This window comes from Arvicola amphibius, chromosome 4 (assembly GCF_903992535.2).
Source record: "Arvicola amphibius chromosome 4, mArvAmp1.2, whole genome shotgun sequence".
NCBI lineage: Eukaryota > Metazoa > Chordata > Mammalia > Rodentia > Cricetidae > Arvicola > Arvicola amphibius.
The window spans coordinates 38,055,088-38,116,035 of NC_052050.1; the positions used below are offsets into that span (position 1 = coordinate 38,055,088).

At 44.6% G+C, this 60,948-nt stretch overlaps 4 protein-coding genes and 2 pseudogenes across 8 annotated transcripts; 5 read left to right on the forward strand and 1 right to left on the reverse strand.

The window, feature by feature from the left end:
* Positions 1 to 817, reverse strand: part of LOC119812142 — a 1,591-nt pseudogene extending 774 nt beyond the window's left edge.
* Positions 1 to 1,656, forward strand: part of LOC119812143 — a 4,866-nt pseudogene extending 3,210 nt beyond the window's left edge.
* Positions 1,657 to 5,092: 3,436 nt separating this feature from the next.
* Positions 5,093 to 15,234, forward strand: LOC119812651 (schlafen family member 12-like). Its single transcript, XM_038327469.1, has 3 exons — positions 5,093 to 5,131; positions 10,739 to 11,805; positions 13,838 to 15,234. The coding sequence occupies exons 2-3, from the start codon at positions 10,779 to 10,781 to the stop codon at positions 14,395 to 14,397; spliced, it is 1,587 nt and encodes a 528-aa protein (XP_038183397.1). The 5' UTR covers positions 5,093 to 5,131; positions 10,739 to 10,778; the 3' UTR covers positions 14,398 to 15,234.
* A 4,015-nt stretch (positions 15,235 to 19,249) lies between these two features.
* LOC119812999 (schlafen family member 12-like) lies at positions 19,250 to 24,264 on the forward strand. The gene is made up of 2 exons (XM_038328058.1): positions 19,250 to 19,509; positions 23,027 to 24,264. The coding sequence occupies exon 2, from the start codon at positions 23,063 to 23,065 to the stop codon at positions 24,155 to 24,157; it is 1,095 nt and encodes a 364-aa protein (XP_038183986.1). The 5' UTR covers positions 19,250 to 19,509; positions 23,027 to 23,062; the 3' UTR covers positions 24,158 to 24,264.
* A 3,049-nt stretch (positions 24,265 to 27,313) lies between these two features.
* LOC119813182 (schlafen family member 12-like) lies at positions 27,314 to 34,050 on the forward strand. Its single transcript, XM_038328349.1, has 2 exons — positions 27,314 to 27,598; positions 32,245 to 34,050. The coding sequence occupies exons 1-2, from the start codon at positions 27,318 to 27,320 to the stop codon at positions 33,464 to 33,466; spliced, it is 1,503 nt and encodes a 500-aa protein (XP_038184277.1). The 5' UTR covers positions 27,314 to 27,317; the 3' UTR covers positions 33,467 to 34,050.
* A 5,954-nt stretch (positions 34,051 to 40,004) lies between these two features.
* LOC119813579 (schlafen family member 12-like) lies at positions 40,005 to 58,249 on the forward strand. 5 transcript variants are annotated; one of them, XM_038328951.1, is made up of 8 exons: positions 41,924 to 42,062; positions 42,231 to 42,294; positions 45,553 to 45,637; positions 45,800 to 45,879; positions 51,179 to 51,356; positions 52,616 to 53,682; positions 55,214 to 55,330; positions 56,247 to 58,249. In XM_038328951.1, the coding sequence occupies exons 4-8, from the start codon at positions 45,864 to 45,866 to the stop codon at positions 56,774 to 56,776; spliced, it is 1,908 nt and encodes a 635-aa protein (XP_038184879.1). In that variant the 5' UTR covers positions 41,924 to 42,062; positions 42,231 to 42,294; positions 45,553 to 45,637; positions 45,800 to 45,863; the 3' UTR covers positions 56,777 to 58,249. The 5 variants fall into 5 exon arrangements, with proteins under 5 accessions (XP_038184878.1, XP_038184876.1, XP_038184879.1 ...); XM_038328950.1 differs by lacking the exon at positions 41,924 to 42,062 and adding an exon at positions 40,005 to 40,115 and having other exon boundaries at positions 45,511 to 45,879; XM_038328948.1 differs by lacking the exon at positions 41,924 to 42,062 and adding an exon at positions 40,005 to 40,115 and having other exon boundaries at positions 45,553 to 45,879.
* The last annotated feature ends 2,699 nt before the right edge of the window (positions 58,250 to 60,948 follow it).

Genomic DNA, 60,948 nt, shown 5'->3' on the forward strand with positions numbered 1-60,948 from the left:
GCCATGCGTTTGGGAGCCTGTTTCACTGTGTGTGTGGGCGGCTCCCGTATAGTCCTCTGCTGAAGGCAAACTTCTGTTATGTGCCCGCTTCCTGTCTCCTCCAGGCCCAGAGAGCCAGAGCCCTCCATCCCTTTCTTCTTGACTGGAACCACTGCAGTCTGCACCATGTTCTGGAAGCCTCCCACAGAGGGATCCACATTCTCTGAGTTGATAATTTCATCGTCCTCACTGAAAGTCACCTGTGAGTTCTTCCTCTTCCTCTTTGGTCTCTGAATGTCCAGATTTCCCGCCCTCAATAGTGAGAGTTGAAATCCGTTTGCTGTGGGCAGTGTTGAACTCTGTCAGGTTATCAAGCTCGGTCTCCTCTTCTGGAAATCCCCGCAAGCCCTTGAGTTCATCATCCCCTCCACCCATCTTCTCGTCTTCCTTAACAGCTGATGGCAATGTCTGAGGCTTCTCTCGTAGAGTGTATGCCTTGTGGATGCACCGAATGAGACCGCGGAATCAATGGGAATCTCTTGAGGCTTGTGAGGTTCCACCCGAATGTGACCCAAGAAAGTGCCACGAGTGCTATTGAGATCTACCAAGAAAATTCTCTTCATGTGCCGCGTGGACTCCAGAGAGAGACTGGTGAGCAATGGTGAAGTCAGACAAATCAGGGTTTCTCCCAAATAAGTAATACTTCTTCTCATCAATAATCAGTTTCTCAATTAGCTTGTCTCCTTTCACTACATCCAGATGCAAGCCAGGTGGGGGCTTGCCTGCCAAGTCGGGCCATCGGACAGAGGCCCGAGCCGGAGTTCGCTGCTGCCTCCATCTTGCATCTCCCTCTCCCGTTTGGCGGCCCGAAGCACGCCCGGAAACTGGGAGGCCGAGAGGGAAGAGGCGGCCTCCCAGCAGCCTGTGCGCGCGCACGCACACACGCACGCACAAAGCAAGAACCTTACCAACAAAACTTTAAGCAACAGCAGTCAGTCAGAGCTGAAAGATGACTCCATCAGCTAACAGAGACACTCGTCCAGAAGCCGACCACAGAGAGCCTCAGCACGGAAGAGAGCTCCTTAGTCTTCCAACTAGAGCGCCTGGAGCCGCGGGTGCACTCTGCCTTTCCCGGTCCCAGCAGCGGATCCTCCATTAACACGACTGGAATTGACAGTAGTGAAGGGACACGCCTGCAAAATGATCCTATTCTTTTTCATGACACAGAAACTAATCTGGCAGGAATGTATGGAAAGGTACGCAAAGCTGCTAGCTCCATTGACCAGTTTAGTATCCGCCTGGGAATTTTTCTCCGAAGACACCCCATTGCACGAGAGTTTGTAATTACCTATATGGCTTTGCTTCACCTCTGGGTCATGATTGCCCTGCTGACTTAATCACCGGAAATGCACCATGACCAATCGTATGGCAAGTGAACTGAGCCATTGGTTCCCAAGGGTGGCTGCCTTTGTCCAGAGCTGGGATCTGCAGAAAGACCAACACCTAAGACTGCTTGGAATAGTGCACAAGATGGTTTCATCGTGGAATGCTTTTAATTTTAAGTTATTACTCTGGTTTCTGACTCTCCCTTATTTCCATGAGAGTCTCTAAATGCAAGCAGTAATTTGACAAATTCGGCTCTGCTTTTTCTGAGTACAATTGCCCTAGATATGCAGAGAGAGAGAGAGAGAGGGAAAGAGAGAGAGAGAGAGAGAGAGAGAGAGAGAGAGAGAGAGAGAGAGAGAGAGAGAGAGAGAGAGAGAGAGAGAAAGGGACGGAGGGAGGGAGGGAGACACTGGGAGTGGTTGTCCTGTAGAGACCTTTCTATATTTTAGGTGAAATCCTTAATAACACGAAAAATTTGTTAACTTATTTTGATACTATGTGTATGAGTGTTTGCTGCATGTATGCATATGACCACACCCATGCCTCGGGATCTCTCAGGATAGAGAGTGCAATGGATCCCCTGGAACTGGAGTTACAGATGGTTGTGAGCTACCATGTGGGTGCTGGGACTAGAACTCAGTTTCTCTGAAAGAGAAGCCAGTGCTTTTCACTGCTGAGACATCATTCCAGACCTTACAATGGACCCTTTAAAAATTAACAGTGCATAAACGTATTTGTGTGTAGATGTGGGGTGGGTGGCCATGCACCACAGCCCATGTGGGGGTCAGAGGACAAGTTACAGGAGTCAGTCTTCTCTTTCCAGCACTGATCCCGGGGACTGGAGCTCAGGTCCTCAGGCGACATAGCAGAGACCTTTGCCCACTGGGCCGTCTCACCGTCCCCACACTTCATTCATCCGTTGATGGTTTTCTAATTTTTCTGACATCCTGACCCTTCAGTCAAGCACGTCAGCACTTCCAAATTAATGTGTAATACTCCCATGTAATCTCAATGCTGTGACACTTTTACAGGTGTTAATTTATAGCACAAACAACACGACAACAGGAATGTAAAACATACAACACATCAACAAGTAAAAAGCAATATTGACTTATAAAACCATACTATCAAGACTTCAAAAGGGAACAATGGCACAAAGAGAAACTGAGGCACATGCTATCTCTCTTCAAAGCCCTGGCTGTCCTGAAGTTCTCTATGTATGTTAAGTTGATGTGCCATCCTCCAAACTCTGAAATTAAAGGCACGGGCCTCACCCCCGACTCAGGGACCCATTTTTAAAGCACTGGTTTAGTGTTGCATTCTTTATCAGCCAATCTCTTTCCCAGAATTTGGTTACTACTCTGTGAGGTTATTCAAAGACGCATTTTCCATATTTTCATAGAGTCAGAGAACATTATCACCTACATACTGTGGAATATCTTTGCACCATAGTTCATTTTCCATGTCAAGCCAGTCTCGGACATTATTTAAGACATTCCACAAAAGTAAAGTATCTAATTCTATGTGTTTAAAATTTTAGAGGCAGTATTACAGAGCTACAATATGGAAAACAGCCTGGTATTTGGCATAAAAAATAGACAGGAGGATGAATGGAACAGATATTAATTAATAATAATAACAGATATAATTAATATCGAAGACCCAGATATTAACCCATACACCTTTGAACACATGATTTTTGACAAAGAAGCAAAAAAATATCAAATGGAAATAAGAAAGCATATTTAACAAATGGTGCTGGCATAACTGGATCAACATGTAGAAGAATGAACATAGAACCACATCTATCACCATGCACAAAACTCAAGTCCAAATGGATCAAAGACCTCAACATAAAGCCAACCACACTGAACCTTATAGAAGAGAAAGTGGGAAGTACACTTGAACACATTGGCACAGGAGACCACTTCCTAAATATAACCCCAGCAGCACAGACACTGAGAGAAACAATTAATAAATGGGACCTCCTGAAACTGAAAAGCTTCTGTAAAGCAAAGGACATGGTCAACAAGACAAAATGGCAGCCTACAGAATGGGAAAAGATCTTCACCAACCCCACATCAGACAGAGGTCTGATCTCCAAAATATACAAAGAACTCAAGAAATTGGTCATCAAAAGAACCAATAATCAAATCATCTCTGCAGGACCCATCTGCATATTCTGTGTGGGCGGTGCTGGCAGGAGAGACTGTGTATTTTGATTAGAGTCTGCTATTGTAGCAAGGTATACCATGTCGTATGCCACATCTACTGATATTGAGAGCACTCTGACGCCTTTCCTTTAATCTGATAGTCCATTATACACCAAATAAGATAGTTATTTTCATCCAGCATCTTCCGGATGGTGGCGGGCATGATCTCCCCCTTGTCCCGCTACTTTGGGGCTGTGAACGCCACAGACATGTTGCCACCAAGCCCGTGATGGGCCAGTCCTGGTATAGATTCTTGTATATTGATACAAATTCCAATTATATTGAATATGCCCCTATTTCTGTTTGCAATATTTGTATACCTATGCAAAGATATTTTGTCATCTCGTATGCATGCATGTTTTTAGCTCTGTTTAAGATATTTCATATACTAATACAATTTTAGGATATATTTATCATATACATTTCTACCTCTGGTCATGATACTTATATATTGTTTACATTTTGAGGTCATTGTCCTCATTTTCTGCACAATTGTTTAAAGATTGATAATAATCTAATATGAAGTCTTAGTCTTTAAGTTATATAGCTATTAAGAATTATAGGTCAATAGTCATTCGTATTTGTCATACTTATAGTTAGACTAATCAGGTTCTTTAGATACATAGAGACTGTATTCCACACAGATAGGTAATCTTCAACCACTTTAAAGAACTGTAGGATATAGCATTTAAATAACTTAGGGTGCTGTTGATGTGAGACGCAATTGCTCCGGCAGCACCAATCTATCCCCAAGAGAGTGTTGAGCACCAAAGACACTCCACTTGGAGCTTGTTTTCTTTCTCCACTTGGCAAAACTGGCCTTTGGGCAAGGAACTGCCCATGCCTCTACCAGTGACAAAAATGCATGGTGACCAGACAGGACAAGCAGGATACAAGAACAAAGACTGTCAAACATGGTAAAACATATCAAACAGTGCCAAGACATGGTAAGATAGTCATAAAAATTTTCTTGCCTCTAAAAATGGTCTGTCAATTACTCTAGGCCTTAGCCAAAGTTGGTTGTTCCACCATTGCAAATGAGACTTTGGGTGATTGCCCGGGTAGCCAGTTGTCTCTGTCATTTATTGCACATTTCAGAAGCTGCTTGATTGCACTTCCTGTTTATTGAAATAATATTTTTCCCCTTCTCAGGTCTTCAATAGGGTTGGAGATTGATAGTCATAATTACTTTTCTCTTATGACTTAGCCAAGCCATTTCTAATACAAGACTTAGAATCCTTAGGATAGAATAATTATTGAAACATTAAGCATATGTTTCTTGCTTGGTATTGTTTACGCTGGTTGTAATTCTAATTTTTATACCTGATGTTTGTTCTTATTGTATATAGTTTTGTATTAGGCTTAAGACTGTTTTATTTAAACAAAAGGGGAAAGTACTGTAGGAACTCTTTCAGCCAGTAGCCTTTAAGATACCAGCCTACTTGGGCGTGGCCTCTCATACCATAAATGCCCATGTAAAGAGCTCGCTTGTTGGCTCTCTCCCAGCTGCTGGATTCGGTTCCTGTTCTCGTTTGTGCAGAGGACTGTGATCTGTGAGTCTACCCCTAAATAAATAACCCTTTATTATACTCGATTCTGAGCTAGTATAGCATTATTTTATAGCGTCCATCTTCAGAGTGAGAGCAAATGCTTTCCTCTCTTTGAGATGGGGGGGGGGGTGCTTTGAGTTGCTGGGAGAGAACCCTTTATGCTGGCTCTGAGGCTGGCTAGTGAGGCAGGAAGACAGAGGTCAGGAGGGCTGTGTATGGCAGGCTGTGTGACTCTCCAGAGTCTCTTGAGGGTTCCTATCCTCTTAGAGACCTGACTGCGTTGCATAGGAAAATATGGCTCCCAGAGGGGAGGAGCGGCACTATAGAGCCAGAAGAAATCAGCCTCTATGGAATCTGCAATTTAGAAGATGGGAACTTTGCTTTTCGAAGGGAAACTCATAGTGCCAAGCCAGAAGCGAAAGAGAAAGCGTGGTCTAGGCTTGGGGTGTTTGCTTCTGTTCCACAGAAAGCAGGTCCTTCCTCTCCTGGCCACACTTTCTGAGCTTTCTTACCAACCTGCAATTATGGCAGAAGAAGGATATCTGAATATCATCCTTTGTCCCACCAAAAATAGCTGATTGGGCCGGGCGGTGGTGGCGCACGCCTTTAATCCCAGCACTCGGGAGGCAGAGGCAGGTGGATCTCTGAGTTTGAGGCCAGCCTGGTCTACAAGAGCTAGTTCCAGGACAGGCTCTAGAAACTACAGGGAAATCCTGTCTCGAAAAACAAAACAAAACAAAACAAAAAAAACAACCCCTAAAATAGCTGATTGGACACCCTGAGAAAATAACTCCAAACTCAATGCTATAATTTAAGAAGGAAATCTGTTAAATTAGAGCCAGGGCTCCAGAACTTCAGTGAACTTTGCTTCTGTCATGGAATTTGGTGAGCTCTGCCTTGGTTTTTAAGGACTGTGTCCCAGACGTGTGCCTGAAAGTAGTGGGTATGAACCATAGTCAGTTTTCAAAGCTGTGCCTTCAAAATGAATGGCCAGGGTTCCAGGCTAGCACTTTGCTCCTCTGAAAGTTTCCACAGGCTTTTTCTTTCGGACCACCAACTGTTATCATTCATGTAGGCACCACCCTACAGGTTCATGGTGGGTGGGAGACAGATACATGCGGAGAGAGCTTGAATATAGAGTTTATTTACTGAGGGTGGGGGGAGAAGAAGAGAGAGATAAAGAGAAGAAAGAAGGGGAGAAGGGGGAAGGGAGAGAGGCAGAAGATGCCTCTCCAGAAGAAGGGAGGGGGAGGAGGTGCCAGAGATACCCTTCTCTCAGCAGGAAGGGGGAGAATGGGAGTGGGTGGGGCTTGCCTCTTAAAGGGATAGGGTACCCAGGTGACAGGCCAGCACTTTACTTTTACAACATTCCCACCTTTCTCAAAAAAAAAAAAAAAAAAAAAAAAAAAAGGTGAGGAGTTAGGCATGACAGGTTGAGGGGATTGGGACTTCAGAGTCTCAAGACTGCTTCCTGTTTATTTGTGGATGTTGGAGTCTTGGGGAACCTGAGTAAGCTGGGTGAGTCACATCCTGGGGTAGCTGATTACTTTACTCCTGTTCAGTGTCTCTTGGACCTGGCAAGGTGTTGGCAGGGTAGAGGACAAGGTTAAGTCTAGGAAGAAAAAAACCTTTTTAAGGACCAGGGAAATGAGAGGTGTGTATCTGACCTGTTTAAGGTGGATCCTTTGATTCAGCTCCCTGGAACTCACAAGAATTTCTTGAGTTTGTGAAAACATAAGTTTTAAACACATACATTTTATAAGCAGCAGCATATTTATGTCAGAATGACTGTGAACGATGTTTTCACACAAGGAAAAATATCTTTAGAAAATGACCAAAGAGAATTTAAAATCTTGATCTTGCAGCAGTGATACTATGAAAGGCAGCATGAGAGAGAAATCTGATAAACCTGCATTTGTCCTCAGACCTTCATAATTTTCAGGTACATAGCTTAATAATTTGTATTAGTATATCTTAAAACGCCTCTTATTTAGGACATGTTAAGAAGTTGTACTGAAATTTGTTTGGTGAGGCTGTCCTTTAAAACTGACAAAACCTCTCAACTGTCAAACTGCATCAGAGATCTTAGGGAAGGATAAAGTTTTACTTGAGTGATTGATTTAAAAAAAATGACAGAGCAGGCTGGAGAGATGGCTCAGTGGTTAAGAGCACTGACTGCTCTTCCAAAGGACCTGGGCTCAATTCCCAGCACCCACATGGCAGCTCCCAACTGTCTGAAGATCCAGTTGCAGGGGATCTGACACCTTCACACCAATGCACATTAAATAAACCATAAAAATATTTTAAAAAAATGACAGAGAACTTACTCGGTTGGCTACCTAGAGCCACTTCTCAGGGTCCTCCATGGTCGTTGAGGGCCGGGGCATCAAGTCTGTATTTTTCTTCTGCTGTTTAGCGCAGGGGCTACCAGGTTTTAGAAGATCCTGTGGGTTAGGAAGTCTGTAGGAAGACAAGCCTACCTTGGCCTGAGCAGCTAGGCAGTTGATTCCACTTCTTTATCCACTGTCTGGAGATCTTCAGGAGTTTAGATGAAAGGCAGTTTAACCCAGTGGTTAGCACTTTCACTTGATGAAGAAAATTGTGGTTGGGCGTTGTTGTGTGCCCATTTGTCTTCTGTCTTATTTGGAAGAGGTGGGTTGCTGCTGCTAGGAGTGAATTGGTCTCTTCTTTATGAAAAGTCTTTTACTAATTAACCATTGATATGCCATATTCCCCAGATCTCAGCTTTAATATCTCAGTAAATCAGCATTGTTATAAATCTTGTTTCTTTAGAACAGGACAGGAATATATTGTAAGTCAAAGTATGTTGGAGAGGACTGTCTCCTTGGTGGGGCCAGCGCATGTGGGTACCCTTAGTAAAGATGGCGCTGAGGTTTTTGTTTTGACCTCAACCAAAATGGCAGCTATCTGTGTGTGTTTATACTTATCCAGAGGAATTGTAATCTGGCGTTACAAGTTTTACAGATTTTAAAACAAGCACACACACACACACACACAGGCATAAAACTGTTAAGTATTTTTCTGACCGACAAGCCTTTCCGCTGACCCAATAGTCCCAATCAGACCAAATTATAAGATGCCCAGGTTTAATGGACTCCAGCACTCCTGGGTGGTCCCAGGGAAAACATGGGGGGGGGTGGACCAGAAAGACCACGGAAAGGCAAAAGGGGGGACCACGTATTTATTTTCTGGGGGGCAGTTTAAACAGCCTGTGGGAGTGGTCTTGACCTTCCCTGGGGAGGGGTCCTTGTTTGGCGGGCTTTCTCGGAGGTGGGGTTTGGACTGAGGCAACTTCAAAGGAAGGAGGCTTTGACGTGGAACTTTCTTCTAAACATTTCAAAATGGATGCCAGGGGGCTGGGGTGAAGCCCCCAATCAAACATTCCAGACTCTGTGGATAAAGGGGTACCAGGGAGCTGAGGTGACATTTTCTACCAAACATTTCACTCTTTTTGGATAAAGGGGCAGCGGCTCAAGTCTGGCTACTTCCTGCGGGCATGGGGTGATGTGGGAGAGGGGAGAGTTGGGAGCTGGTGGGCCCATGCCCAGCAAGAGGTGTGGCCGGAGCGGCAGCCGGTTTACTGTCATCCTGGAGACCTCAGGCAGCTGTTCCTTGAGGGAGATGAGAAGGCAGGTGGCTAGGAGAAAAAATATATTGTTATTGTTGGCCCTATGAAGGGGGCTAGCCATGGTAAGAGTCATTAAGTGTCAGAAAGAATGGGACAGAGAAGTGCCCTGGTTGTACAGGTAAGTCTCGGGTGAATAAATGAGATACCAGAGCAGATATGCCATTTTTAAAACCAGACTGCTCTACATAGTGGGTTCCAGGCCAGACAACGCAACACAGCAAGATCCTTTCTCAAAATGCATAAAGAAAAATAATAAAATAATAAAAATAGAATATAAATAAATAAAAACTCTGTAGATGTAATTAGTATTCTCATGCCTCATTCAGGATGATGTCAGATACTCATAGAGATCACCCTGATCATCTGGAAACCATCTTTAATCTCAGCTGTCATGATATTATAAAGCACTGATGCGCTAATATGAATATGAAATTAAACAGCAGTTTGCGGGGGGGGGGGGTATGGCGCAGAGGTTCAGAGGTTGCTGCGCTTGCAGAGATGTGGGTTTAGTTCCCAGCAGGGTGGCTCACCATCATCCCTACTACAGTTCCAGAAGATCCCTCTTCAGAACTTCAAGGTCACCGGGCACATGTGTGTTACACATACAAATACACAGGCGAACATTCACAAGGCCCTTTGATCAACTGGAATGTCCAGGGGACATTCTCCAGAGTAGACAGCTTGTCAAGCCAGGAAGTTTGAAACAAAGTATGGTAACTAGCTGATTTGTCATGGTGGGAAGAAACTAGGAAACAGCCCAGAAGGAAAGTCAGAAGCTCAGAGTCCTGGGAGAGAACAGAGCCCTCCTAAGCAATGGTACAAATAAGACTTTACACAAAGAGAATGAAAAAATGTTCTGAGAAAAATGAAAAGAGAAAAATCAGGACCCCAGAGCCTAGAAATCACACCAGGAGGGAGATGGAGAGTGGGGAACGCCTGCATTAAAGGAAGGAAGGGCTCTGTTGTGTCCCCATGGAGAATGATCACCTCACAAAGACAAAGCCCCGAGTGTCATTCCAACCACTGTGGGGAATGGACCATGGGACATGCTCACACTCAGTGAATCAAGCCAGTCCTAGAGAGACACATCTCAGACATTTCCTCTCAGTTGTGCTTTCTAGAGTTTATAGATTATACGTCCATAAAATCATGAGTGTGTATAAGACAGGAAAGAGGAGGTGAAATTATGTAAGTGGACATAGGGGACAGATGGGATGGGGTCATCAAAGAAATGCCAGATAGGAGAACATACTCAGTGTGTAGCCTTCACCTAGGTTAAATGCCCTTTTGTAGGGCCTGGTGAGTTGACTCGGTGCCTAAAATCCCTTGTATCTCTTACAGATTCTCAGTACACATGAGGGGGCTCAATACCAGAAATAAATCCAGCTTCAGGGATCCAACACCCTCTTCTGACCTCCATTAACAATGCCGTGATTGATGAACACGCAGAATGCTCTCTCTCTCTCTCTCTCTCTCTCTCTCTCTCTCTCTCTCTCTCTCTCTCTCTCTCTCTCTCCCTCTCTCCCTCCCTCCCTCCCTCCCTCTCTCTCTCTCTCTCTCTCTCTGGTTTATTGAGACAGAGTTTCTCTGCGTAATATCCCTGGTGTCTTGAAACTGACTTTGTAAATCAAGCTGGCCTCGAACTCGGAGATCCTCCTGCCTCTGCCTTCCAAATGCTGGGGATAAAGGAATGCCACATCACTGCCCAGCACAGTGGAGTTTCTTAATTTTAAACAATTTTTTTAATTATATACAATCATGACAACAAATTTGAAATTTTACCAAGTTCAGAAGTTATTGTAGTCAGTTCAAAATTTGTCAAACAACCCATAAACAAAACATCAGGTCCCACCTTCACACTGACTCATGCAGAGCAGCTCAGGTGGTTGCTCTGTGCTCTGTAAAGCAGAGCTGGCTCCCACCGGTTGGCTCCTGCTCTAATGGCTCCATCTGTTTTACAGGAAAGGATTTCACCTGGGAAAGAGAGCAAGCGCTCAGAAAATGAGCGTCAGCGTTGACCAGGACACCGACTATGCCGAACTGGTTCTGTCTGTAGGAGAAATCACACTGGGAGAGAAGAATCGGAAGACAATGAAAGATCCACAACTGAGAAGGAAAGAGGCCCACAGTACCTCACAGGCTGTGTGTGCTCTGCTGAATTCTGGAGGGGGCGTGGTCAAGGCTCGCATTAAGAATTCAAATTACAGCTTCAGCAGAGATGGACTAGGATGGGATTTGGAAAATTCTTTTCGTGAAATTCTTCCATTTACTCATAAATACCTAGACTGCATGCAGAACAAAGGGTACTTTTTAATTTTTGTGAAACCATGGACCACGGATGTCTCTGGTCAGCGTGTCCTCACCTTGAAAACCAACTTTTATGTGAGAAACTTGTCAACTTCAGATGAACTGAAAGGTCCTGATGCAGTGCAGTTCCTCAAAGCCAAGAAAGACTCTGCAGGGAGATCACGTTCAAGACAGAGCTTGCCTGGATCATGTGACTCTGATGAGTTACAGCACGGAAGTCTACACACATTTTTTAACAGAGAAAAGTTGACCTACAAGGAGACATTCTCTTTCACTAAATCCAATAATGCAGAAGTTAAAATGTCCCCTAAAGAAAAGACTGAAGAAATGATTTTAGAGATTCTCCCTAAAACTGTGTCTGCATTCGCAAACACTGATGGGGGATATTTGTTCATTGGTTTAGATGGAGAAAACCAGCAAGTAATTGGTTTTGAAGCAGAGAAGAGTGATCTTGAGAATCTAGAGAGTGAAATAGAGACATGCATCCGAGAGTTGCCTGTCACTCACTTCTGTGAGAAGCAGGAGAAGATAAAGTACACATGCAAATTCATCCCAGTCCTCAGACCAGGAGCCGCGTGCTCGTATGTGTGTGCACTCAGAGTGGAGAGATTCTGCTGTGCTGTGTTCACTGAAGCACCCGAGTCCTGGCACGTGGAAGACAGCTGTGTGAAGAGGTTTACCTCAGAGGAATGGGTCAAGCTCCAGATGGATGGCAGACCAGGTTGAGGAAGGGAGATTAACAGTCATTTTGCCTTTGGCTTAGGAGATGTTGCAAGATTGCTTTCTCGATCTTTGGCAAATCAAACTCCTCGGTCTCAACAGCTCATTTACTGTTTCTGCTAGATACTATCCAGAGCTCACAACCTCCTGTTTCCTCTGCCCACTTAGATTCCCTATGGAAAGGATGTTAACTGCTTTTAGTAAGCTATGAGCTATTTCCTTCACAATGACCAAGTGTGAGACGGCCTGCTTCTCCAGTGATCAGGACTGAAGCAGGAAGAGAAAGGGGTCAAGCCTCATAATGTCCTTGAAGGGTCTTGTCAACTCCCTCACAGGGAGTTAAGAATGAGATTCCTGCCAAGAAACAGGCCACGGCCAATTTGTAGCCCTACAATTTGCAATGGAATCCTGAAAGTGGTCTCAAGTCCTAGCCTCACTGGCATGCCCATTTCCATCAGAAAGCTGATCAGCACAGCCTCTTGTGGACCCTGTCCTGTCTACTTCCTGAATTTCTGCGCATCCACCCAGAGTTGCCTATCGAGTTCTCCCTGCCTCTTTCAGACTATATCTAGCTTCTTTGTCCAAATCCCTCCTACCCCAGGCTCCCACTGCACTGATCCCATTTCTCAGGGTCAACTTTCTGTGTCCCTCATCCTTCACTAAGAGTGACAAGCAATGAAAAGGGAATGTCTCTTCATTTGGGAATTTCAGTGTGCTAGCCCAGCATGTAGTGTCTCCATTGCCTTCAGACCTGTGGTAACCTGTGCTCCTTCTCAGAACATCAGAACCCTGCCATCTAATCTTCTCCTTAGTCTTTGTTTAACTCTCTTATTCCATTCACCCTTTTCTTAACAGGTTCTCCTTTGTCTCACATTTGCATGTGGAATAAAACTCAAAACGTTTCCTGAAGGAGGGAAAAGTTCTGGCATTGGTCTCATTTGGAATGAAAGGCCTCGCTTGAAACTCACACCAGAAATTCTGCAGTCTCTGAAAATGAGAGCGTCCTCAGCTTCTTCAGAAGCCCACTGCTTTACCACCCTTCATTCCTTCTGAATTGAATAGCTCTTAAAAGAAGCCACATTTGGGGACATTTCCTAGGTGATAAAGTGGTTGCCTAGCATCCAGGAAGTCCTGGTTCCTATCTCCAGTGTTACATAGAATCATGAACTGCTCACGGTGGTGCACTTGTGGCCCAAGGTCCACATAGTGGGTTGTGACCAGCATGGTCTAAATGAATCCTTCTCTCAATTTCAAAAAGCACAAAGTGAAACAGACCTGCTTTATTATTAATACATTCAATTACTCTTAGTGTGCTTTTTGCTGTTATGGTTTCTGTAAGTGTAGTGTAGAGCACTTCACTATCATCAAAGCTTAGTTTTGCAAATTGAATTTGACCTCAAAATCTAACCTCACTATCTCACCCCATTTTCTCTGAGGAAAACACAGTTCAGCCGAGACTTTTAATACTAGTTGGTGAACAATATGGCATGTGGGAAACTTAAAATTACCTTTAATGTCTTCTCAGAATTTTCCAAGCTCACCAGGGAAGCCTGGCTACCTTGTATTCTCTGCTGAGGCGTTCTCTCCCCATCCGTGGAGCTCTGGGAATGTGCTCTGCTGCCTCCTTTGCTCTGTGGAGCCGTCCTGTTTCTCCACGCTTTCCTTCTGTCTCATCACCTCTTTGGTGCTTCCTGATGCCTGACTTTTCTGTCTCCAGAATTAGGTCTGTCCTTTGCTCCCCTGACTCTTCTCAATAATGGAGTTGCCCAGAGCAGGCTCCTTATGTACCATGTAATAGAAAAGGCAGGAATGTGAGTGTTCACCTGTTTTCATGATTCTCTCTTGTCAGAACCTGAGTCTATAAGTCTGCCTTGCACCTGCCCCCTGCTGCTCTTGAATTAGTCTTTTGGTGTCTCGTGTGTTCACCTTCTGGTGCTATGAAGATGGGGACTCACAGGCTGATTGGCAATGGCTCACATAGGACATTCCGGGCAATTTTATTTTTAATTTGGTATGTTTATTTATTTTTCTAGTGCTGTCTAGAAAGGTGACATGCTCTCCAGAAGGCCTCCGCATGGAGCTGTGCTCAGAGCATGAACGATATGAGCAGTTACTTCGTACAGAGCTGGGCTCACTTCGTCAAGGAACGCTGATCATCTCTACGAGCTTGGCTTTAAGTCTGGGCTTGCAGAAGAAGCAGGAAGTCATCTTGGATGTGCTTCATATTTCCCAGGACAGTCTCCTGACCCTGCACAGCTTTGTCCGGGTAGAGGGGGAGCTGGAAGGTGACAGCTCTGTTCTGAGGGTTCTGGGCGCTAAGTTAAAGAACGATTGTAAACAAACTGCACTAACTTTAAAGCAGAAGCTGGTCAATCTTGGCCGTTTCACTGGGAAAATAGGTATTGCGATAAAGATAACGTACTTGGGCCATAGGGCAGAGTCTCTATATGATTCAAGCTCGGTAATAAGTTACCCCAGAGAGTATTATCTGACAACTAAGACAGTAAGGGACTTAGAGAAGGCTGTTGTTAAAGTCTTAGGGATAGTGGACGGACATAAAACTGTAGTGATCAGTTTACCTCTGAATTTTTAAACACATAGAATTAAATATTTTACTTCTCAAGAAATGTGCTAAATCGTGTTTGAGACTGCTTGACATGGAAAGTGGACTATGGTGCAATGATATCTCATATTATGTGGTGAAAATATTCTCTGATTCTATAAAAATACGGAAATTGCGTCCTTTAATAACTTCACACAGTAGAAACCAAATTCTAGGAAAGGGATTGGCTGATGAAGAACACAACGATAAAACGGTGCTTTAAGAATGCGCCCCTCAACTGGGGATGAGGTCTGTGACTTTAATTTTAGAGCTTGGAGAATGGCCCATCATTTTAATATTCATAGAGAGGTCCAGGATAGCCAGTGCTGTGAAAAGAGACCATGACTCAAAATAAATAAATGAAGACATACATAAATAATCAAAACAGAAAAGTGTGTCCAGTCTGCATAGCCATCCATCTTGCTGAGGAAATGCATGGGGACTCTAATCATGGAAGACACTCTCCCTAGAGAAATCAGTGAAGACAGTAATGATGGGTGCAGTAGAAGGCAACATTTGGTCACAGTGTTGCTGCTCAGCTGTGTGTGCTACTGCTGTTAAATCTGTGATTGTATGTGACAACCCAGGAAGGACATTCCACATGTCCCAAATCCCAGAGGCAAGGCTCAGGATATACATAAAATAAATGGAGTCAGCTTACAGCAGCAGATAGTAAATATGGAGGTTTCCAAAAAGGTCAAAGTCAGGAGAAAAGGAATACAATTGTTCACCGCGTATTAAAGGAAAGCAATGTATCTGTTGATGTAAGACTTCAAAAGATCAACAGGTGTCAGGAATTAGGCCATGCAAGTACTCTCTATGGGGCTATTGCGTGAGTTCCAGTAACATCTTTGTAACATAGTTCTCTTTTGATAGTATGGTTTATAAGTCAATATTGTTCTTTTTTTTTTTTTTTTTTTTTTTTTTTTTTTTTTTTTTTTTTTTTTGGTTTTTCGAGACAGGGTTTCTCTGTGGCTTTGGAGCCTGTCCTGGAACTAGCTCTTGTAGACCAGGCTGGTCTCGAACTCACAGAGATCCGCCTGCCTCTGCCTCCCGAGTGCTGGGATTAAAGGCGCGCGCCACCACCGCCCGGCTTCAATATTGTTCTTTACTGGTTGATGTGTTGTATGTTTTCTGTTCCTGTTGTCATGTTGTTTGTGCTATAAATTAACACCTGTAAAATTATTACAGCATTGAGTGTATGTGGGAGTATTATGCATTAATTTGAAAGGTTGGTGTTTCCTTCATAAAGGAAGTGATGTCCTCGTTGTACATATTCTGCTGAAACTTTTGATGGAGGTCATCAAAAGACGGGTTGACCATGACGAACATTCCTGACAGGGCAGATGGTCTGGGTGCACACATATGCAGTTATTTGTTTGTTTGTGTTTTACTCTTTGATTCTTTGGACTTCATGAGGCTCTTTTTGGGGCCTGACACCCAGCTCCCAAATAAATCACATGGAGCCAGCTGACAGCACTGACCACTCAAAAAGACTTGGCCCAGCTGACAGCCCAACACAGACACCAACATGGTGTGGCCTGGACCCTGAACAGCTGTGTGGCCTTTAGTGGCACCCTGGGCCAGTGACATCAACACAGACGCTAGTTGTGGTAGGACAAAGGATCCAGACATGGACATCTGCAGCAGCTGGGGCCAGGTGGCAGTGTGGGCCACTCAGATTAGGATGGCCCCCATGGCACCATGGTCCTCAGATAACAACATGGCCCAAGGTGGCAGCTCAGACTACAGGTCTCTACATGGTTCTCAGTGGCAATAGGCTCCACAGACATCAACACAGCTCCCCTCAGCTGCCTCAGGGCCTCGAACTGCTGTTTTGCTGTCGGCTTATGGTCTGCACCAGAATCTATTGACATTGTCACTACCACCTGCACCCTGCTGCCTCACAGTTAGCACCCTGCCACTTAGGCCATAGCCTGGTGGGACTTCCCATCCACCAGCACCGGCTCTGCTGCTGCCACCAAAAGTAGTTTTTAACCAAGTCTCTATCATTCTATCTACCAGTAAAGACTTGGGATCTGATGTTGGGGTGAAAATCTGCTAACTCAGAGAGGCCAAGAAGAAACTTGCTGAACTTCCTTTTTGGCTGAAGACCCAGCAAGAAGGAGAGCATCTCTCTAGCCATCCCAAACCATGAAAGACCACAAGAACTCCAAGTCCCTCCCTACTCCTTCCTGTTCATCAGTATCCATCTTCTTGGCTTCTCCATACTCTATGGCTAATTCCCTTCAACTAATTGCTGGCGTGGGGTGAAAGGGGGGTTATTGGCTGATTGTGACTATTCAAATCAAGAAGTCTGGGGGAGGAACCATCTGTGTTCTCCACCAGCTCAGGTCTAAAAAAGGGCCGTGCCACCCCTGGTTAATTGTGATCACCCGCTGTTTGCCTTGCACAGAGGAGGACCTGAATCTGATACCTAAATCCCACATAAAATGCCATGATTACAATTCCAGTGTTGGGGAAGTGGAGACAGGAAGACCCCTCAATGGCCAGCTTAGTCTGATTGGCGAGCTCTAAGCCAATGACACCTGATGTTGTCCTCTGATCTCTCTAAGCGCAGGCACGTGTGCACACACATGTGCACCTCCTCGTTGTGCACACACACACTCAAACACACCACATTAAATTGTAAAGGTGCGCTTTGCAGAGTGCTATTTATTAAACGTGTCAAAGGGGAAAGTGTGTTATAGAAGGGAGTATTCTCTGTCCTGCTGGTACCCTGTATCAGTTTCTCTCACACTCGATAGTTCCCCCAGCTTCTTATTAAATAATCACTCAGAGGCTAATATAGTAAATATAATTGTTTGGCCAGTGGCTTAGGCCTCCTACTGGCTAGCTCTAACTATAAATTAGCCCATTTCTAGTAGTTTATATGAACATGAGGCTCATGGCTTGCTGGTAATATTCGGACCTCTTTCTTCTTTGACAGCGGCATTGTATCATTTGCCTCGCCTTTTCTCTCTGCATCGTTGTTTGGACTTTCTGTCTAGCTTTTTCGTGCTAAGCCATTGGCCAAAGCAGTTTTATTCATCAACCAATAAAGACAATGCATATACAGAAGGACATCCTACATCAATGTTTTTAAAATAACCCCCAAACATCTTGAACCCACTCAAAGTGATGTTTTCTAGCTCCATCCATTTGCCTGCAAAATTCATTATGTCATTTTTTTCTGCTGTGTAGTACTCCATTGTGTAAATGTACCACATTTTTCTTGTCCATTCTTCGGTTGAGGGGTATATAGGTTGTTTCCAGGTTCTGCTATGGCAAATAATGCTGCTATGAACATAGTTGAGCACATGTCCTTGTGGCATGATTGAGCATCCTTTGGATATATACCCAAAAGTGGTATTACTGGGTCTTGAAGAAGGTTGCTTCCTAATTTTCTGAGAAATGGCCACACTGACATTCAAAGGGGTTTTACCAGCTTGCATTCCCACCAGCAAGGCAAAAGTGTTCCCTTTCTCCACAACCTCTCCAGCATAAGTTGTCATCAATGTTTTTGATCTTGGTCATTCTTACAGGTCTAAGATGAAACCTCAGAGTTGTTTTGATTTGCATTTCTCTGCTGACTAAGGATATTGAGCATTTCCTTAAGTGGCTTGTAGCCATTTTAGATTCCTCTGTTGAGAGTTCTCTATTTAAGTCTGTACTTCATTTTTTATTGGATTATTTGTGCTTCTGATGGCCCATTTCTTGAGTTCTTTGTATATTTTGGAGATCAGACCTCTGTCTGATGTGGGGTTGGTGAAGATCTTTTCCCATTCTGTAGGCTGTTATTTTGTCTTGTTTACCATGTCCTTTGCTTTACAGAAGCTTTTCAGTTTCAGGAGGTCCTATTTATTAATTGTTTCTCTCAGGGTCTGTGCTACTGGGGTTATATTTAGGAAGTGGTCTCCTGTGCCAATGCGTTCAAGTTTACTTCCCACTTTCTATTCTATGAGATTCAGTGTGGCTGGTTTTATGTTGAAGTCTTTGAGTTTTGTGCATGGTGATAGATATGGATCTATTTTAATTCTTCTACATGTTGATATCCAGTTATGCCAACACCATTTGTTAAATATGCTTTCTTTTTTCCATTTGATTTTTTTTTGCTTCTTTGTCAAAAATCAGGTGTTTGAAGGTGTGTGGATTAATATCCAGGTCTTTGATTCAATTCCATTGGTCCTCCTGTCTGTTTTTATGCCAATACCAGGCTGTTTTCAGTACTGTAGCTCTGTAGTAGAGTTTGAAGTCAGGGATTGTGATGCCTCCAGAAGTTCTTTTATTATACAGGATTGTTTTGGCTATTCTGGGTTTTTTGCTTTTCCATGTGAAGTTGAGTACCATTCTTTCGAAGTCTGTGAAGAATCTGATGGGCATTGCATTGAATTTGTAGATTGCTTTTGGTAAGATTGCCATTTTTACTATGTTAATTCTACCTACCCAAGATTATGGGAGATCTTTCCACTTTCTGGTGTCTTCTTCAATTTCTTTCTTCAAAGATTTAAAGGTCTTGTCAAGCAAGTCTTCCACTTCTCTGGTTAGAGTTACTCTGAGATATTTTATGCTATTTGTGGCTATTGTGAAGAGGGTTGATTCTCTGATTTCTTTCTCAGCTTTTTATCATCTGTGTACAGGAGGGTTACTAATGTTTTTGAGTTAATCTTGTATCTTGCTACATTACTGCTCATTACATTTATGAGTTGCAGAAGTTCCTTGGTAAAAATTTTGGGGTCACTTATGTAAACTATCATATCATCAGCAAACAGTGAGAATTTGGTACAGAGAGGGTGGTATGGTTAACTACAAGCAATTCTCAAATTTCCAGTATGACACCAGTGCTGAGGGAAGCAGCAAGCTCCGCAAAGATCAGGGGAGCAAAGAACGAAGGACTAGGTTAGGCTTGGAGGAGGGGGACACAACCGGAGCTGTAGCTAGGACTGGCCAAGTGACATAGCCCACCCTGGAAGACCTCGCAGTGGGGAGGGTCTTCCTCAGGTGACTCTAGACTGCCTCATCACACCAGGGGGCTGACTGGGAGAAGATATGAGTCCCAGACTTCAAACAACTCAGCCACGCAACCGCAGAACTCATGGATAAGTGACCACTTCATTAGAGCCTACTCAAGCCCCAACCTTAAAGGGGTTATGCCCTTTCCGTCCCTCCCTTCCAGTCCCGGTACAGTCTAGTGGCTCTGGGATCATATGAGGGTCGTCAGTACAATTATTTTCTATCAGGGGACCCTTGTTTGTTTCTGTTCCTACTTGGACTATTGGCTTTTGGAGTCTTCATAGCTCATTTTGACAAAGTACAGGCTGTGGAGGACGTGGGTGAGCTGTGGGTGAGGGCAAATGCCTTTGCTTAGGGCGGAGGGAGGGTTTAAGCTCAGGCTCTGCCTTGTCTGAGCCAGAACTAGTGAGACAGACAGCAGAGGTTGTGGGTGGGTTAGGCTCCTGCTGGTCTCCGGAGCCTCTGGAGCCTTACCCTATTCTCTTGGAGATCTGACCCTGTGGGAAGTTGGGTAACTATGTCCAGCAGGCAGGCAGGCAGGCAGGCAGGAAGTGCATTCTAGATGAAGAAAGAAGGAAGTACACTAGAATCCAGAGAAGCTCACACTGCTCTCCTAAACCAAAGGCAGAGCACCTTAGAGGAGCCCACAGAGGGCTCCAGGTCTCACTGTTCCCCAGAGGCAGCCCCTGCTCCTGTCCCAGGGAGTTTTCCTGCCAGTCTGCAGGACTGGCATCGGAATGCCACGTTCTTCCCCGCTGGAGACAGCTAACAAGACACCTTAAATCCCAAGTCAAAGTCTCAGGGAATTTTCTCCAGTGCACAACACAATTTGGGAGTGGATTTAGGGTTGGAGAATCTGATTTGTAAACCACAGCTAAAGTTTCTGGGAGGTTGATGAATTTACAAGCCTGTCTTTGGGGTTCACCTGTCCTGTTTCTTTCTGAAGGATTGAGTCCCAGATACATGCTGAAAAGAAGTGAATTTTGAACCACTGAAAATTTACCATAGTCGCAGGTTTAGGAGTGAGATGGTCAGTGTCCCAGGCTAGACCACAACACCTTTAAATATAACTGTATTGTATCCCCCTTGAGGTTCAAAATTCCTGGGGATGTGAGAATTGTGCTTTGGGACTTGGGTGTGAGATGAGACTCTGACTCCTTTCCATATGGAGAGTGAACCATGGGTGCTGGCTTAAGACTGGGCCTGACTAGGAGACTTTGGACAGGAGGGGCTGGGAAGGAATGAGGAACTGACTGCTCAGCAGTGCCAAGAACAGGGTGGAGTCGCAACTACCGACTGGGCAGAAACGAAACTTCTCCCTTTTCAGAAAGGAAACTGTTCCCTTCTCAGAAACGAAACTGCTCCCTTCTCTGCAGTACAGGCTGCTTTAGTTCCTGTTTATGATGGCTGTTGTTTTGCTTTAGTATTTTAGAGGGGAAGGAGGCAGACAGGGTCTGGGTGTGTAGCCAGGCTGGCTTGCGATTCCCTGTTCATTTTCTCCGTCTCTCAAGCTCATAGTGCCCACATCAGCCTCACAGGGTCAGCACCATGCTAGGCTCCTTGCAGTCTTTTGGGTGGAGATGAAGATCATTTGCAGGGCATTAGGGAAAATGTGCTCACATCCGGGCGGCTCAGTCACACCTGTCCCCTCTTTCTGTGATTTTATTACCAACTTGCAATTGTGACAGAGTAAGGTATCTGAATGTCATTCTCTTTGCTTCCAAAGGTAGCTGACTAGACACCCTGAACCCCAAATTCCCTTCTAAGAGAATTTCTTCCAGAGTCAATGCTATATTTTGAGAAGGAACTACCTGGTTAATTAGACCCAGGGATCCCTTCTTTGTCTGCCAACACTTGGATGCTAGGCACATGCAGTCGTTCTCAGCTTTTTATGTGGGTGCTGGCAATTCAAACTCAAGTCCTCATTCTTGTAAAAGAAGCCCTTTATCTACAAAGTCTCCTCCTGAGTCACAGAGACCTTAATGTGACTTATGCTGAGGCAGAGGATGAGGGCCTGCCCAGCTAATCAGTAGACACGTATGGAGGTGTCCTGTAAGATTGGCAGCGCTAGTTTCTTTCCTAACTGACCCATTTTCAGCCAAAGCTCACAAGGCTTATGAAAATCAGAAAATTATGGCCCATACAAAAGCAGACAGCAAATGGTCAGGAACTCCTTCTGAGAGAGGCAAAACCCTAGACACTAGATGAAGTCTTTCAAACACTTGAGGTGATGTCCACTTGAAGAAAATGAGATTAGAACTTTTCTGATTCCACATTACACAAGCTGAATAGAAAATGATATCAATGTAAAACAATAAAAAATGTAAGAAACTTAAAAACTGCTAAAAGAATACACAGAAGAAAAGTTCTATGACATTAATTTTGGCAAAGGTCATTTGAATGTTGCCTTGATGGCTCTACTGTCAACTGGACAGAACCTAGAATTATCTGGGAAGAGTATATCAATTGAGGGATCATCAATATCTGATTGGCTGTGGGCACGTGTGTAAAACTGTGTTGATAATTGATGTAGGAGGGACCAGACAACTTTGGACCGGCCCATTCCCTAGGCAGGGAGACTACAACAGCATAAGAAAGCTAGCCGGTCAGCTCCATCCCCATGGTTCCTGGTAGATTTCCTAGGCTGTGAAGTGGGTTCTTTGGGCAAAGGTAATGTTGTGTGGAACAGCAAGCAGGCCTCCTTCAAGTTCCTGCTCTGCCATCCCTCAGTGGTGGGTGGTGATGTGGAATTATTTGCAAATAAACCTGTTCTATCCCAAAGTTGCTTTTGGTCCAGATAATTGTCACAGGAACAGAGAGAAAATCAATGCAGATATTTCCTAAAGCACAATAAAAAAAATCCCAATGTTGACCTGAGATTTCATCCCTGGGATATTCCTGCAAAACAAAGGAAGCAATGAACAAACACAGACAAATCACAGAGGGAGAAAAGGTTTGCAACACACAGTCTGGTAAAGGATTAATATCCAAGGATATTAATAATTAGTCAAAGATAAACAAATAGCTTAATCGCAAAATGGACAGAATGGATACTAATCATAAAAATTTGAAACCTGGGATGGAGAGAGGGCTCGGTGGTTAGGAGCACTGGCTGCTCTTCCAGAACACCAGAATTCAATACCCAGCACCCATATGGGGCTTACAACCACCTAAAACTCCAGTTCCAAGGGATCTGGTGCCCTCTTCTGACCCCAGGGCTACTGCATGCACATGGTTCCCAGACATAATTTCAGGCAAAACACCAATAGGCATAAAATAAATAAGTCTAAAAAAAATGTGTAACTAAAGTCTTTGTTACATAAAAAACAAAAATCACACAGATTCCACTGAGGGTTTGCTTAGAGGAGACTGAAGACAATAATTAGGACTGGAAAAGAGATATGTGAAAATTAAACTAATTGAAATTTCAAAGAACTTAACTATACTTGGAACATCACATCTGAAAACCCAGTAGGCAAATAAGCTTGGCCAATGAATGCAAAAGCTGCAAAAAATAACCATTTCTCCTCCTGTAAGTGACCGGATCTTGGAAAATACATAGCCAGGGATTGTGCTGTTGACATCACAGTACAGAATTTGCATGAAGGAAATTGAGGTTGAAAATGCAAACGCTGCTGGGGACATGGCCATCACCCATGATCTGGAAACAGACTATGCTAAGCTGGTTCTAAAGGTGGGAGCAATCACACTTGGGGAGAAGAATAGAAAGAAGATGAAGAACCAACACCTCAGAAAACAAGAGAATGAAACCATCTCTCGAGCTGTGTGTGCCCTCCTGAACTCTGGAGGTGGAGTGATCAAGGCTAAAATTGAAAATGAAAATTTTAGCCTTCCCAGGGATGGATTGGGACTGGATTTGGAAGCCTCTCTTTGTAAATGTCTGCCTTTTATGGGGAGGCATCTGGACTTCATGGAGCGTGGGGGCTACTTTAATATCTTCCTGAAACCATGGAGTCTGGATGTCTTTGGGCTGCCGATTGGCACCCTGAGGACCAATTTGTACATTAGAAGCTTTTCGTCTTCGGATGAAGTGAATGCCACTGCTGCTCTCGAGTTCCTCCGAGACCTGGAGGAAGTGGGAGGGAGATCCTGTGTCAGACCAGAGCTGCCTGCAAGCAGAGCCTGCCCTGGAGTAGAAGACGAGAGCGACCTGGAGGACCTGGCTGCTGCGGTTTTTCACAAGACACAATTTCAGCACCAGGAAGACTTCCCCTTCACCAGATCCGCCTGTGTCGAAGTTACATTGCTTTCCGTGAAACAGCTGCGAAAATGCATCAAAGAGCTCATCCCTCGAACTGTATCTGCGTTTGCAAACACTGACGGGGGATATTTGTTCATTGGTCTGGATGGAAACAATCAGCAGATAATTGGTTTTGAAGCAGAGAAGAGCGATCTTGTGCATCTAGAGAGTGAAATAGAGACGTGCATCAGACAGCTGCCTGTCACTCACTTCTGTGAGGAGCAGGAGAAGATACAGTACACATGCAAATTCATCCCAGTCCTCAGACCAGGAGCCGTGTGCTCGTATGTGTGTGCACTCAGAGTGGAGAGATTCTGCTGTGCTGTGTTCGCTGCAGAGCCTGAGTCCTGGCCCGTGGAAGACAGCTGTGTGAAGAAGTTTACCTCAGAGGAATGGGTCAAGAGCCTGATGGATGGCAGACCAGGCTCTGGCACTATTGGTGACTCCACACATCCCCATTGGTCATGTGTTAGCTGAGGCTCTCAAGGAACACCTAGAGCCTGTAACAATGATATCCTTTAGGCCTGTCACAGCTGAAGGACTTCATGGCTACAAGAGGGCCAAGCCTGCAAATCCCTGAAGCTGTGTAACTGGAGAGGATTCCCCAGCAGAGGTCTACTGCCAACCAGCTATTCCCTGCTGTGGACTTCAATTGACTGAAGAAAATGCCTTCATAAGATCAGGCTTCAGCCAAGCCTGCAGACATTTGCTTCTTTCTTTCTTTCTTTCTTTCTTTCTTTCTTTCTTTCTTTCTTTCTTTCTTTCTTTCTTTCTTTTTTCCTTCCTTCCTTCCTTTCTTTCTTTCTTTCTTTCTTTCTTTCTTTCTTTCTTTCTTCCTCCCCTCCCTTCTTTCCTTCCTTCCTTTCTCCCTTTCTCTTTTCTTTTCTTTCTTTCCCTTTTCTTTTGTTTGACTTTTTCTTGATTCTTTGTGAATTGCACCCCAATTCCACTTACCTCCCATCCCTTCATAAGCATCGTTTGCCCTTTCATCATCCCTTGCAAAAGAAAACAAAAAACTAAATAAAGATGAAAACAATCTTGCCATGGAAGCTGTGCTGTGTCACTGTGCCCCCAGTATACCCTTTTCCTCAAACATCTTTACTTGAAAATGTTTTTTTTTGCGATAAGTTGTTGGTCTGGTTCCAGGATACTGGCTTCTGCCACACTATCAATACTGGACCCTCCTCTGGACCTTTTTCTGCTATCCAGTTGTTGTCCTGTGTCATGGAGGTCCTGCAGCTATGCTTCTACACTACTAGACCCTGCCTGTGTTTCAGCTGCTCATGAATAGGTTAGATGCTGGGATGAGCAAACTCAAAACCCTGGGTCTTGGCCTTGGTGGTCAACCTGCCCACTCCTGCACCTGTGCCACCTGGATCGGCTCTCTACACTGCCCCTGTGAGTGGTAGGGCCAGCTCACCTGAGTGCCACAGCTAGTAAGGGGCAGGGCTAGCTTTTAGACTCTGCTTCCCAGGAGAGTTGTATAGGACATTTTCTAAACTAGTGATTGATGTGAGACAGCTCAAGCTCTGCATAGGCTCCTGCCTCCAGGCTCCTGCCCTGTTCGAGTTCTCATCCAGGCTTCCTTCAAGGCCATGACACTCTGGAAGTGTAAGTCAAATAAACCGTTCCCTCCAACTCCTGCCTTATGGTCATGGTGTCAATGCAGCAATAGAAACCCTAACTAAGACACCTGCTTAGTGTAAAGCCTGTGAGAAATTCTTACTGTAGCCACTGGCTGTGCTCTCAGTGGTGCATGTGAGGAGGGTGGTTTCATAGGGGGGTGGGTTAGGCCATGGGAGTTGTGGGGAAGACTGACAGGAGCAGGTATTTGTTTGTTTGCTTGTTTGTTTGTTTGTTTGCTTGCTTGCTTGATGAGACAGGGTTTCTCTGTGTATCCCTATCTGTTCTGGAACTCAATCTGTGGACCAAACTTATAGGTAATAATAATAAAGTGACACACACTAACTCAGAACGGAGCATAATAAAAATCTCTTTATTTACGGGTAGACGCACAGATCAGCAGTCCTCTGGACAAGTGGGGAACAGGAACCAAATCCAGCAGCCAAGGTGCTGTGCACATTTCTACATCTGTTTATATGATACCTGTAGCCATGTGACAATGTGTCTCGTCATATCTTCACACACACCTGCCCTTGTAGTTCACCCACAACCATATCCTGTGATCCTCCCCGCTCCCTCCTCTTCCCTCCCGATGGTCACCTTGCCAGTCCCACAGTCCCCTGTGGTGTCCGTGTGTGTGTATACACAGAAGTGGGTTCTGCAATAAGAGAAAGCATGTAACCTTTGTCATTCCTTGGCCTCTCCATCTTTTGCTCCCTTCCTCCTGCCTTTAGATACAGTTTTCACTCAGCATAAAGTGAAGTTCCATATTAGATGAGAAAAAGAAGCACTATTTGCAGTTTCTGGGTCTGAAATATTTTATTCACCAAAAAGATTTTTTCTAATACTTTCTGTTTTCCTTCCTGCAAATGACATAATTTCATATTTATTTAATCTGAATGACATTTTATAATGTACATATGAATATACATATCTTACAGATATATAACATATTAATAAATATTTGGCAATATGTGAGATGCAAACTGACATTGCAGTGATTCAGGAAAATGATTAATTCTGAAAATGTCAACAGTTGGAAACCTATCCATCAGGTGCACATGGGCACCTGGACACAACTTTGCGTTGGTAGATCAAGCTTAGATTCAAGGCCTTGGGCAACATTTCCTTGAGGGCCCAGCAGCGCAGGAACATCCCAGTGAGGGAAAGGCCAGAAGACAACAGGATGCAGGCAGCATTGCTGCAGTCATACAGGTGTGTAACAAGTGATCCAACCGCAGCCTATGAAATTAACAGTTTCTCTACCTACAGGTGTCAAGGTGGGGGAGGAGCACAGGGCAGGATGCAGAAGCCTCGATTCTGCTCCCTTCACCTTCAACTGGGGTGTTCTGAGCAAGGGTGCTCGAGTCACCCACAGGCTCTTTTACCTGCCTGAGGTTCCTGGTGGAGAGGCACCCACAGCTGGGGTGTCTGAAGACCCTCTCTCCTGCCCCCTGGCCTCCCCTCTCCTCTCACCTTTGCCTAAGCTCTTGCCTCCTCCTCACTCCCTCTATTTTCTTTCTCACCTCTCTCAACTCTACAGCCTTTCCTTTATCCTCATACCTGGTTTGTGGTTCTTAAATGTTGTGAGTCAGAGACTTGTATTACCATAATTATCATAAGGCAGGCACAAAGAAAAAGTGGTAGATCAGTCTTGTCTGCCTAGGGTAGTTCTTGGAGACTCCCACAGATCCCTCATCTTCCCAAAGACCTAGGAGATACAGCTTGCACCTTATGAGCTAGCATCCCACACTTCCTCCCCTGCCTCAGTCTCCCTCCCCATACTCCTTCCCTGCAAGGCTCTGACAGGTAGGAACTTGCCTGTCCCTAGTGTCACCTGCTCTGTCTGAGGGCAGAGACAGCATCTTTATCCTGAGGATTCTGGTGAAGTAGTGAAGGCTGAGTTCAAGTCTAGGAGCCCAGTTCTTCGATTTTGACAGGCTGAGTGACGATCACAGAAAGGGATCAAAGAGCTTAGAGAGAGTCCTCACACTTCCTGGTTTGACGCTAACCGATGAATCACAGGTTCTCCAAAACTGAAATCAGTACTGAGAGTGGAGGAATCCACCCATCCCACAAAGATCCACAAAGAGGAAAGTTTAGCGCAACCACAAGCACTGAAATTTGGCATTCTCAAATCCAGTTGCTGAGGAAATCTCCTGACAGCCACCAAGCTCCTGCGGTGGGAGTCTGTCCCAGGCTTGAACTTCCTGTTTCGTCCAGCAGGTGTCCACAGCACAGCCAACTCACAGTAGGCATCAAGCAGGAGAGAGATTCATTGGAACAGCTTCATAGGTAAGTGAGCCACACTCTCTGGCAGCATTCACCATCTTAATATTTTTATCCCTCTCTTTCCCCATGCCCACCCAGAATTCACTCTGCTGGCTCTCGGATGAGGTGGGGGCGCTTCCAGTGCAACACCCAGCCCTGGAGAGGAGCCTGGTTGCTTTGACTCCTTTCTGGAAACTTTGGCTCCTTTGCATCTTCATAGACTCCTTCACAGCTGCTGAGGGCTTGGAAGTTTAGGGAGAATGGGGTGAAAGCAAAATCCCTCGGGCTGCTCGGGTTGGAGTACTTACAGATCCCTGAGAAAGGAAACCTGGATTCTGAGAGGGTCAAGTAGGGGAAGTGAGGCGGGGAGAAGAGGTTATGCACAGGCCAGGCTTGTGCAGGACTCCAAGTCCCTGGGGGGGGGGGAGGGTCCATCTTCTCAGAGACCAGACTCTGTAGAATGTTAGGGAAAATTTGCCATTGGGCAGGGAAGAACTGCAACCCAGAACTAAAGAGATCTAAGAACCTGAGAGTCCTGAGAATTTTTTTTTTCATCTAGAATGAGAACATGATCTTTCAAGAGGCAAAGCATCATCCTAACAGGAAATGCACCAGGGTTATTTGTTTCCCAAGATGTAGCGTCTCCCACTCTTGTGTCCCCACCCCATTTTAGACCCTCCTGCCGAATGGCACTGACTGCAGAACTAGGGACATCTGTCTGAATGCCATCATTTCCTGCTGAAGATAACAGCCAAAGTTGTGAGCTGAGCTCTGAGAGAATTTTCTCCAGTGAACACTCTAAAGAATTTTACAAGGAAAAAAAAAAAAAAAACTAGTGTTTAAACCAGACTCAAAGGTTGTGGGAGATCAGCGAGTTTCATTCAGGGACAAGAATTCATGGACTCCAGAGTCCAGCTTACTAGTTGAGGACTGCTTTCCAGTTAGATGCCTGCGGGAATTTAAGTCATAAAATTTTTCATAGTTACAGGCATGAAATTAGAGAGCCGGGGTCCCAGGTTAGCCCCAGATTCCTTCTGAGATGATGCCACACCAGTTTCCTTGAGTTTCAAATGTGCCACCGACATGAGCATCCTCCTTCAGCACTTCGGGGTGAGATATGGTTCCTGCCCCTTTTGATGTTGGGGAGTGACTGGGGTGCTGGCTTAAGACAAGGTGCTGGATGGAAGGTGCTGGGAGGAAGTGATGAACAGATACTGCTCAGCAATGAATAGAACAGGGTGGGGCTGCAGCTTCTAACTGAGCAGAAATGAAACTGCATTTCCCGTGATCTTACAAGACTTTCGGTTTTGTTTTTCTTTGGTCTCCTTGTCTCCTCTCTACTCATAGCTCTCTACCCCAATACCTACCCTGCAAGCAGACTGTGGCAGACAGAATCTTGCTAAAAATATAGCCCAGGTTGTCTTCAGACTCAGTTTTGCAAGTGCTGAGATGACAGGCATGCAACCCCAACCCCCCGACTCCCCACTTCCCTTTGCTTTGGGGTGAAGATATCATCTGGAAAGACCTTAGGAAAACTGGTCCCAAGTTTGGGGCAGCATCCCATGGAGGAAACAGGATCTAACCAAACCAACACCAACCTGTGATAAGGAGAAGAAAGATCAGCACGACAGAAGCAGACATCTCTCTGCTGTCTGGGCACAGCGCTGTCACACTGAGACTATTGTGGAGCTGTGAACTTAAGCACAGACGGTTGTGTCTGCCTGGCTCCATTGGTGTTCCTCTACCAGGAGTCAGGACTTCTGCCTCAGCATCACTTCCTCTAGAATGCCTTGAGGTCAAGTCAAAAGCTTTCTCCCCTGAGGGCTTCTCTGAACGAAGATCTGTCAAGAAGGCATCTTCGCGTTCCGAGGCAACCCTAAGGGATGCTGTGCATGGTGCAGTTGGTTCTAGGTCTGCAATCACAGTGTGATCTCCTAGAGGCAATTGATGCAGCTCTATAGGCTTGCCCAAGATAAACCTGGTAGAGCAAAGACTGATGCCATCCTCTAGGGCATCATTTTCCAGTACATTTCCAAATCTCAGGTGTCCATCACTTGACCCAGTGGTTCTGATTTCCAAAGCTTCTCTCTCCGTGCACATAGCTTTATGTACTCAGATGATTCTTTGATGTTTACAGACCTGAGACAAAAGGCCCAGTATGGCCTCATGGTTTAGCTCAAGTCTTCATTTCCAGAAACTCCAACTCCTTCATTATATGATTTTGCTCCCTCGGAGTTCCACTTCATACTTTCTGGATCTATCTCTGTTTTGTCTACTTGTTCTGGCCTCCTACCCCATTCCAGCAGATCTTTATAGATGCCTGAACTATGCTGTGTATAGGACTAGGGACTCCATGAGAGACTTCTTGGGCTTAAAGAAAATCAGATGTGATTAGCATACCCAAACCTCAGTCACACTGAGCCATGATGCTAGTATAGTTGGAATAACAGGGACTCTTTACTCTCACATTAATGCTGCATGTGGGATTGGGAAGCGGATTAGAGTCTTTTTAAGAACAGTTCGTGATAATTATACAAACCTGATTGTGAATAATATGTGACCCATGGAAGAGCAAGATTCCAAATTCTCTCCTTCGCTTTCATATAGGATGGCAAACCACGACAAGTTCATGTCTGTAAAATATTGAAACCATTTATTATAATTTTGTGTATATGTATGATGCTGTTACACTTGATATGATCATCCACCCATAACAATAGCAGAAAGAACCTTATAGATGCAAACTTAAAACAATCACCAGTAAATTAACTTTAGTGCTAAGGTAACAGAGTAATAGGATGTTTCTATGATCACAGTTATTCAGGAGACTGAGGCAGGAGGATTATTTAGGAGTTAAAACCCGCACTGACCAGGAAAAAAACAAGGAAAACCATCCTGAGTACTCTTTCTCCCACAGAAACATTAAAAACCAGAGACCCACTGAATTACAAGTCAGAGGTTGACGGCAACAACATGTATGCCCAATCAAGAAGAAGTCGGTTTCAAAACTGGGAGATCTCAGGCTAGAAAGATAGCTCAGTGGTTAAGAGCACTGGCTGCTCTTGCAGAGGACCAGGGATCTGTTCCCAGCACCCACCTACAGACAAGCATCCAGTCCCAGAGGATTCAATGCTGTCTTCTGACCTCTATGAACACCACACACACGGTAATAGACACACATGTATGCAAAATACCCATAAGCACAAAATAAAAAAAATCTTAAGGCAACAGCAACAACAAAAGTAGTTAAAAGGTGTCATATCATTTTATTTTCCATTTGCAGAAAAATGGACCCTGCTGGCTCTTAAAAGGAAAACACTTTCTATTCTCACCCCATTCCCTACTGAGGGTATCAAGGCAGTAACCATTCAAAGGGATGGTCTGCAGACTCATAGGTGGCCTGAGTTTGACTGCCTGGATCCGGAAGAGTGACAAGGACAGAGTAGTTGGAATAAAGAATACCGGGGCTGGAACTTATACCAGAGACAATGCTATCAGGGACATCCTGCCCTTCATTGAATGAGGATTTCTTGTGGAGCTGTTTAACACCCACTTTGGGAGCCCAATCCCTTTCCCCCCTCAACATGGGTCAAATGTATTCTCTATCACATGAAGAGAGTGAGAATAATGTTCATTCTTGAGCATCCTAATAAATATGTTCATATTACGTTTAAAAAAAAAAGAGGAAAACACTGGCGGGTGAGAGGCACAGAGACCCAGCCTGACTGCCTTATGTCATTCAGCCTGATCTGACAGAGTGACAGTTTGGTGGAATATGAATATAGACATTTTTCCTTGCAGTGTAGGTGGCAAAAGGTCAAAATGAAGGTGCCATGGTGGACAGGATCTAGTGACGATCCTCTTTTCTTTGAAGACCACCAGCATCTCACTGTGACATGATGATAGCGTGAGCTTAGCTATCTGGAGTTCCTTTTTATCAGAACACTGGGACCATTTAGATGGTTCTACCTTGTTGACCTGGTAACCCCCCAGAGGCTTCATGACCACAGGAGTAGTAATTACAGCATCAACTTTGAAAGGAAAGAAGCCTAGTGATTCTGTTTAAACTGTAAGAACCACACCTCCTTGGAAATATGTGGCGGTCTAATAGGAAGAGAGGACTACAACCCGGTTTGTCCTCTCTAAGATCAATGGCCAAAGTTTGTGAGTGAAATTTATTCCTAGAAAGAAAGAAAATAAATTCCCTTCTCTATTGTTCTGTGTCCCTAGATCCCAAGGGACAATTTTGCTAAGGGACTCTCCATGAAGTAGACACCTGATGAATGAACATCTGAAATTATTCAAGAAAAAGTATCAGTGGCTTTATAGCAAACCTACTTCTTTAAGAAAAAAAATTAGGTAAATTGCCCTTGTAGTTTATTGAAAGACACAGAATTCAAGTTGTATCATGTTAAATATTAAGATAATAAGTCACTGATAAGATGAAGCTAAACTACAGATGGATCATAATGAAGGATAGCAACAGACCTGAGAAGTCACTACAAATACGCGCTACCATGGCCTAATATCTCCAAATGGCCTATTCCCCCACCTGCACACTGAGCAGTGCCATGGAACTCACCCAGTGAACAATTTTGCTGTTAGCTTCTCAGTATAGAATTTGCTCTATCCTCTTAAGCCTTATTCTAATGGTTCTGCCTGTCTTCCAGGAAAGAATTTCAGTCTGGGAACAGAATGGCTCTGGTGGAAGATAACATCACCATCGATCCTGAAAGCACCTCCACTGAGCTTGTTCTAAGTATAAGAGAAGTCGCTGTTGAAATAAAAAGTAAGAAGGAAATGAAAAAACAAAAGGAGGAAATGCATAGAAGCATTTTACGTGCTGTGTGTGCTCTGCTGAATTCCCAAGGAGGCAAGATCAGGGCTCATATTGAAAATCAAGAACGTAATTACAACAAACACGTAACAAAAGATTTGGAGACCTCTTTCAAGGCTTTTCTGCCACTTGCTCAGAACCACCTAGACTTCAAACAGGAAGGACGTTGCTTTGTCATCTCTGTGAAATCATGCAGTTTGGATAACTCTGGTTTGAAGCCTGCCACCATTGCAACCAAGTTGTACTTGAGAAACGGGACCTCCTGTGTTCAAATGGACTTGTGTACTGCTCTGCAATTTTTCAAAGACCTGGAAGACCCTGGATTGAGATCTCCAATGAAAACAATGTTCTTTAACAAAAGGCCTGGGGAAGATGTGCGAGAACTCTGCATCCACAAACAAGAGCTCCATGTGCAAGAAGAGCTCCACGCGCAAGAAGAGCTCCACGCGCAAGAAGAGCTCCACGCGCAAGAAGAGCTGGATGTGCAAGAAGAGCTGGATGTGCAAGAAGAGCTGGATGTGCAAGAGCTGGCTGCGGCTTTTTTTAACCAGGCAGAAGTCACAGAAGAAAAATTCTCCTTTAGTGAATCCAAAAATGTTGAATACAAATCATTCAAAACAAAAAAGTTGGTACAACGAGTTAAGGATATTCTCCCTAAAACTGTGTCTGCATTTGCCAACACCGACGGAGGATATTTGTTCATTGGTTTAGATGAAGAAGAAAAGCAAATAGTTGGTTTTAAAGCAGAGAAGAGTGATCTTGAGAATCTAGAGAGTGAAATAGAGAAGTACATCCGAAAGCTGCCTGTCATTCACTTCTGTGAGAAGCAGGAGAAGATACAGTACACATGCAAATTCATCCCAGTCCTCAGACCAGGAGCTGTGTGCTCATATGTGTGTGCACTCAGAGTGGAGAGATTCTGCTGTGCTGTGTTCACTGAAGCGCCCGAGTCCTGGCACGTGGAAGACAGCTGTGTGAAGAGGTTTACCTCAGAGGAATGGGTCAAGATCTTAATGTCTAGCAGGCCAGGGTCAGGAAGGGGGATTAACAATTAGAATACATTTAGCTTGGGAAGTTGGAAGAAGCCACCTCTGCTCCTGTGTAAAGACAGCGCAACATCTCCCACCTGAGCTCCACTTCAGGCAGTAGGCATTTCTTTGAGTAGTCTGTGCCTCGGTCGTTTGCTGTTTCTCTCCCCACCTTTTCCCATTGACTCTTCTCCCTGAGCTGTCCTCCCTTCCAGTCACATTATTAGACAACACAGAGCCCTAGAGTTTTTGATGAAAAAAGTACCTTGGGTGTGTCAGGTTTGCAAAAGAAAAACCTCCACTGGGGCCAGAGCAGCACCAGCAACCCGGAGTCTGCGCAGTTCCCAACAGCTACTGCCATCTCCTCCCAAGCTCACCATTGCTTCACCAGCCTCCCACCTTCTTTTCCACAGCTTCTCAATAAATACATAGATCCACAAATAAAAACCTCAGCAATGTGCTCCCAGGAAACAGTCTTCTTGTTGTTGCATTTGCTGATACTCCTGGCACTGCTGTGGCCTCCGCCAGGCTGGGCACCGACTGGGCTGAAGCAATGTGCCTTCCACTACAGCCACCTACCAAAGCTCTGCTCCAGCTGCCTTCTAGCCCCATCTGCATTCGTTCTGGGTCCAAACTGGTGCATGGAGTGGAGCGGAACTCAGGGAAGCAGGCTTGCTGCTCTGGAACCACTGAAGGGGCCCCACTTAAACAATCTTTTAGGGAATTTGGGCATTGTCAATCTGTCTGGCTACTTTCTGCTGAGCAGGGACACTGCATTCTCGGGGGTATTTACTGCAACATTTCAGGGGGTCTCAGTGAATCAAACCACATGAATCTCGAATAAATCCTCAGGTTCTCATCGTCTGTGGAGACAAAAGCAGAACCTCTTTTCCAAAGAATCAAATTCTTAAGCCCACACTTTAAAGTCAAAATACCTTTCTTAGCAGTTCCTAGAATCAAGTGTCTTTCTCCAGTCCAGAACACAAAAGACAACACAATCAACATATCATACATCTGTTCACATTTATCTTTTTTCCTCATTTTTTTTATTAAAAATTTCTACCTCCTCCCCTCCTTCTCCCCCTTCCCTCCCCTCCCCTCCCCTCCACCCATACCCCCACTCACATTTATCTTTTTGAGCTATATACATTCTATCTTTGGAGGCCATCAATTCACCCTCCCACCATCTGTTTCAGAGGGTGTGCCATCTTAATTCCCCAATATGTCCCCTCCAGCCAGAGACAACCCTGTCCGCTTACCCCTCTTTCTCGGTTGGACTTTCATGGCCTGGAACCCAAACCCAGCAAAGGAATGTCAGGATTAACACATACCCCAATCCACCCTCAACTTCCGAGGGCACCCCAGTCGGTGTGTGCTCTATGCCCTAGACACCAGTTCGCGAGTTTCGGAAAAGGGGCTGGAGGTTGAGAATACACACGCAGAGACAGACCAACATGCAGACCTTCAAACACTGTTACTAAAAGCCCTTCTTTATTAGCACCATGTAGGCTTAAATACACTGCAGTCAATGGCCAAAAGGTGAAAATCCCATCCTCTGATCCCCTAAGCTAGGCACAGTTTCTAGTAACTTCAATTAGAAGGTTCTAGGAGGGAAGAGCAGCTGAAGGCCAGGACTCGTTAGTCCCAACAATACAGAGCAGTAAAGTCCTCACTTCCAGTTGTAATCACAAGGTTAGTAGAAATGCAGGCACAGAATCCACTCATGGAAGAGGTGGTGTTCATTTTTCTTTATGAATATTTTCTCTTTTAATCTTTCTCCCCATTGGAGACATTAAGGCATTGATTAGAGCTTGGAAACAATCCCTCCAGTGGTTTGGGATTTGACTCAGTACTAGCGTGAGCTTTGAACATGGACTAGGCCATGGTATTTATTCCCAGCCCCAAACCAAACCCTTCTACTCTAAAAGACCAATTCTTTAGAGATACATTTGTTTTAATTGTATATTAAAATCAGTAACTTTTTATAGATTACAAATGATCTCCTTGCCTGGCATGGTGGCTCTTGCCTTTAATCCTAGAATTTGGAAGGCAGAAAGAGACAGATCTCTGTGAATTTGAGACCAGGCTGGTCTACAACGATGAGTTCCAGGATGGCCAAGGCTACAAAGAAAAAAAAAACCTATCTTAAAAAAGTAAAGAAGGAAAGAAAGAAGAGAAAGAATGAAGGAAAGAAGGTCACAAATAAACCCAACAAACAATAAAGCTAGTTCTTCTTGTAAATAAAATTTTCAATGTTTTATTTAATTTCATTTTATGTTCGTTGGTGTTTGACTTGAATGTACGTCTCTGTGAGGGTGTCAGGTTGCCTGGAAATGGAGTTACAGACAGCTGTGAACCACCATGTAGAAGCTGGGAGTTGAACCCAGGTACTCTGGATGAGTAGTCAGTGCTCTTGACTGCTGAACCATCTCTATAGCCCACAGAACAACTTTTGAAAGTTTAGCCACAGATGTGAGGAGCGCCCACAAGGGTGTACAGGTGTGGAAATTGCCCTGACAAGACTCAGGGAGTTCTCTTCCAGAGTTAGTGAACAAAGCTGAAACTGTGCACCGCAAGCTGCTTCATGCTTGAATCCCAACACTCAGAAACACGAGGCAGGAGAATTGCTGTGAACTGGAAGCCTGCTAGTGCAAAGAATAATAAGGAATTTTTTAAACAGAGAAGTGAAGGCGGGTGTAGAGAGACAGAAAGTCTAACAGAGACAGACAGACCCTGAGAATAAAGACCATTGCCATCAGTTATCAGGATAGTGTGCATATAGAAATCTTCTAATGCAGTGATTCTCAATCTTCCTAACATTATGACCCTTTATTACAGTTTCTCATGTTGTGGTGACCCCCAACCATAAAATTATATTCCTTGCTATTTCATAAGTGTAGTTTTCCTACTGCTATGAATCATAATATAAATATCTGTGTTCTACAATGGTCTTAAGTGAACTCTTTGAAAGGATTGCTCAACGCCCCAAAGAGGTCGAGAACCAGAGCTTGAGATCTGCTGTTCTAAGGGAATGAAATTCCTCCAAGAGTCACAGACTCATTGGCCTGTGGTACCTGGGGGAAGAAAACATGGGGACAAGAGATTCACACTCATATCTAGACAGTGAAGGTGAAGGTGAAGGTGAAAAGCCAGTGGACTGGACGGCTCCTGAAGACACACCCTCTAACCCTGGCACTCCGACTAGGAGACATCTGCTTTCTCTTTATGTCTTGAAGCCATTTGGCCACTCCATGGGTCAGCACATGCTCTCACTGGCTGCTGGAGACCAGAGAGGATGCTCTCAGTGGTTACAAATCTAAGCTCTGGAGACATAAAACAAGATGAAAGACTAACAATTTTCCCTTGTGACAACATTATAAAAGGGACAGAAGGCACACAGAGACTATTCCAGGGGAGGCTGTGATTCACATCCAAACCAAACTCATGAAGTCACAGGAAAGAACCAGATCCCTCAGTCTTTGTCTATCTGTATTTCTGTCTCTGTCTCTCTATCTCTCTGTCTGTCTCTGTCTTTCTCCCTCTCTCTCTCTCCCTCTCCTTGTGTGTGTGCATATGCGTTTGGTTAATGATACCAGACTTCACACATACTAGATAAATCTTCTACCTCTGAGCTCCATCCCTACCCTGAGCAGAAAGTTTTTGACATGAGGCCCAGTGTAACTTCCTAAGCCTAACTTGAGCTTAGAGAGGAGTGATTCAGCACAACCTGATCTAGGCCCACCTCCGCCCAGCCACCTCTGATGTGGCAGGATATTATTGGCCCTTATTTCTCATTCCACCTCACCCCATCCCAAGACTTCTACCCACTACCTCAGCCCTTTATAAGTTCCTGCCCTGATGCAATAAAGTGAGATCCTGCTTTGACAGACTCCCAGCTCAGTGTGTGTTTCTCCTAGGTGGCCGGCGGAGAGAGGGGGTTCAGGTCTGGGTCATTTGACCCTCACCATCCTGCTCAGCCCCAGGGAGCTATCAATGGGACTGGCTCTTTCTCAGCCCTATCTGCTGGAGAACCCAGCAGTGTTCCTTGCTGATTCCTTTGGACAATGATGAAGCTGAAAACTTGGGAACGGAAATATTTACAAAGTAGTAAACCAAATCTGGCAAGTGTAGACATTAAATTGAAGTGTGTGTGAAGGCAAAGATAAAATTACTCAAGAGATGGAGCTGCAAAGTACAGTGGTCAAATGTATGCTTAGCCAGGCAGTGGTGGCACACGCCTTTAATTCCAGCACTCAGGAGGCAGAGGCAGGCAGATCTCTGTGAGTTCGAGACCAGCCTGGTCTACAAGAGCTAGCTCCAGGACAGGCTTTAAAGCTTCAGAGAAACCCTGTCTCGAAAAAACAAAAAACAAAAAAAAGTGTGCTTAACATGAAATGTACAAACACAAAGAGAGACACATGCATGTGCACATACACACACACACACACATGCACACATTCACATAACACATCCACATACCCATGCATCTACACACGCAGGCAAAAAGACACACAGGAATGGGGAAGATAGGGTGAGGGAGAAGAGACTAACAAGAAGGGTAAAGAAACACATGGGTCTCTCATATATGAATGTAGATTGGCATGTATGATACAAAGGAAGAAGGAAGTTAAATAGGAGACTAGTGGGGGACGAGACAGATGTGAGGGAGGGTAATGAACAAGGTACAAATCTATCCATGTATGAAAGCTGCAGAATATTTCCTTTATTTTGAGCATTAACTAGCTAAAAAGCACTAATGATAAAAAACGAAAAACTGAAATGAAAACCAGCCAGACCTGGAGACACATGGTGGGAGAGGATGGCAGAAGGAGCAGGAGTTCCATGCCTTTGCTGGTAACACAGCCAGTCCAAGGACAGCCAGGGCTACTGGAGACCCTGTCTGACCACAAGAGAAACCAATGGACACAGTTTATTGCTGTGTGATATTTTGTTTGTGTTCTAACAAATGAATCTTTCTTGGAGTCAGAGGGCAGAGCTAGCCACTAGTTAACCACAGAGGTCTGGAGGTCCATACAGAGAAGAGTGCTGTGTGATAATGCTTTTGTACACTGTAAAGATTTGTCATTCATATTGGTTTTAATAGAACACTGATTAGCTGGTAGTCAGGAAGGAAGTATAGGCAAGGAAACCAGACTAAGAGAATTTGGAAATGAGAAAAGGCAGAGACATAGTCACCACCCAAAAGCAGTGGAAGCAAGATGAGAATACCTCACTGAGAAAAGGTACCAAGCCTACACAAGATAAGACTTAAGGGTTAACCCTTAAATTAAGGGTTAATTTAAATTTGAAGAGCTAGCTATTAATAATCCTGAGCTAATCGGCCAAACCAGTTAAAATTAATATAATCCTCTGTGTGTTTAATTTGGCAGCTAGATCCACCCAATTCCTTAGCTTTTTGAGAGTCTAGCTTCATGGTGGAGGTACTGGTGGGAGCTACACTTATGGCCACAACTCCATGGAGTTCCTAGGTCCAAGCCAACACAAAGAAGCATGCTGCCACCTGCTCATGAACACCATTTAAGTTTTTGGTGGTAGTGCCTCTTAAAAAATATTTTATTATAAGTGCTGCTGTATTAATCCAACTTATATATTTTAAAAATGCCTTTCCCCTCATTGTTTTGCAAGGGATTTGGTGTTTTCTAATGCAGCTTCTTCAGTCTCAAGCCAACTTGTAAAGTGATGAATATTGCCCAACAGGAAGTAGACTTTGCTTCTTGAGATTAGAAGGGTGGAGGCAGAGGAGAACAGAGAACTGTACTTTCATTTTCTAAGAAACAAAACCTTGGAAAGGTGGGGAAATTGAAAGGAAGCCAACCTCAGCCTTTTGCCAGGAACTGCATTACCTCACAGAGGCAAAATGGAGCTGTGTCCTTCTCAAGCCTTAGGCCTGCATCCACCAGTGTCTGATGCTTGAACTAATCAGGGCTTCTGGAGTCTTCTACTCTTTCAAAACCCCAACAATATGGATTTTTTTTAACTCCCCAGGCAAGTTGTTTGTTCAAATTCTCTTGAAGATGGGAAACAGATTCAAATATAATTACGAAGAATTCAGCAAGTGAGGAGTTGGTGACTCTTTCCCGCTCTGCCCTAGCAGTGGCCTGGAGCACACTTGCTCAGTTTCTCACACAGGCAGCCCCCACCTGTCCTGACAGTGAGAGTCTAGGCTGCACTTGCACCAGCAGGGAGTTGAGAGAAGAATGGGGCTTGGGTTGAACTCCAGAGACCAAACAATGAACCCCACAGAGTCCCTAGTAATCTGGGCATTTTGTCCCTGTGTATTCAAACCTGAGGTCTCTGGGCACTGGAAGTGACAGAGCTTAAAGGGGATGGGTAAGCCCAATCTTTGTAAAATATGTATGCACCACCCTCAAAACAAACAAACAAACAAAATAAAACAAAACCCCCAAAATAAAGAAACCAAAATTGGTTGTGTTTTCCTGAGATTACTCATTGAGGTAAAGAGCTAAAAAAAAAAAAAAAAAAAGCGGTAGGAGGGGCTTTAAACTCCTTAGGGCCTCTGACGTCTTTTCCTGCAGTGCTAAGGGGGATGCCCTCTGCTTGCACTGGTGTAGCAGCTGTTGCAGTTTAAAAAGTGTCACGCGAGAGAAGGATGCCATGTGACAGAGCTCACATGGGTGTTTTTACTGGAGCAAAGGTAAGGCAGAGGGGAGAAAGGGGGAGACTGGCCTCTGGAGACAGGAGTGGTAGAGAAGAGAGAAGCAGAGAGAGAAAGAGGGAGAGAGGCAGAGACAGAGAGACAGGGAGAGAGAGGCAAAGAGTTAGAGAGAGGGCTAGAGAGAAGGGCAAAGGCCCGCCTGCATCTTCAGAGGAGCAGCAGGAAAGTGGGGGGGGGGGGGCGGGGAGGACAGTACAGGTGCCTGAATGCTAACATTCCTACCTTTGTGTGTTATAAAAAGTGAGTTAGGGATGGCAAGTGGGGACAGGAAGAGAGGGCACCAAGTCCTCGAAACTGCTTCCTGCTGACTTGTGAGTGTCAAAATCTTGGGGACCTAAGAAAGCTGGGGTGCCGGCCACGGCATCCTGGTGCACATGGCTGTTTCACTTCTGTCCACGCTCTGTGGAAACATCTGGCACTGCTTGGACCGGGGAAGGTGTTGGCAGGACAGAAGATAAAAGTTAAGTTTAGAGAAAAAAAATTTCCTTAGGTCCTTGTAATTGAGGGAGGGGACATCACAAGACCAGGGAAAGGGGGGGGGGGGGATCATACTTATCTTAAATGAATCTGACATCTTTGGGTAGATCCTAGTCGACTCCCTGGAACCTACAAGAATTCTGTGAGTTTGGGAAAAGATAAGTTTTACACGCGTTAGAAACGGCAGCACACTCACACCAGAAATGATTTTCACCGAAGGCAGTCGACTCCCCAGTTCCTGTTGCCCACACTCTGAAGAGGGTCTTGGCAATAGTTGAGGTGAAGGGCAGTTTTTGGTTTTTTCTGTTTTTTGCTTGGTGACTGGGGCCACTTTTACAGCATGTTCTGGACATGTCTCAGATTGCTAGTAGGTAATGGGAAATGCCAGGGTAGTCTACCAAGCTTCACACAATGCCAATGTTATAATTTTAAAAGTGGCGTGAGAAAGACACCATGCGATGGAGCTCACGTGGAGGGGTTTTTATTAGGAGAAAGGGATTGGGGGAAAGTGGGGAGAAGGGGAGAGACCAGCCTCCGGGGACAGGTGTGGCAGAAGAGAAGAGGGAGGTGGGGAGAGGACAACTTGAATGGGGGGAGAGAAACAGGGTGGCAGGCAGAGAGACAGACAGAAAGACAGAGAGACAGAGATAGAGAGCAAGGGACGCAAAGGCCTACCTGCCTGCCTCTTCAGAGGAGCAAGGGGAAGAAGAAAGAGGTAACATCTGGAGCTTATCTTTTAAATGGGGGGAAGGGGTGGCATAGGGCATGCAGACAATGTAGTGACTTAGTGGCCATAGGATGCTGGGCTGGCCAGGTTTCTGTCTGAAGGCTCCTGCCAGGTGCCTAAGGGCTAACAGCAGCCCTCTGCAGGCCCCTTCCTTCTCCCCAGGACACTCCCTGCTCTCCTCCTCCCAGCCCACCCGCACCTGCCCTTTGTGGCTCTGGGGCTTAGGCTGCTTTGGGATGGCTGCTAAAGATGGAAGGCTGGCGCTCCTGCTAAGAAACCACAAACAGTTCATTTCTTTTCTAAATTAAATTAGAATTTTTTTCATGCCAGTATTTACTATATAGGAACAAATTCCCCTGAACTTCTACCCTCCCTTTGCCCTTCTCCTTCCATCTGGTCCCTGTGTTCTCTGCACACTTTCACGTTTGTTTGCGTTTTGTTTGTTCTTGTTCTTGTCTTCATCCATTTGTATGAGAATTACACAGGGCTTGAAAGTTCCCCATCATACTTCCTGGAGTGACGCAATGCTCAAAGTCCCAGAGTACAGCACAGTTTAATACATAAAGCTAGTCCACTTTAGGTCAGCAAGCAACCACACCTTGGGTATATAAGGTTATCAAGGGAGGTTTTTAAACGTACACTTCATTCATCTCTGGACAAGAGAAACAACTGGAAGCCTGCCACTGCTCTGGCTTCAAGGAACTCAGCTCCCAGGACACTGAGTAAGTGAACCAGGTCCATTGCAGCATCCTTGACCCCACTGTCTTTCTCTTCCTTTTCCCACCCAGTGTCAGGGCCTGTCAATTTACTGACCCATGGGGGATGTGGACTGGGGGAGTCACCAGCACAACTCATCCCTCTCAGGTAAACCCAACCTGGTTTCCTTGTAGGAATCTCGAGTCCTTGGCATCTTCATAGACTCTTCTGTCAAAGCACAGAGTCACCGGAGCTGAGGTGAGAGCAAATGTCTTCCTCTCTTGGGGAGGGGGGGAGGCTTTAAGTTGCTGGGAGCGAACCCATTATGCTCGTTCTGTGACTGACTAGTGAGGCAGGAATAGGGAGGTCATGAGGGCTGTGTGTGGCAGGCTTGTGTGACTCTAGAGTCTCTTGAGGGTTCCCTATTCTCCTGGAGACCTGACCCTGTTGGAAACATGGTTCCAGGAAGGGAAGGAGCAACGCTCTAGAGCCTGAAAGAAATCAGCCCCTATGGAACTTTGTAATTCAGAAGATGGGAACTTTGCTTTTTGAAGGGAAATGCAAGTGCCAACCTAGGAGAGAAAGAGACAGCGTGGTCTAGGCTTGCGTGTTTGCTTCTGTTCCACAGAAAGCAGGTCCTTCCTCTCCTGGCCACTCTTTTTCTGCTTTCCTACCATCCTGCATTTGTGGGAAAGTAAGAACATCTGACTGTCACCCTCTTTTCTTCCAAAAAGAGCTGACTAGACACCCTGAACCCCAGTTCCCTCCTGAAAGAATGTCCCCAAACTCAATGCTACAATTTAAGAAGGGAACCTGGTAAATTAGACCCAGAGCTCGAGGGCTTGAGTGGGCTCTACACCAATCTTGGAAATTGGTGAGCTCTGGCGTCTGCCTTGGTTTTTAAGGACGGTGTTGCAGCCGTGTGCCTGAAGGTAGTGGATATGAACCATAGTCAGTTTTCATAGACGGGCCCTTGAACTGAGATGGTCATTGTCCCAGGCTAGCCCACAGCGCCTCTCAATGTGACTGCATGGTAGCACCCTCGGGTTTTAATAATCTCGGGGCACTGTCATTTTGCACTTCGGTGTGAGATATGACTTCTGTCCCCTTCATTGTGGCTGGTGATCCAGGGGTGCTGGCTTAGGACTGGACCTGATAAAGAGGGTGCTGGACGGGGCGGGGCGGGGCGGGTAAGGAATGAGGAACTGAGACTGCTCAGCAGTGCAGGGTGCAGGGTGGGGCTGCAGCCTTCTTAGTAGTGCAGACGCTTCAGTTCCAGTTTAGTTTGGTTGTGGGTCTGCTTTTGTATTTTAGAGGGGAGGGAGGCAGGCAGGGTCTTGGTGTGTACCCCAGGCTGCCCGGTGATTCACAGTGTGTGTTCTGCCTGCCTCAAGCTCAGGATGCCCACAGCAGGCTCCCAAGGCCAACACCATGCTTGGCCCCTTGCAGCCTTTTAGATAGAGATGAAGATCTCTGGCAGGGCGTTAGGGAAAGTGACTCACTTCTGGGGCTGCCCTCCTGTGTAGAAATAGGTGTTGACTGGCAGTAACACATATTCATTAGCTCTCCCGTGAGCCAGAATGCTCATCACAGTGAGAACACACAACTTCCCGTGTGTTTTTTGCACAGTTATATCACATTAACGCCACAGTTAAGCTTTCAATTTCAACTTGAGTACTCACGCACATCTGGCTTCCTCGCTGTGCATCTGCTGGGAGACCAGACTTCTTCCTTCAGCCTGACTGTGAACTTTCAGCAGGGTGCTCAATGCTTTCCTTACCTGGGACCTATCTGAATGCATGGCCAGTCTGAACTCATCTTGGGACAGCGTTTTCCTCCTTGCTCGGGGTACTTGGGGAACATAGAAGAATGTGCTGGTTTATAATAGCTATGGAACCCTAGGCCTGTGTCCTATCAGGTGCTGAGTGTGTGCCCACACACCTGCCCAAGAGAAAATTGTTGGGGAAAACCCAATGGTGAATATAAAATATAATCAGTTTTATCACTTGACCTAGTAATTCAGCTTCCAGAAATTTCTCTAGTGTTCCTATGGTTTTGTAGCCTTAGATAATATTGCCTTCTTGTAAAATGAGTCATGAATTCAGATGCATCCTCGTGGTTTAGTCTGAATTGGATTCCTGAAGTCCAAACACACTTCTTTCCCTCAAGGTTGTTTTACTTCAGGATTCTATTTTTGTTTTCTGTGATTTAATTATTTTGTGTATCTTCTCAGGATTCCCACCTCCCAGTATAATTTTTATACCCCTGCACCACATCTACATGTAGATTTCAGGATATTTATGAGAGAACCCTTGGGCCTAATGAAATTCAATAGCTGTGCCCAGGAGAGTTGACTCATGCCTTTAATTCCAGCACTCAGGATGCACAGGCAGGTGGATCTCTGTGAGTTAGAGGCCAGTGTGATGGGTCGAGGGCAGCCAAGTGGACATAGAAAGATCCCATCTCAAAATACATAAATAAAAATGAAATATAAATAAATATAAAAATAGTGATATGATTAGTATTCTCCTGCCTCAGTTATGATTACACCCAATCCTCACATATATTACTCTAACCATCCGGAAGCCATGTCCAATCTCAGCTGTCATGATATTAAGAAGCACTGGTGCATTGATATGAATATGAAATTAGGAGCAGTTCACAGGCACTGGGATGGTATTGAGGTTCAGAGCGCTTGTTGGTCTTGCAGAGGACCTGGGTTTAGTTCCCAGCATGGTGGCTCACCAACATCCCTAATTACAGTTCTGGGGATCCCTCTTCAGAACTCCATGAGCACCAGTCACATGTGAGGTACCCATACATATGTGAATCTAATTACACATTTTAAAAAGCCACAGTTTTCAGGGTCTTGACAGAAGCCGCTAATCATTGTTTTACAAACTAATTGCAAATGAAACGTGACTGCAAGGCAAAACGAAATTCCAAACTTTCTACTTTGATTTTTGCCAGGATGGCAAAACCATGATGAACTCGCCCATGAGGGAAAGAAAGCTCATCATGTCGGTGAAACGGTGCTTCCTTCAGCTGTAGGTTAATGGACGTGCTGCACGGTGTTCTATCCAGAATGGTCCACACATCAGGGCAGATCTCTGCCGTTGAGCTGCAACCCAGCCCTTCCTCCTCCTTTCATGAGGTTACTGATAACTGACACTAGCATTTTTCAACAGTGATGCTAAGAAGAACATCATCAATGCAGAAACTTAAGTCAAATGCTAACAGATTGAATTCTGCCCTAGAAATAACAACAGAGTGATGGGTGTGCCCATGATCATGGTTTCTTGGGAGGCTGAGGTGGGAACAAGGTTGGATGCCAGAATTCGGGTAACTCTGGGCAGAGAGAGGAGGAAGACAAAGGAACAAAACTGTTTTATTCCCTCTATGGAAGCATTAAAGAAACAATAACAACAACAAGGAAACAAAACCAGAACTCATGAAGGTTACGTATTTATCCAGGAGAAGCCACATTTGGCGCTGAAGGAACTCTCATCCTTGCAGGGCTCCTGCTCTGGAGGAGGTCGCACAACGTGAAATTCCCTCCCTTGAGCAAAAAGAACTTCAAGCAACTAGATTCCAGCACAAGGTAAGGTGAGCCAGGTTCACACCAGCATCCTGCAGACTCATTGTATTTCTCTTTCTGTCCTCACCCCAAGAGCAGGTCCTGTCTATTCTGGGATGAATAAGGGTTGATGGTTCAACAACCCACCATTTCCTGTAAATCCTGGATAGATTCTGTCTCGTCTAGAATCTTTGGATCCTTGGCATCTCCACAGCCTCTTCTCCCAAAGCACAGACTTCTGGGGACCTGGATGCTGCAGGAGTTTGGTGAGAGCAAATGCTTCCCTCTATTTGGGGATAGGGAAGGATTAGGGGTGCTGAATTGTGCTTGGTCTAAGTCTGGCTGGTGAGGCAGGGGAAGAGGGGTTTGTGTAGCTCTCCAGAGTCCCCTATTGATGCTCCATCCTCTTAGAGAACTAACCCTACAACCAGAAACAGAGGAAAGATCTCTACACAGAGAAGAATGAAATTGGAACTCACACTAAAGATACACTTCAGCTAAAAATGGGCTAAAAAGATAAGTTTCAGACCCCACAGCTGGGGTGCTGAAAGAGGAGAAACCCCAGGACCCCATCCGTTCAGGAGTCCACGGCTGGATAGAGGCTAGGGGAAACATTCAACGCAGATTCACAAATGCCAAAGAGACACTTGGCAAAAATTTAAAGTCATAATCTTTGAGGAGGTACAAGAAGAACAGTGAAATATGATTTATTCTTGTCACAATGACTGGGTAATTTATTTTAATTATTATTATATTTATATTATAATTATAATGGTTTTATTTTATAATTATAATTATCATTTGATACTAATTATTATTATTTATTGTCTTCATTATGTATGTACACCATTTGTGTGCCTGTTGCTCCGTAGAGATAAAGAGGGTGACAGATTCCCTGGAACTGGAGTTACAGAAGGCTGTGAGTCACCACGTGGGTGCTAGGAACTGAACCAGGACCTCTGGGGGAGCAGCCAGTGCTTTAACTGCTGAGCTATCCTTCAGCATCCTGACTTTTTGTAAAACTAATTTATTTTATGTGCATGTATGGAACTTGAGTCTTCTGCAAGAGCAGCAGGTGCTCTTACCTATGGAGCCTGTGTCTCCAGCTCCTGATTCTGCAGTGACGGTTACCAGAAAGATGAAAGAGAAATGTTGTCACAGATGTGGAGTAAAGAGATCCCAGCACAGCGTGGGTGAGGGTATGAATTAGAATGGATAACTTGGAGAACACAGTGGCAGGTCAACTAGTGAGAGACACCACTAGGTTTGTCCGGGGAAATGAGATCATTATGGCAGAGAGACTGCTGCAAGTCCCTGGCTGTTGCTGCATTTTTTGAAAAAGTCAAAATATGAAATCATGGATGGATGAGAAGCACAGAATATGTAGTACACGTACAGCGGACTGATATGGAGCCTTAAAAGGAGGGAAATATAGTCACTTGTGAGCACATGGAAGAACGTGAATGACAATACGTTCTCTATAATAAGCCAGGCACTGAAGGGGAATCCTGTATGAATTCACTTACATAAGGAATCTAAAGAAACTGAGATGACAGGAGAAGTTAGGGTGGCAGTGAGCAGGGAATGGGCTCGCACGCTGAAAGGCTAGCAACCGTCTTTTATGTAAGAGGAGCAGTGCAGAACAGGGTGCCTACAGCAAACGGTAGTTTGTTCTACCTGGAAAGCTACCAAAATTAGACTTCGTATTTGTGGTGCAGAGGGTTGAAGGCAGGGCCGAGGACATGCTGGGCTACTGCTCTGCTTTTGAGCCCTATCTCCAGTCCTCTGACCACTTTTCATTTGGAGAGGGAGTTTCGCTAAAGTTACTCAGGCTGACCTTGAACTCGCTCTGCATTCCAAGCTTGACTTTGAAGTTGTGCAGTTTCTGCCTCAGCCTCCTGGGGAGCGGGATTATAGGATGCACCACCAGACCTAACTCTAGAAGTAGGTGTTTAGTGTTCTTCACACAAAAATGACAGTTTTATCATATTTGTATCAAACAATCCACAGGTTAATTAACTTAATTTAACCATCCCATAATATGTACATATCTCATATGGGTATTCTGCACTCCGAATACACGGCATTTATGTTAGTGAAAGAAGAAAGGAAGGATGGAGAAAGACTGACAAGGATAGACGGCTCAGCAATTCAGAGCACTGGCTGCTCTTCGAGAAGACCTGTTCCTAGCACGCACAGGGCAGCTCACAACCATTTGTAACTCCAAGTCAGATGTCCTAATGTCATCTTCTGACTGCCAAAGATACCAGGGACATTAGTGATTCACAGACAAACACAACGGGAAAAAACATTCAAAAAATTTAAGCTATCATACACACACAAAGCACACTCAAACATGTTCAGAGAGCTAAAAATCTCCAGGGCATAAAAGAATCCCGAGCATCCACACCGAGCTCCAAGGACAGCACAAGTGACTCAGGCAAACTCGGTTCCCTGAAGTCAGATGAGCTCAGTGGGGGTTAGCCCACAACAGGGACAGGCTTGGAGAGTTGCATTTGTTTGCCATGCCAGCACAAGTGACTCAAGCAAACTCGGTTCCCTGATGTCAGATGAGCTCAGTGGGGGTTAGCCCACAACAGGGACAGGCTTGGAGAGTTGCATTTATTTGCCATTGGCCAAGACACTGAAATGCCCCACCTTATCTCCCACATCTCTGCAGCTCCCCTTGTCCAAGGCTGCCTTTGCTGTCATTTTGTGTGAGAGTGCCCCCTAGTGTCAGTACAGCAAAGCAGCTGCAGTTCTAAACACCTCAGACTGAAAGTTAGGCTGAGAAAATTGATTTGTTGGTGGTGGTGATGTTTTCCCTTCACAGGAGCATCTCTCTTATTGATTGGTATTCGTTTTACTGAATAAGGGGCTTCAATCTGACAGTGTCACCCACGAGATGTCCTTTGGTCATGGGAACCCCTCTTTACTCTCTCTTCTCCCTCTCCCCTCCTGCTCCTCTTCCCGCCCTTGTACTTTAATACCTTTTAGAGGCTTTATTCTGCGTGTGAGAGTAAACACGCGATGTCTGTCTTTCTGTATCACTTCACTTATCACACTCCTCAGCTCCATCCGTTTTCCTGCAACGATGCACTTCATTCATCCCTATGGCTGAATAAACCCTCAGTACAGAGTGAGGATGTAGTTGGCTGGATTGTGCACCGCCGGCCATGTGTTCCTCATGCACTCACCTGCTGACAGGCTCTTTGATTCAGCAGCTCGGCTGCTGTGCAGAGGAAGGTGACACACACACACGTGTGTGTGTGTGTGTGTGTGTGTGTGTGTGTGTGTGTGTAACTAAATGATGACTTAGAGACTTAGATTCTTTACGTCATATACCCAGGAGAGTAACTGCTGTGGTTTTTTATTTTATTGTCTTTAATAGAACATCTTTTCTTTATTCTTGGATAATTTCATGTGTGTAACAATGTATCCTGATCATATGCACCTTCCCTCCCTTTCTCCATTGCTAACACTTTCCTGCCTTATCTTCTCTCTCTTATTAATTAATCAACTGTGACCCCCTGAGTCCAGTGAGTGCTGCCTGCTGGACACGGTGTGGCTTTGTTGGCTTGGTCTGGTGCCTGCACTGACAGTATGGGGAGTTCATGAGTACAGAGTCCTCGTCAGGTTCAGAAGACAGCACAAGTCTCCATATTCCACCCCACCCCCTTGCTTTTACAATATCTTAATGGATTTATTTATCGTTGTGTTTGTGTGTGTGTGTGTGTGTGTGTGTGTGCTTGGTGCCCACAGAGGTCAGGAGAGGATCGTTATCCCAGACCCTGGGGCTGCAGATGGTAGGGCACTGCCACTCGGTGCAGTGTGGCAAACCTGAGTCCTCTAGAAGAGCAGCAAGTTCTCTACAACACGACCCATTTCTCCAGCCTCCAGCTCTCAGCCCCGACATTCTTCATGTGCTGTTTTCTGCACTGGTCCCCGAGCTTGACAGGGTGGGCCATATTTTTGTTACATTTAAGGAAGGGAACTCAGGAGCCAATTCTTCCCAGCATTTGAACAGCGATGAGTCTCTGTATTAACCACTGACCACTGCAGAGGGAAGCTCTTCAGGCCAAGGTTGAGTGTAGTAGTAATTCAAGTAGATAATCATCAAGGGAAAGTTGTGTTTAAAACAACTCTTAAACTATTTTTTGTATGTATTGGTGTTTTGCCTGCATGCACTTGTTTGCACCACATATATGAGGTACCATGTGTGTAGGCTGAGACTGCTCAGTTCATTTCCCAGCCGCTCTGACCCAAAATAATCACACAGAAACTATATTAATTAAAACACTGCTTGGCCTGTTAGCTTGGGCTTCTTATTAACTAACTCTTACATCTTAAAGTAACCCATTTCTATTATTCTGTGTATTGGCACAAGGCTGTGGCTTACCGGATAAAGCTCTGGCATCTGTCTCCTTTGACAGCTACATGGCATCTCCCTGACTTTTCCTTCTTTTCTCCTCTCTCTCTCTGCTTGGAATTCCAGCCTTGCTCCCTCCTGCCCTGCCATAGGTCCAAAGCAGTTTTTTTTTTTAAATTAACCAATGGTAATAAAAAAAAAGTCTTCACAACATACAGAGGGGAATCCCACATCATCTGTGCATGGTGGGAATTGAACATGGGTCCTCTGGAAGAGCAGTCAGTGCTCTAAACCACTAAGCCATGTGTCCAGCCCTGTTGGATTCTGCTGACATCAGGAATACTGTCCTGGTATGGAAGGACATTGTGTGCTCCTGTCGTCTGTCACGTAGAGCAGGGAAGAGAAGCTCCATTCCACAGTGGAGTTGCCCTGGCTGGGATTCTGAGAACTACTCCAAGGAAAGACGGAGACCAGGATGGCCACTTTAGAATATAAAGTCACTAATTAAATGAATGATAAAGGAACCAAACAGTTTTCAAGACTACACTAATTGAATTTTTTAAAATATTTGGAAATGCCCAATACCAGACTGAGTAGACAGAAAAACAAACCTGTAAACTGAAGAAAAAAACAATAAAACCACTAAGTCAGGGGACATCAAAAGGAACTGCTGCTTTTAACTAATCATTCAATTTTACTGATACAGACTTGGGAGTCAGATGCTGGGGTGAAAGTCTACTAGCTTAGAGAGGCAGAGGAAGCACCCAACTGCTTCCTCTTCTATCAACATCTCAAAAAAGGAGTTTGCTATACTGTCAATTACAACTCCTCCAAATGAATGTCCCTCCCTTCTACTTTCTCTGCGTCTCTCTCTCTTCTTTCATCCTCTTACTATCTATGGATTTTTTTCCTTATCAAGGGGTTGCTTGCTCCACCTCTTGAACTATGGTTGATTTTATTTATTCCTGTTTACAAGATTCAAGCAGAAAACTCTTGGATTAAAGGTGTGTGCTAGGGTTGAGTCACATCACAATGAGAAACAGGTTTTTCCAGTAAGTAATGCAGTTTCGGGGTTCACAATGTGATCAAATAACCTACATGAGGAACTGAAAACAGACATATAAACAAACAAAAAACCCAGAGCCCAACATTATGTGGATTACTATCACAAAGACTGACACAGTTTTTGTCCCCAGAAAGCAGAAAGTGTCAAAAAGCATTTGAGAAGTTATTGAAAGAAACAATGCCTGCAAACAGCCCAATGTCGGTGAAAGGTGTGAATCCACAGACACTCACAGAGGCCTCTGGTCAACTCTCAGGAAATGGTCTCCAGAGAAGACTGCCTGCCAGCTCAGGACATTTGAAAGGCTCAAGGTATGTGTACTAACTGATTTGTCATGGTGGGAAGAAAGTAGGAAGCAGCCCAGAAGGAAAGTCAGAAGCTCAGAGTCCTAGGACAGAACAGAGCACTCCTAAACAATGGCACAAAGACTTCACAGGATTAGAAATAAAAGTCCCGAGACAATGAAAAGAAAAAATCAAGACCCCAGAGCCTAGAAATCACACCAGGAGGGAGATGGAGAGTGGGGAACGCCTGCATTAAAGGAAGGAAGGGCTGTGGTGTGGCCCATGGAGAATGCTCACCTCACAAATGCAAAGCCCTGAGTGTCATCCCAACCACTGTGGGGAATGGACCATGGGACATGCTCACACTCAGTGAATCAAACCAGTCCTAGAGAGACACATCTCAGACATCTCCTCTCAGTTGTGTTTCCTAGAGATTATAGATTATACATCCATAAAATCATGAGTGTGTATAAGACTTGAAAGAAGATGTGAAATTATTTAAGTGGACATAGGGGACATCAAAGAAAGGTCAGACAGGAGAATATTCTCAGTGTGCAGCATTCACCTTGGGGCTGGAGAGCTGGCTCAATGCTTAAGAGCACTTGTTCTTACAGAGGACACGGGGCAGATTCCCAGCACTCATATGGGGGCTCACAACCACCAACTTCAATCCTGAGGAATGCAACACACTTTCCTGACCTCCATGGGCACCAGGCACATCTGTGGTGCACATACATACATGCAGGCCAATAACACATATGCATAAAGTAGTAAAATAGACTAAAATTTCTAAATGTCCCTTATATAACACGGCCATGAATGATGAATATACAGAAAGAAGTTTATTAGTTTAAAACAACTAGAAGAGAAGTTTGGGGGCTGGAGAGATGGCTCAGCGGTTAAGAGCATTGCCTGCTCTTCCAAAGGTCCTGAGTTCAATTCCCAGCAACCACATGGTGGCTCACAACCATCTGTAATGAGGTGCCCTCTTCTGGCCTTCGGGTATACACACAGACACAATATTGTATACATAATAAATAAATAAATAAATAAATAAATAAATAAATAAATAAATAAATACTTTTTTAAAAAGACAAGAAAATTTACCAAGTTCACAAGTTACTGTAGTCAGTTCAGAATTTGTAAAACAACCCATAAACAAAACTTCAGGTCCGACCTTCACACTGAGGCACCCAGAGCAGCTCAGGCGGCTGGGCTGTGCTCTGTAAAGCAGAGCTGGCTCCCACCGGTTGGCTCCTGCTCTAATGGCTGCGTCTGTTTTACAGGAAAGGATTTCACCTGGGAAAGAGAGCAAGCGCTCAGAAAATGAGCGTCAGCGTTGACCAGGACACCGACTATGCCGAACTGGTTCTGTCTGTAGGAGAAATCACACTGGGAGAGAAGAATCGGAAGACAATGAAAGATCCACAACTGAGAAGGAGAGAGGCCCACAGTACCTCACAGGCTGTGTGTGCTCTGCTGAATTCTGGAGGGGGCGTGGTCAAGGCTCGCATTAAGAATTCAAATTACAGCTTCAACAGAGATGGAATAGGACTGGATTTGGAAGATTCTTTTCATAAAATTCTTCCATTTACTCATAAATACCTATACTGCATGCAGAACAAAGGGTACTTTTTAATTTTTGTGAAACCATGGATCACGGATGTCTCTGGTCAGCGTGTCCTCACCTTGAAAACCAACTTTTATGTGAGAAACTTGTCAACTTCAGATGAACTGAAAGGTCCTGATGCAGTGCAGTTCCTCAAAGCCAAGAAAGACTCTGCAGGGAGATCACGTTCAAGACAGAGCTTGCCTGGATCATGTGACTCTGATGAGTTACAGCACGGAAGTCTACACACATTTTTTAACAGAGAAAAGTTGACCTACAAGGAGACATTCTCTTTCACTAAATCCAGTAATGCAGAAGTTAAAATGTCCCCTAAAGAAAAGACTGAAGAAATGATTTTAGAGATTCTCCCTAAAACTGTGTCTGCATTCGCAAACACTGATGGGGGATATTTGTTCATTGGTTTAGATGGAGAAAACCAGCAAGTAATTGGTTTTGAAGCAGAGAAGAGCGATCTTGTGCATCTAGAGAGTGAAATAGAGACATGCATCAGACAGCTGCCTGTCACTCACTTCTGTGAGGAGCAGGAGAAGATAAAGTACACATGCAAATTCATCCCAGTCCTCAGACCAGGAGCCGTGTGCTCATATGTGTGTGCACTCAGAGTGGAGAGATTCTGCTGTGCCGTGTTCACTGAAGCGCCCGAGTCCTGGCACGTGGAAGGCAGCTGTGTGAAGAGGTTTACCACTGAGGAATGGGTCAAGCTCCAGATGGATGGCAGACCAGGTTGGAGAAGGGGGATTAACAATCACTTTCTAATTGGCTCAGGGGGTTGGAAGATTGCTATCTGGGGCCTGGGCAACATCAAACTCCTCATTTACTGTTCTCTACTAGATACTATTCAGAACTCACAACCTCCTGTTTCCTCTGCCCACTTAGATTCCCTACGGAAAGGATGTTAGCTGCTTTCAGTAAGGCTATGAGCTATTTCCTTCACAATGATCAAGTGTGACACAGCCTGCTTTTCCAGTGGCCAGGATGAATCAGGAAGAGGAAGGGAGCCAGGCCTCATAATTCCCTTCAAGGGTCTTGTCAACTCCCACAGTGGGTTAAGCTGAAATCCCTGCCAAGACTCAGGCCGTGGGCAAAACACAGCTCAACTCTTTGCAACAGAATCCTGAAAGTTTCTCCAGTCCTAGCCTCACTGGAGTGTCCGTTTTCATCAGAAAGTTGATCAGCAGAGCCTCTCATGGACTCTATCCTATCTGCTTCCTGAATTTCTGCACACCCACCCAGAGTTGCCTATCGAGTTCTCCTTTCCTCTTTCAGCCTATAACCAGCTTGTCTGTCCAAATCCCTCCTACTGTGAAGGCTCCTGTAGCTCACCCCAGGCTCCCACTGCACTGATCCCATTTCTCAGGGTCAACTTTCTGTGTCCCTCATCCTTCACTAACAGTGACAAATGCATTAGAAAATCAAGTAATGCAATGGGAATGTCTCTTTGTTTGGGCATTTTGATGTGTTCGCCCACCATGGATCGTCTCCATTACCCCGGGTCCTGTGGTAACCTGTGTTCAGTTCACAAACCCCACCATCTAATCTGCTCCTTCGTTTTGTTTTTGTTTGTTTTTGCCTCTTTATTGCCATTTGTGCCTCTGCCTTAAAACTTCCTCCTTCTCACATTTGTATACAAAATAGAGCCCTGAGTTTTTCTCAGAAGGAAAAAATGCTGGCCTTTTAACTCCCTTAGACTGGGAATGCCCAGCTGACATGAACACGGGAAACTTCTGCAGTCTCACAGTGTGAGCTTCCCCATCACTGCACAAACCCACTCCTTTCCCAGCTTTAAAAAGAAACCAAACCTGGGGACATATCTGAGGTGATAGAGTGGTTGCCTAGCATCCGTGAAGCCCTGGCTTCAATCGCTCTGGTTCGTAAACTCATAAACTGGGCGTGGTGGGGCACTTGTGGCCCAAGGTCCACATTGTGGGTTTGCACCAGCATGGTCTATGGGATATCTGTCTAAATTTCACTTAGTACAAAGTAAAACAGACCCACTTGGTTGTTAACACATACATTCAGGAACTATTAGTGTGCTTTTTGCAGTTATCTTTTCTGTAAGTGTACTGTTGAGAACTTCACCATCATCAAAACTTAATTTTGCAAATTGCATTTGACCTCAAAATCTAACCTCAATATCTAACCCTATTTTCTCTTAGGAAAACACAGTTCAACTTGGACTGTTAAAACACATTGCACTAGTTAGTGAACAGTATGACCTGTGAGAAATTTAAAATTACTTTTTCTGTCTTCTCAGGTTTCTTCAAGCAAAAATATAAGCAGACCCTTCAATCAAGCAGCCCTCCACCGTGTCCCTGTAGCTGCTTTGCTACTGACATTCCAGAAGCCCAGCAACAGAGTGCCCACCTTCCAGGTAGTGTCACTGTGGCTTCCTAGGTTGGTGGCTGTGACTGTGTTCAGGCCTCCTTGCGTCAGCAGGTCTCTGTGCTGAAATCTGTCTCCAGGCTTTCTGCACTGGAATTGATATTTGCTGTCAGGTCCCTTTCAGGTCCCTAGAATAACTTTGTCTCAAACATTAACCACCCCATATCACCCTGCCGGCACCAGAACACACACACACACACCACACACATAGACACACACACACAACTATAGATAGCATCTGGCTACATTTAACATTCTGACATAGGAGGACAGACAAAATGAACTTCCTCTCCCATGTCAACCTGACAGGTAGAAGGTGACAGTGTCCCTTCAAACTCCTGTACTTGAAAACAGGTTTTCAAGAACTATGGATTTACCCTATGGCGGTGATCGCCAGTCTGTGCTCACATGGAAGACTAGCCTACCTTTTGTTCTCCTCTGAGGCATCCATCCTCTCCCCATCCCTGGAGCTCTGGAAATGTGCCCTGCTCCCTCCTCTGCTCTGTGGAGCCATCCTGTGGCTCCTTGCTCTCCTCCTGTCTCATCTCCTCTTTGGTGCTTCCTGATGCCTGACTTTCCTGCCTTCAGCACTAGGTCTGTCTTTGCTCCCCTGACTCTTCTCATTCACTGAGTACCAGAGCAGGCTCCTGATACACCATGTTATGGAAAAGGCGGGAATGTGAGTGTTCAGCCGCTTCCAAAGCTCTCTCTTTGCAGAGTCTGAGTGTCTAAGTCCCCCTTGCGCTGCTGCCCCTCTGTTCTTGAATTATTGTTTGGTGTCTTGTGTGTTCACCTTCTGGGTTGTGATGCAAAGTGTGGGACTTACCAGCTGCTTGGTCATAGCTCACATAGGACATTCATGACATTTTTGTTTTATAATTTGGTATGTTTATTTATTTTTCTAGTGCTGTCTAGAAAGGTGACATGCTCTCCAGAAGGCCTCCGCATGGAGCTGTGCTCAGAGCATGAACGATATGAGCAATTACTTCGTACAGAGCTGGGCTCACTTCGTCAAGGAACGCTGATCATCTCTACGAGTTTGGCTTTAAGTCTGGGCTTGCAGAAGAAGCAGGAAGTCATCTTGGATGTGCTTCATATTTCCCAGGACAGTCTCCTGACCCTGCATAGCTTTGTCTGGGGAGAGAGGGAGCTGGAAGGCGACAGCTCTGTTCTGAGGGTTCTGGGTGCTAAGTTAAAGAACGATTGTAAACAAACTGCACTAACTTTAAAGCAGAATCTGGTCAATCTTGGCCGTTTCACTGAGAAAATAGGTATTGCGATAAAGATAACGTACTTGGGCCTTAGGGCAGAGTCTCTATATGATTCAAGCTCGGTAATAAGTTACCCCAGAGAGTATTCTTATCTGACAACCAAGACAGTAAGGGACTTAGAGAAAGCTCTTGTTAAAGTCTTAGGACTAGTGTACCAAGGTTAAACTGTAGTGATCAGTTTGCCTATGAAATTGTAAACACATAGATTTACGTACTTTACTTTTCGAGGATTGTCCTAACTCATGTTTGAAACTGCCTGTCATAGAAAATGGACTTTGGTGCCATGATAGTTCACGTTTTGTAGGTGATAATATTCTTTCATTCTGTTAAAAAATGGAAAATACGTTTTTGGATAACTTAACAAAAATAGAAATGAAATTCTGGGAAAGGGATTGGCCGTTGAAGAAGACAATGGTAAAGCAGTGCTTTAAAAATGCATCCCTAAGCCAAGGGATGTGCCTCCTGCTTTTCATTCCAGTTCTTAGAATGAGGCTGGTCATCTTAGTCTACACGGAGAGTTTCAGGACTGCCGTGGGTGTGAACAAAGACCGTGCCTCAAAATAAATACATAAGAAAATAATTAAAAGGCCAGAAATTGTCCCAATCTGCATAGCCATCCTTCTTGCTGAGGAAATGCATGGGGACTCTAATCATGGGAGACACTCTCCCTAGAGAAGATTGTGAAGACAATGATGAAGAAAGCATTGTAAGGCAACATTTGGTCAGTGCTGCTGCTCAGCTGTGTGTGCTATTGCTGTTAAATTGGTGATTGTATGTGACAACCCTAGGAAGAACTTTCCACATGTCCCAAATCCCAGAGGCAAGGCACAGGGTTTGCAGAAAGTAAATGGACACAGCTCACAGCAGCAAATAGTAAATACGGGAGGTTTCCGAAAAGCTCAAAGATGTGTAGAAAAGAAACACAATTGTATATTGTGTCTTAAGAAAACAGTGTATCTGTTGATGTAAGGCTTCAAAAGGCCAACAAGTGTCAGGAATTAGGACATGCTAGTACTCTCTATGGGACTATAGCATGTGCCTCATTTCTCTTTATTTATAACATTGTTCCCTTTTGAAGTTTTGATGATATGGTTTTAAGAAACTGATACTGTTTTTTATGGTTCGAAGTACATATGTTTTATATTCGAATTGTAGTATTGGTCTGTGCTGTACAATAACACCTGTGGAGGTGTTTACAGCATTGAGTTTATATGCGAGTATTGTGCATTTGAAATGTTGGTGTTTCCTTCATAAAGGAAGTGATGTCCTTGCTGTACATCTTCATTTGTGAAGGATACAATTTCTCAACATTTGGCCCCTAGGGGTGATTATATATGCAGTGGTACCTGTTGTGACTTTTGATGGTGCTCATCAAAAGGCAGGTTGACCATGATGAGAATTTGTATGACAGGGCTATGGGCTGGACGCTCAGAGATGCCAGTCATTCTAAGTCGTGTTTTCTGTTTTCATGTATTTCTTAATCAACTCAATTTATTTTTAAAATCTAATTTATCTGTCATCTAATATTCTCTTATATCTGTGTGTTTCTAAATACAATTCTGCATGCATCTTTCTTTGATGAATCTTCATTGTTATATCTGGGAAGTTATACTTATCAAAATTTGGATGCCATCAAAATGTTCTGCCATTTTTATGTTTCTAAAATAAATAATCATTTGAAGACTATCACCAATGCCTTTTTTAATAACTCTTATTATTTTTCCAAAATAGTATTTCTAACCTGATGTTTTAGATGTTTTGATTACTTGGGGTTGTGGTTTTCAGAACTGTGGCTTAGAGCTTTGAAGACCAAGTAAGTGAGAGGACATGCTAGCATCACAGCCTGAACACTGCCCTTGAGACAGCCTGTTCAAGTAACTGGTCTAGAGGGCACCCTTCCACTCGGCCACCACCCACAAACAGCCCTGGGTCTGAGGTGCATTAGAGACACTTGGAAAAGGAGGCAAGATCAAGGATCAATTCATGAGAGTAGGTCAAGGGACAACACGGTTGACCTTGGAGACTGATGTACTATCAAGGTTGTGGGGACTTATGGGAGGTTCATTAGCAGAGAATTAGCTATCTATTTAATGACAGCCTCTGAGGGACTGGATGGGAGCTGGTTAATCTAGGAATCTAGAAAGCAGGAAAGCGCGTAGAGGAGGCTGTAATGGTGTGGGGAGGAGAGGTGGGCTGGGAAAGGGTGGTGGAGTAGCAGCGCTGACTGCTTGACTGAAGGGTCAGGATGTCAGGCAAATTAGAAAACCATCAACGGATGAATGAAGTGTGGGGACGGTGAGACGGCCCAGTGGGCGAAGGTCTCTGCTATGTCGCCTGAGGACCTGAGTTCCAGTCCCAGGGATCAGTGCTGGAAAGAGAAGACTGACTCCTGTAACTTGTCCTCTGACCCCCACATGGGCTGTGGTGCATGGCCACCCGCCCCACATCTACACACAAATACGTTTATGCACTGTTAATTTTTTTAAAAGATTTATTTATTTATTATGTATATAGTGTTCGGTCTGCATGTGGGTCCACAGACTAGAGAAGGGCACCAGATCTCATTACAGATGGTTGTGAGCCACCATGTGGTTGCTGGGAATTGAACTCAGGACCTCTGGAAGAATAGTCAGTGCTCTTAACCTCTGAGCCATCTCTCCAGCCCTGCACTGTTGATTTTTAAAGGGTCCATGTTAGGGTCTATAGCGATGTCTCAGCAGTGAAAAGCACTGCTTCTCTTTCAGAGAAACTGAGTTCTAGTCCCAGCACCCACATGGTAGCTCACAACCATCTCTACCTCCAGTTCCGGGGACCCATTATATTCTTCCGTCTTGAGAGAGACTAAGGCATGGGTGTGGTCATATACAAGCAGCAAACACTCATACACCTAGTGTCAAAATAAGTAAACCTATTTTGGTCTTCCTAAGCTATTTCTCTAAATTGATTTTGACCTTGAACTTATCTGAAGCCCTGAAATTCTATTTCTTAAAAAGAAAAATAATTCATTTTAAGTTGAATATAAGGAAGACCTCCAACTAACTGGTACATAATGTATTAAATCTACTTAAATTTGACCATTTTCCTAAAAGAAATCAGGGGTTGTTTATGGTTGCTAGAGTCCCAGGTCTGATGCAAATTGTAAATTTAACTTCTGAGGTGTCTGCAATGCTGCCTACTTGCAATGAAAATAACGATGCTGAAATTAGCCTGGTATTGGCATAGAAACAGACAGGAGGACCAACGGAACCAAATAAAAGACACATATTCATCCATACACCTACAAACATCGATCTTTGACAGGGAAGGAAACAATATAAAATGGAAAAAAGAAAGCATATTCAACAAATGGTGCTGGCGTAACTGGATATCAACATGTAGAAGAATGAAAATAGATCCATATCTATCATCATGCACAAAACTCAAGTCCAATGAATCAAAGACCTCAACATAAAGCCAGCCACACTGAACCTCAAAGAAGAGAAAGTGGGAAGTACACTTGAATGCATTGGCACAGGAGACCCCTTCCTAAATAAAACCCCAGCAGCACAGACACTGAGAGAAACAGTGGGATACTAATAAATGGGACCTCCTGAAACTGAGAACCTACTGTAAAACAAAGGACACGGTCAACAAGACAGAATGACAGCCTACAGGATGGGAAAAGATCTTCACCAACCCCACGTCAGACAGAGGTCTGATCTCCAAAATATACAAAGAACTCAAGAAATTGGTCATCAAAAGAACAAATAAACCAATTTTAAATAAAAGGGGAGCTTACATACCTAAACAGAGAACTCTCAACAGATGAATCTAAAATGGCTGAAAGACACTTAAGGAAATGCTCAACAGCCTTAGCCATCAGAGAAGTGCAAATCAAAACAACTCTGAGATTCCACCTTACACCTGTCAGAATGGCCAAGATTAAAAACACTGATGACAGCTTATTTGGAGAGGATATGGGCAAAGGGAACACTCCTCCATTGCTGGTGGGAGTGCAAACTGATACAGTCACTTTGAAAATTAGTAGGCAACTTTTCAGAAAATTAGGAAACAACCTACCTGAAGACCAAGCAATACCACTTTTGGGTAGATACCCAAAGGATGCTCAATCAAACCATAAAGACATGTGCTCAACTATGTTCATAGCAAGCATTATTTGTCATAGCCAGAACCTGGAAACAACCTTAAATGCCCCTCAATCAAAGAATGGAAAAGGAAAATGTGGTATATTTACATAATGAATACTATACAGCAGAAAAAGTAATGGCATATTAAAATTTGCGGGCAAATGGATGGATCTAGAAAACGTCATATTGAGTGAAGTAACCCGGACCCA

Coding starts and splice junctions, on each gene's coding strand:
- LOC119812651 (XM_038327469.1), top strand. CDS start 10,779: ATGAGCGTCAGCGTTGACCAGGACACCGACTATGCCGAACTGGTTCTG. Junction 11,806..13,837: donor CCAGATGGATGGCAGACCAG/GTTGAGGAAGGG, acceptor TTATTTTTCTAG/TGCTGTCTAGAAAGGTGACA.
- LOC119812999 (XM_038328058.1), top strand. CDS start 23,063: ATGGCCATCACCCATGATCTGGAAACAGACTATGCTAAGCTGGTTCTA.
- LOC119813182 (XM_038328349.1), top strand. CDS start 27,318: ATGAATCACAGGTTCTCCAAAACTGAAATCAGTACTGAGAGTGGAGGA. Junction 27,599..32,244: donor TCATTGGAACAGCTTCATAG/GTAAGTGAGCCA, acceptor CCTGTCTTCCAG/GAAAGAATTTCAGTCTGGGA.
- LOC119813579 (XM_038328950.1), top strand. CDS start 45,744: ATGGTTCAACAACCCACCATTTCCTGTAAATCCTGGATAGATTCTGTC. Junction 45,880..51,178: donor CTGGATGCTGCAGGAGTTTG/GTGAGAGCAAAT, acceptor TTTTGTCCCCAG/AAAGCAGAAAGTGTCAAAAA. Junction 53,683..55,213: donor CCAGATGGATGGCAGACCAG/GTTGGAGAAGGG, acceptor CTGTCTTCTCAG/GTTTCTTCAAGCAAAAATAT.